Source organism: Cervus canadensis, chromosome 15 (assembly GCF_019320065.1).
Source record: "Cervus canadensis isolate Bull #8, Minnesota chromosome 15, ASM1932006v1, whole genome shotgun sequence".
NCBI classification, from domain to species: Eukaryota; Metazoa; Chordata; class Mammalia; order Artiodactyla; family Cervidae; genus Cervus; species Cervus canadensis.
This window is the reverse complement of record NC_057400.1, coordinates 262,010-334,098: the sequence shown is the minus strand read 5'-3', so window position 1 is coordinate 334,098 and position 72,089 is coordinate 262,010. Positions and strand designations below refer to the sequence as shown.

General features: G+C 43.6%; 1 protein-coding gene and 1 long non-coding RNA gene across 2 annotated transcripts in view; one reads left to right on the top strand and one right to left on the bottom strand.

Moving 5' to 3' along the window:
- Window positions 1-2,306, top strand: part of GYPC (glycophorin C (Gerbich blood group)) — a 44,514-nt gene extending 42,208 nt beyond the window's left edge. Inside the window, exon 3 of the mRNA XM_043487933.1 lies at window positions 1,638-2,306. Within this exon, the coding sequence (XP_043343868.1) occupies window positions 1,638-1,834 (197 nt within the window). The 3' untranslated portion in view covers window positions 1,835-2,306. The remainder of the gene's footprint in view (window positions 1-1,637) is intronic.
- Window positions 2,307-21,904: 19,598 nt separating this feature from the next.
- LOC122453954 lies at window positions 21,905-45,469 on the bottom strand. The gene is made up of 4 exons (XR_006273239.1): window positions 45,451-45,469; window positions 36,092-36,098; window positions 23,202-23,205; window positions 21,905-22,093 (listed from the first exon to the last, which is right to left on the bottom strand). It is a non-coding gene; the product is annotated as an uncharacterized LOC122453954 (long non-coding RNA).
- Between the last annotated feature and the right edge of the window lie 26,620 nt (window positions 45,470-72,089).

The following is a 72,089-nucleotide window of genomic DNA, read 5'->3' as shown; positions in this document are numbered from 1 at the left end:
TCTTAGATAATATCATTCACATCCTGCAGACAGAAGTGCCTAAAGGCAGTGGGAAGTTGAGGAAATTGTGCCACAAAGCAGAGACTGGGTTCAGCTAAGGCCTCCACATATTTTCCAACAGCACCTCCCTCAGTAAACCCACCTTCTAAGTCAAGGCAGAGGGTTTCTTCTGCACTTTAAAGCAAACACCTTAGCTTGAACCCCTTCCCAAGCTGTGAGAGTGCCACCTGTTAGTCCTACCCTAACTCTTCCATCCTCCCCACTCATCCTATCTCTCCAAGACCCTGAGTGACCTGGTCCTTCTGACTAGCCCTGGCACTGCACCACCAGACCCCTACCGCAGAAGCACAGGGAACTGGATTGGGGTGAGGAGCTCAAACCAGATTTCACCCAACCTGCCCCCGACACCGTGGACAGCCCTCACCTCCTCACCGTCCTCCTGCCCAGAGGACAGCCAGCTCAACTGGTCTTCCCAAAGCCATGCACTTCGAGTCCCATGCCCAGTTGGGATGGTCCAGCTTTTAAAACCGAGAACTCTCAGATTCGTAAAGTATAAGAGAAATACTGAGGGATGGAGTGATGCCCTCTGCAGGGGAAGGCTAATCTTCTTAGAGGAAGTGGTAGAGGCTTATGATTCAGAAGGAAGCATCCAAGTTTACCAGGAATATAAGAGGGGAAAATATTTTCAGCAGACAGAACATTTGCAAAGACATGGGAAAATGGTCAAATAAAAAGTGTTTGGAGAATTACAGATCAGCCAGATGGACTCTGGTAAGAAGAGTTTGAAAATGATTGCAAATTCTTAATACTGAGGCGTAACAAAGTTTTAGAGGGGGCCATTCATCTGAGGTACTAATGATAAAGAACCTGCCTGCCAATGCAGGAGATGTAAGAGACGCAAGTTCAATCCCTGAGTCGGGAAGATCCTCTGGAGAAGGGCATGGCAACCCACTCCAGTATTATTGCCTGGAGAATCCCACAGACAGAGGAGCCTGGCAGGCTATGGTCCATTGAGTTACATAGAATCAGACACGGCTGAAGTGACAGCACGCATGCATTCATCTGAAGACTGAAGGAGAACTTTGATTAAACATGAATGCTTCTTGGAAGGGAAAGACATCAGGTTGTTAACTGGTGATTTCTGAGTAGAAGGATTAAGGACATTTTCATCTCCATTTTCATTTCTCTATATTTGCCAGGTCTTACAAAACGAGCATGACTTTATAAAATAAATTTTTCACTCTTTTAATATCTATATGTAAAACACCTAATTCTTTGGAATTAAACTTATTTATCTCTTTAAAAAAATAAAAGTTTCAAGTCCCATGAACTTCTAAGTTTTAGGCAAAAACATGAGTTGAATTCTGTGGATGATGCTTGGAGGTCTGCCTTCCTTGGTGGACCAGGAGGGCCTCAGAACAGGGTCCGTTCTGAGAAGATTCCAGCCTCAGTCTGAGGGTGCTGCGTGGAGGGAGGGGGAGGTCAGGGGTCATGTAGCCGGGCACAGGGGAGGCAGCCTGTCTAGGCTGGGCGTCCAGCCCCGTGCCTGTCCTGGCGCGCCCCGTGGCTGCGCCTGCCCCTCCCGCTCCGCAGTCCCGCCCCTGCCCGCGCTGAGCTGTGTGCTTCCCGTCCCGCAGGCGTGGTCGCGGCCGTGGCCTTCGTGCTGGTCTGCTTGCTGCTGCTCATGCTGCATTACCTGTACCGGCACAAGGGCACCTACCACACCAACGAGGCCAAGGGCACGGAGTTCGCCGAGAGCGCGGACGTGGCCCTGCAGGACGACCCGGCCCTCCGGGACAACGGCGGCAGCAGCAGAAAGGAGTACTTCATCTGAAGGACGTTACCAGGACTCAGCGCCCCCCACGCCTCCCCGTCCAGGAAAGAGCCCCACCACCCGCCCCATCACCTGCAGCGCCGGGCAGCCCTCGAGCGCCCCCCACAGCCCAAGACACGCACCTCACCTGGGACTCGGTGCCACCCGGGGTGGGGGTGGGGATCGAAGGAGGAATCCAGCTGGAGAGGCTTTTCCCAGGAGCCAGGGACGCTCAGCCAGAGGGAGGAGGTCCGAGCCCTCCAGGGCTGTACAGGTTACCACCTGCGTGGGGGTGGAAGTCCTCTTTGGGTGTGAGTGGGGTGGTGGCCTGGGGGAGCAAGGAGTGAGTTGTCATCATGCTGACTGGGGACAGTGGTATCAAACGTCAGCCCTTGACATTTGGGGGGAACAGCAGGTGCCAGAGCTCTTAGGCACCTTTGTCTCCCATAGATGCAGCTCTGGATGATTGGAAATAAATTTGAAATGTAAGGGAGCATTCAGAGTCAATGACATGACTGTGATTGTTGTGTTCTCTGATGAACTCTGAGCTGATGCTGGGACACAGCTGCGGGCTCCGCCGGGCGGTTATCAGAGAACATGATCTATAGGGGTGGCTTCTGGGCCCCATGAGGGAGGGAGGGACCAGTGACCAGCAGGCCTCTTCCCCACATGAGCACAGCTTCAGGAAACACATATAGGGGTGCAGTGTCCCTCTAGAAATAGATTGTCCCAGCCCCGATGGCACTGGCTGAAGCGTTGGTTCCCAAATGCCTGGTATTAGAAAGAATGGACCTACTAAAAATATGAGTGAACCTCATCAGAAAAGTGTTCCCAAGCCCAGTTCCAACATGTGTGGGAAGGCTTCCCCTCAGCAACAGGCAACTCAACTCAATTCTGACACTGTCTACCCAGAGACGGAAGCAGACTCCACAGGTTAACTCAGTCCCACAGGATCACTCTCCTCTCAGATGTCGCCTGTGCTTCCCACCAACTGGCTAAAACTGGAGGTGCCAACTACTCCCTCTCTGGGTTCAACTAATGTGATAGAAGGGCTCACAGAACTCGGGAAAATCAGTTTATGCATGATTTACTCAGATTACTGATTTATTATAAAAGGTTATTGAACCCACACTGCAAACTATTATATAGGGTGGATAAGTAACAATATCCTCATTATAGCACAGGGAGGTATATTCAATATCCTACGATAAACCATAATGGAAAAGAATATGAAAAAGAATGTGTGCGTGTATATATATATAAAACTGAATCATTTTGCTGTACAGCAGAAATTAACAAAACATTGTGAATCAACTAAACTTCAATTTTAAAAAATCCATCAACCATGGATTTTAAAAAATCCATCAATGATGACTGACCATCAACCTCAAGACCCATTTGCATTCCAGAAATCAACGGGGTGATACTAAAAGTTACAAACCTCTAATTGAATAGTTGGTTCCCCTGGGAACCAGCCCACAACCTTAGGGGCTTCCAAAAGTCACCTTATTCAAACAACAAAAGACACCTTTATCATTCTCAACACTTAAGAAATTCTGAGGGTTTGGGGAGCTCTAAGCCAGGAACAGTGGACAAAGATCAAAATATAGGAGCAATACATCTTGGTTATTTGGATGACCAAATATATATTTATGATGAGTCAGAGTATCACATCATCCTTCCCATGATCACAATTGATGATGATGGCTTCCGGTGGCTGAAGTGCAGATGGCCTAGCCCCGTCCATGGGTCTGGGACCTGGCCCCTCTCTTCCTGGGTCTCGAGCAGCTCACTTGACCTCCCTGGTGGACTCTTGGGGTCAGTAGCAGAAACAACTGTGTTGGGTGCTCAGAACTAATTTTATATAATGGGTATGTATCAGTCAATGAAAGTTCCTCAGTACATCACTTCTCAGTGGTTCCTCAGGAGCGTTGTTATTCAGTCGCTCAATCATTTCTGACTCTTAGCGACCCCACAGACTGCAGCACACCAGGCTTCCCTGTCTTTCACCATCTCCTGGAGCTTGCTCAAACTCATGTCCATCGAGTCGGTGATGCCATCCAGCCATCTAGTCCCCTGTGGTCCCCTTCTCAGGCCCTTAATCTTTCCAGCATCAGGGGCTTTTCTACTGAGTAGTCTCTTCACATCTGGTGACCAAAGTATTGGAGCTTCAGCTTCAGCATCAGTCCTTCCGATGAATATTCATGATTGACTTCCTTTAGGATTGACTGGTTGGTTCTCCTTGCAGTCCAAGGGACTCAAGAGTCTTCTCCAACCACACTTCAAAAGCATCAATTGTTTGGTACTCAGCTTTCTTTATGGTCCAACTCTCACATCCATACATGACTACGGGAAAAACCGTAACTTTTACTAGATGGACATTTGTTTGCAAAGTAATGCTCTGCTTTTTAATATGCTGTCTAGGCTCATAACTTTTCTTCCAAAGAGCAAGCATCTTTTAATATCATGGCTGCAGTCTCCATCTGCAGTGATTTTGGAGTCCAAGAAAGTAAAGTCTGTCACAGTTTACACTGTTTCCCCATCTATTTGCCATGAAGTGATGGGACCGGATGCCATGATCTTAGTTTTTTGAATGTTGAGTTTTAAGCCAGCTTTTTTACTCGCCCCTTTCACCTTCATCAAGAGGCTGTTTAGTTCCTCTTCACTTCATGCCATAAGGGTGATGTCATCTGTATGTCTGAGGTCATTGATATTTCTCCTGGAGATCTGATTCCAGCTTGTGCTTCATCCAGCCTGGCATTTAGCATGATGTACTCTGCATATAAGTTAAATAAGCAGGGTGACAATATACAGCCTTGACGTACTCCTTTCCCAATTTTGAATCAGTCAGTTGTCCCATGTCTGGTTCTAATTATTGCTTCTTGACCTGCATACAGATTTCTCAGGAGACAGGTAAAGGTGGTCTGGTATTCCCATCTCTTTGAGAATTTTCCATAGTTTTTTGTGATCCACACAGTGAAAGGCTTTACGGTAGTCAATGAAGCAGAAGTAGATGTCACTCCTCAGGAGTAACCATGAGTTAAAGTGAACTTACTAACCATCCTCTTTGCATGAGGGTCTTTCTAAGAGTCCCAGCAACTCAGCAATCACTCATTTAGAGACTAGAAGCTCTAAGATAAAAGATTGCAGCCCAGGCAACCAGGAACTCACCAGGGCTCAAGTTTCTTAAGGCTGAGTCGTCTGCACAGGGAGTCAGCAAAAAGATCTTGCAGGATTCTCCCTAGGGGAATTATGGGATACAAGCTCAGGCAGGAATGGCCACCATCTAAGGAAGCTGGAGTCACAACAGAAAGAAGCAGAGATGGGAGAGACTTGATCCGAAACTGAGGCTTTTCCCTGGGTGACCCAAGCTCACTGGCCCTCCACATTCTCTTCTGTAGAATAAAGGGTTTGGCTGTATCCATGTCCCAAACACCACCTTGGCAAAGTGGCTATAAACAGCCCAAACCGAAAAACTGTTCTGTGCAGATAGGTTTGGAAAATGGTCTATTTTAAGAAAAAGCTAAACTCGTGCAAGTCCTCTTTTCATCTCCAGTATCCCAGCCTATGCATGACAGGCGGGGAGAGTCAGGCAGCACTGCCCAAAGGTATTTGGCCAGAAACACCATTTCCTCCCAGAATACCTCTTGCAAACTATGGACCAAGAATTCCTTAGAACACTTCTAGGAAACACTAAGTGACTTCTAATATCCCTTCCTGTTGTGTCATCACTTTAGGATTTTGAGAATATGTGGGCACATGGCCTCATCTTTAAGGAATGTGAACACAGATCACCATCCAGTGGGCACAGAAAAAGCGCCCAGAGCCCACACATACAAGTGATGCCAAAGACCTGGTCTCTGTGCACCAGTGCCAAATTGAATCTCAGAGACAAAATTTGGGTGAAGTAGAAAAGAATAGTTTTATTGTTTTGCCAGGCAAAGGGGGACACAGCAGGCTCGTGCCCTTGAAAACTGTGTGTCCAAATCCAGAGGGATTTAGTGAGGAGTTTTATAGAAATGACTCGAGACAGTACTTGCTGGTAAAGGTCAGAGCGTGTGCAAGACCTGCACTCCTTAATCCGGCCTCAGGTGATGTCTTGATGAGCTACTGTGGTTCTCTCGGTTACCAAACTGTGACCTACACTCTAGAGTGAAGAAGCTTCATCAAGTAGTTCACCTTCCATTTGTTGAGGGTCTTAGTTCTACATGGAGCTCAAAAATATTGTTATGTGTATCCCTTGAGGTGGCACCAGGACCCTGCCCCAAGGCTGCACGATTGTCTCTTGGCTGCTCTTTCTTTGTCTCCACATCCCTTCCCTCCCATGATCAGTAACTGTTTGAACCTGCTTTTTGGAACTCAGGGAAGGTCATGGAGCCTGGAGTGTGTTCCCTACAAACAGGAAATGGGGGACACAGAAAGGCATCTGTGCTCAGGAGCCCCACAGGGTCCTGCTCGGTCTGAGAAGTGCCTTCCTTTAGAAAGGCTCCAGGGAAACAACGAGCCCTTGAGTCTCCATGAGGGCTGGTGCCTGTGAGGAAGGGGAATGCTCATCAGCCCTCATTCCACAGCCCCAGGAAGCCTTTACTGACTGCAACTTCGTGAGCTGGCCCATCGGACCTGGGTTCCTGTCCCCTTACTTCCTCAATCCCCTCCCCTCAGCCTCATCCTCCTGGCCTACCTAGCATCTTGGAAAACTTTATGGAAGCACATCTTGCTCCCCAGCCCAATGGGCCCCAGGCCCAGCCAGAATCAGAAGCAATGATGAAGCCACACAACCCAGATGGGGATTAGAACCACTAGACAGTGGTTTAACTGAGATCACACCTGGTCTCAGAACTTAATGAAGCTGAGGTTCTTAATGACTCATCACAGAAAGAATTCAGTGAGAGACAAAGTGATAGGCAAGAAGTGGATTTATTTAGAGAAATACACGTCCTGTAGACAGAATATTGTCCATCTCAAAAGGTGAGAGCAGAGGAGAAACCCACTGCATAGAGTATGGGCCACCTTAAAAGGTGTGTGTGTGCTTTAAGTCGCTTCAGTCATTTCTGACTTTTTGCGACCCTAGGGACTCAAGTGGTCCATAGCCCACCAGGCTCCTCTGTCCATGGGATTCTCCAGGCAAGAATACTGGATTGGGTTGCCATGCTCTCTTCCAGGGGATCCTCCCAACCCAGAGGTCAAACCTGTGTCTCTTATGTCTCCTGAATTGGCAGGCAGGTTCTTTACCACTAGCACCACCTGGGAAGCCCCTCCTTAGAAGGTGAGAGGCCCATAAATAGAGTAGTTAGTTTTTATGGGCTGGGTAATTTCATAGGTTAATGAATAGGAGGATTATTCCAACTGTTTTGGGGAAGAGGCAAAGATTTCCAGGAATTGGGCCACCACCCACCTTTTGGCCTTTTATGGTCAGCCTCAGACCTGTCATAATGCCTGTGGGTGTATCACTTAGCTGATGTATTACAATGAGCATATAATGAGGTTCACAGTCAACTGGAAGTCAAATCTCCCACCACCTTGGAGCTAACTGTCTCTAACCGGTTTATGTCATGTCCTTAAGGGTTATGTCATTCTTTTAGAGATTGCTCCCCATCCTCCTATTTCAGTGACGTGGAAGCTGCAAGGCCGGGTTAGCCAAGGAGGCTCTGTCTAGATGCCATCTGGGAGGGAGCAGTCACAGGCTGACTGTGGAGGTGAAGCAGCCACACGAGGACAGAGCAGTTTAGGGAGAGAAAGGCACACGCGTGTGCAGGTGGCATCCATTACACACGGGTGTGCAAATGAGTAGTGTTCCCCCTGGGCAGGGAGCACGCTTGCTTTGTCTTTGACTCCTCCTCCTATGAGGGGCTGGAGCATCCTTGCATTGGGCCTGCAGCAGATGTGATCGTGGCAAATAAGAGAAAGTATGCACACCCCAAGTCTCCAAGGGCTGCGCAGTCAGAGGGAGAAAGCCGAGGGGAAGGGAAGAGAAGGGTGGAGGAGGAGCTAGAAAAAGAGCTAGGGTTTATACTCCATGTGAATCCTGGCTTCATCACACATAGTCCTCCTTCATCCTCACAATAGCACCACAGGAGGATGGCCTCACCTCTCTTTCCACCTGTAGAAACCGAGGAAGGGCTTGCTGGAGGTCACACAGCTTCTAACAGCCAAGGAAGCCTCTGAATCCAGGCCTGTCCCACCAGTAGGCCGCGGAGGGCGGTTCTGCCTTCCACAGGCTGAGGCGAATCAGCAGGGGCTCTGCCTGGGAGCAAAGCAGGCAGCAGCAGGACTCGGGAAGGCCAGGGAGTTGGGGCACTCAGGCCAGCTCTCTGCACCCAACAGGCATGGCCAGCCATGGCCTGGGCTCCTGTGTCAACATTTTCATTCTTCCTGAGGACTGGCTGAGGCCAGAAGCAGCTCTGAGCCACGGGAGCTGGTCCTGGGCGGGGTAATTAACAAGATAGAGACCGTCAGTGCTTTCAGGCCCATCACACCTCACCTACACCTCAAACACCCCAGAAGCTTGAACCCAAGTCACTCTCATCAAGAGGAAAATGATCAGCTAGATGATACCATGTTATTCATACCCTCCCTGCTTGGATGATTTGTGCTTTTAAAAAGTATTCAATTCCAAAATAAGCATATTTAATGATAACGTTTCAGACCCAGAGACAGATGGGTCATATACTCAAGTGTAAGTCTGAGAGTAGAGCTGCAACCTACAAGCATGCATGAGGTACCTATCAAAGTGGGGGGGTGACAGAGCTGGATATACTAGGTCCTGCCTCAAGGGGTACATGGCTTGGTGGAGGAGGTAAGCACCTAAGCGTACATGGAAAAGTGTTAGTGATGCTGTAACAGAAGTGATACAGATAGTGTGGACACCAGGTAGGGAAGGGCCGGTTACACCTGGGGGATAACATGGACTTAGTACAGGTTTCAGAGGGGAAGCGGGGCTTAGGTCAGCCACACAATAGACCAAGAATGGATCAGCAAGGGCCTTGGGACCCAGGCTAAGCAATCTGGCCTTTGTCCCATGAGCAACAGAGAACCATGAAGGAGTAGGTCAGTCTCCATCATAGCAGTGTGGCCATGAGCAGATTCAGCAGGACACAGGTGCAGTGCACTGTGGAAATGTACAAGAGTCCTAAGCTCATACCAAGGTCTGGACACGGCCCAGGGGCCGAGACATTCCACACCCTGAGCACACCCATCATGCCAGCTACCCTGGTGTTTAGTCTGGATTTCACATGACTCAACCCATCCTGCTGGTGGGAAATGGATCTCATCCACTCCCTCGAAGAAAGGGCAGTAGGTCAGGGCTTGGAGCCAATTGTGTAAATATTAGAGCAGAACTTCTTCTGCCATGGGAGGAACTGATGTTTTATCTTGTTTATGTTCCTTTGGAGGAGAGGCTGCTCAATTCTTTGCCTCCTTGCTGAGTATATTTTATCATCATGGCAACAGGGGTGATTTATGGGGCCAACAGGATTTTAACTGGCCTAGGGCCACAGTGAAACTACAGGCAATTTAATGTTTGCTGTGTAACAGCTCCACACATTGTAGAGAGAGTATGGTTCTGGAATCAGACAGAGATGAACAAAAATCTCCCCCGTGACATGAACTAGCTCTGTGATCCAGGAAGAGTTACTAACTTCCCTGCTTTTGTTCAATGAATTAAATGAAGATAAAGACATTTGAATTTTATGGTGTTTTGAATATAAAATTCAATAAGGAGATAAGCTTCTCGGCAACCATGAAGGCACTGAAATTTTACCTGCTTTCGAGTTAACGGGCAGCCTCTGCACGTGCAGACAGAAGGCATAGGGGTCCTTGGTCAGAGACAGAGAGCTTCATCACTCAGAACACAGCTAGGACATGAACATCATTCTCTCTGTCCCCAAGTCCTGACTGGCGATGTGGGTAGTCCCAAACAGCTGCGTGTCCACACGAGTGAGTTAAGTTCTGAAAGTAAATGCTGGGCTAAAGCCCTTAAAATGGGCAGTATGCATACCTACCCTCTGCTCTGGAGGGAGGCACTATCTCCATCCTCTGAGGCTGTTTGCTCTATAAACATCCTTGCAAAGATGGTCCAGAACAAAAGGCAGCCTGTGGTTCACTCACAAGATGTGACAAATGAGAGAGACCCACTAAGAACTATCTCCTGTTTAGGTAGGCACTGCCTAACCCCGTGCCTGGGACAGAGGGGTTCAGTAAATACTGTCTGTTGAGTAAACGTGCATATCCATGACCCCCTAACAATGAGCTAAATAACTAGACCCTCACCTGGGTTGTTGTTCAGTTGCCAAGTTATGTCCGACTCTTTGCAACCCCATGGATGGCAGCATGCCAGGTTTCACTGTCCTTTACCATCTCCCGGAGTTTGCCCAAGTTCATGTCCATTGAGTTGGTGGTGAGTTCCAACCATCTCATCCTGTCATACCCTTTTCCTTCTACCTTCACTCTTTTGTAGCATCAGGGTTTTTTCCAATGAGTTGGCTGTTCACATCAGGTGGCCAAAGTATTGGAGCTTCAGACCTCCACCTTCTCACCAGCCAACCAGAAAGCAGCTTCCAGTTCTTCTTTTTGGCTGTGTTGCATGGCTGGTAGGATCCTACTTCCCTGATCAGGGAATCCAACCAGGGAAAGCACAGAGTCCCAACCACTGGACAGCCAGGGAATTCCCAGAGAGCACCTTCCGCTTCTTGAGACACTTAAGGGAGTTTAAGGTCAAAGACTTTCTGCCCCTCTTTATATGGAGGTGTATATGAGGGAGATGTATATGAGGGAGGTGGCTGCAGTGTGGTATATTTGCTGCTTTGCTATCACAAACAGAGGAGACACTGAGGGGAGTCTCAAGTTCATGAGTGAATTCATAAATCCAGAGCCTTGGCAATAAGGTTGGATGGAATTTGCCAGCCTCTGTTTCTGAGGTTGTCCTGTGATGAAAGCGACTCTCTTGCCAACGTGATAAATCTCCAAGGACAAGGTATGCAGACCTCCCAGTCTCTAACTTCAAAGCAAACACCTTCACCAACTCTTATCTTTCAATTAAATTGACTTCTTTTTCTAAGTCAAAAAAGACTTAGGGAAGAGTTCTACATTCACCTTCTCAAGATAAAGTACCCTGTGGGCCCCTTCAATGCCTCAGAGGCAAACACACTTCCATCCTGTTCACAGCCATTGTTCATCAGATATTGTCTTCTAAGGGTGACAGGTGGAGATGTTAGGACAAAATGATGGTGAGCATCCAGGCCCCGGTGTCCAGGCAGTGAAACACCTTCAATAATTCACAAATGTCCACTGAGTTTATACTATGTGGCAGGCACAATGCCAGAGATTTAGAGGTGATCAAATCCCTGCCATTGCTCCAAAGGACACCCAGCACCACAGGAAATGTGTCAAATCAGCTCAAGTTGTGAAGTGCACACAGTGGAAGGCTGTCAAAAGGAAGAAACTCACAAACATAGAAAACAAATTTATGGTTATCAAAGGGGAAAGGGGGGTAGGATAAATTAACATAAACTAGTATTACTATATATAAAATAGGTTAGCAATAAGGACCTATTGTATAGCACAGGGAACTATGTTCAATATAATAAGCTATGAAGGAAAAGAATCTGAAAAATTGGTATGTATATAACTGAATCACTTGAAACTAACAAAACTGTACTTTAGTTATTGAAAACAGGTGTGTGGGAGGTCAGGGGAGGATTCTTGAAGGAGGAACTCTGAACCTGGTTCAGAAGGAGTCAGCCAGATGCAGGCATGAGGAAAGCAGAGAAATAGAGTTTCCAGAAACTTTGAGTGCACTGTCCCATTTCGGGGTGGATGAGACACGTGTGGAAGTGACCAAGGATGAGGCTGGACTGCCAGGTAATGAGGGGCCTGGCTTGTCACACCCTGGAGCCCAGATGTTGTCCCAAAGGTGGTGGCAAGCCCTTGGAGGGGCTTATGGGAGGAAATAGGGTGCAGATATGGTCAGGTTTACTTTGGTGGCCAATGCTGAAGCTGAATTAGAGGTGTACTCTGGGGAGAAAGATGACCTAGAACCTGTCGGGGCTTGAACAGGGAGAAGCATCTTATAACAAGTCCCTTGGGTTGGAAGCAAAATCCTGTTCAGACACAACTGGAATCCACCTGGCTCTGCATTGCCTGTGGGGTTCCATGCGCCCAGAATGCTGCGGACCGGGAGCAAAAGTTCAGAATAGTTGTGTCGGGTTTTGGATGAAGATTCTCCCCCCACCCATGTCACTAAAATCTGCACAGAATGAACCAAGGTCTTCAGCTTCCTAGAGACATATTTGTAGCTCTTCTGGGATAAAAGATATCAGCTAGAATCCCAGAAGGGAAATAAAAACAAAGGATTCAGAAGAGATACCTCTTAAAACCTGTCTATATGGCATTGGAAATGCCCATGGAAAGCATTCTACCTAGACTTTCAACCCCAAGGAAGTCAGAAATGTCATAATTCAAGTTCTGTTCTTTAGGAAGATATATTGCAAATCTCTCTGCCACATACATCCTTCCAGGCATGGGGGAATATAGCAAGGCTGTACACATTCCTCTTCTCTGTCCAGCAGATTCAGGGCACCTGAGCCTGGAGGCAGGAGCCAGGATTGGAGTGCTAAGGCATATTTGTGTGGTAGAGACAGGAGGGCAGAGAAGGGAGATGTTTCTCATTTCATTAATTTGCAAAGGCTCAGCTCTGACACCCATCTCAGGTCAGAACACCATCTTGCTCACATAGGACTAGGATATAAAAAAGAGACTGTGCTGGATGTTGGGTAAAATGACTGGACATGGTCCAGATAAGGTCACAGGAACCAATAGGGATACTTCTGTCCAATCTTCTAATTTCTCAGGTAGAAGAAGAAATGGGATCTTAGAAACTCCAGAGGGGCCAGGCTCCACCTAGGTTATAAATACCAACATCGGGGCAGCACTGGGCATTTGGGAAAGTCCTACCCCATACTTGTCCCTGGCAGGCATTGCCATTTACAGGTGGCACTCTCTTACAAAAGCCTGGCTGTATTTCCCCACACTCCCCTGATCCCCACACCGGGAGACAAGGTCTGACAATGGAAGGGACCCATTGGATCTTTCAGCTGAGTGTCACTAAGTGAAGGAGACGAGCTGGTTCCTGGGCGATTACACGGAGCAGTTGGGAGGCTCCCCTCTTGAAGCCTATATCTCCTCATGAGTAGAAAAGGAATGAAGCATCTCACTGGCCCCTTTTCACAGAACTGTTAGAATGAATGAGAGCATCCCTGGGACACAGAGATGCTCAGGATGAAGAGAAGATCTCTGCCATGGTCTTATCACCCCTTTCAACAGCCTGCTGAAATCTACCATCACAAAGATTTGTTTGGTTGTTTTTATGGAGGGATTTTCCCCTACAGACATGTTTAATTAAAAAAAACAAAAAAACAAAACAAACAAAAAAACCCAGCCAAGCTGAGCTGGAATTCTTGGCAGCTAATGGTATCTACCCCCCAGGGAAGGAGAAGTAAGCTCTCTGACTTGTTTATTCCACCAACCATTAATCCCCTTGCCATTAAAAAAATGATTCTAGAAGGAAAAAAAAATGTGCAATTGCTTTGCTAATCAAAGATATAAACACACACACACTTACATATATATATATATATATATATATATCACATTTTATTTTATTAATTAAAGCAGAGATTATTTAAAATAAACTTACCCAAAGTCATTAAGCTTCCAATGGGTACATGCTGGTGAGTGCAGACCTGCCCATCACTTTTCTGGCAGTGCATTTGGCAGTATACCAAGAATCTTGTAAACGTTCACATTCTTTGTCCCAGAAACTCTACCTCTAAAGGCCTGTTCTGAGAAAATATTCTGAAATACAGATCAAGATTTCAGTTTTAAAAGGTCTGTAATAGCTCTATTTACAGTAAGGAAAACAGAGAACAGTTTAAGAGTTTCTCATTAGGGGAATGTTAAGAGAATTATGATGCAGACTTGCAATTAAATATTCTGCAGCAATAAAATGATGTTGCAGAGAATTTTTAAGGTTAGGGAAATGCTCATGATGCAATGTTATGTGAAAAACATTAAAATAAACAATATACCCAGGACAAATGCAGGCAAGCTAAAAAGCCAGAGAAAATATGGGGAAGCTCATCTGTACATTATTAATCACAGTAACTGCTCAGAGTTAAGGTCACTGAGAGAAGTTTCCGAAGTACTCAAGGAAGTTCTTCTGAGATGCCTCCCGCTTTGGAGGGTGGATCTTCACTGTGCCTTCTTCCCTCTTTGCCCTCAGGATGGGCCCCTTCCCCTGCCGTCTACCTCCTATCAGAGGCCACATGCAGCAGTGGCAAGGCCCACACAGTCCCTGGGAGTCTGCATGCCAGGCATCTTGCTCCATCCCCATGCTCTTCAAGGACCTCAGCTCCTGAAGCAGAGCTTCTTCACAGACAGAATAGGTAGGAGACTCTGTTTTCTGATATTTCCCTCCTATCATGTCCTTTTCCAAACTGTCTACCCAAAATATATAATCAGGGTTGAAAAGTAGTATAAATTAAATGAACTTTAGCCAAGAAGTCACACTGTCATAAAGACAGAGCATTTCACAGCACACCCTGCCCATAGTGAAGACCATCTGCCCAGGACCAGTCTTGAGAACCAAACCAAGAGACACTACATGAGCATCACTCAAACTGTAAGCAAGGTGACTCAGAAGTGACTTAGACTACGCCCAGCAGCACTGCGTGAATGCCATACCACCCACTGTTGGATACTACCTGGATGTGGGCTGGTAAGATGGAGACAACCAGGGGCCCCATCTGCTAGAAGGCATGAGAGGCCACACAGCTCAGCTTCTCGCTGAACAGGTGGGGGACACCCAGGTAGACAGGGCAAGAGCTTGTCTGATGCAGTGTCATGCGCTGAATATGAGCAATGGCTATTCTTAAGTTTATGAGTACTTACTACCCACCGGGTATCTACCGCCTACTCACGCATGGAATGCTCACAATGACCCTTTGAGTTAGGTGTTACTGTTTTCTCTCCATTTTACAGATGAGGAGGCTGAGACAGACGTAAGAGGAAGATCACCCAGATTGCACAGTGTCCTGTGGTGGAGTCGATCCTGGAACTCAGGCTCAGGCCTTGCACTTGGTCACTACCCAGTTTTGAGAAACTGATGACTGTGATGTGGAAGAGCTCCAGTGGGTTTCTGGGAACCTAGGGTGTGTGGGCTTGCAGGAGGATTGCTCCAAGAGTGCCCAAAGATACCTCCTATCCGGCATGAGATGAGTGAGCTTATCTGCAACCTGACCATGCACATAAGCATCCCTATCTGCTGAGCTGGTATTTATTCCAACTGATATCAAGTGCCTTTCCAAGCAAGTGCATTCTCAGAGATACCTTCTAAGGTATCTTTTTCCCTAGAATTTCCCTGCTTCACCAGGGGTGTTTGCATTGGAGGAAGCAAATGGAGGTGAGAAAGGTACTGCCTTTCAGAAACATCCTGCTTAGATTCAGACACTCAGTTCTCAGAATAGCGAGAAATCCTGAGGGACGGTGTTGCCCATGAGACAATTCAGAAAGCTTTGTTCATTGGCTTTGGCAAAGCAGAACCTGTGGGGCTTTGAGAAGGCAGGGTGCCACCTGAACACCATGGGACGAGTATGTGCCTTCATTCCAAGTCACAAAGCATGTGCAGAGAGTCTCCTATCTGCCTGGCCCCATGTGTCTGCTGCATCCACGGAAATGAAGGTCTGCTCAGAGACACGGACAGTGGTAGAAAGGAATTCAAAAGCAACACACCTTGCTAAATACAGAGCTAGAAGGGACCATGGGATGTCTCCATACATGTCCAGAGGGATGGGGAGAGACAAAGAGAAAGAAAAACAAAGAAAGGGAGGGAGAAAAGGAAGGAGGGATCGGCCCAGCAGAGCTTCTTGGAGGAGGAGCTCTGCTTGTCAGTCTGGAGAGATAAGCAAGAATTACTGAGTTACTGGTTAACTGAATTAACACAAAGACATTTCCAGGAGAGATGGATGAGCATACATAAATGGGTCTGATATTCCCAGAGTCCCGGAAAATGTGAGAAGAAAACTCACTAACAGCCTTGAAGGCCACACTAAGAAGGATGGTTTCCACTCTGCCACCAATGGGACTCCCTTAAGAATTCTGAGCAGGAAGTGGCTTAATCCAATTTGGGGAAATGGACTAGAGGAAAGAATCCCCCTCCCCAGGCCAAAGTGATGGAAATTCCCACCAGTTAATAAATTCTTTAATGGAGAAGAATATACTACTATCTCTGGAAAAGGAGTTAACACTGTGCAAATACCTTCCCTGGGCATATTACTTTATCTCCTTGGGAAATTTATTAACACTCGCCAACTAATATTTGAACACCCACCAACACAAAACACTTACATACATGAGTCTGCATCCCTATGCACACAGTATAGGAAAAGGTCGTTTATTTTATTTTAATACCCTTTTCATATAGTTCTAGATAGATACTTTTAGAAATAATGACTCCAGTTGAGATGGTACAATTTCCCTTTATAGATGTCTAACCTATTCTAAACCTATGGTAATAAGAGATAAAGCACAAAAGGAAGACAGCAGCCTCAAGAGCAAGAACAACATTTCTGTGGCATCAGAAAAGAATCAGAGATCCAGAGAGGCACTAGCTATTTGCTACGAAATAGCTTTGGCTGGGTAAGAGGAAGTAAAGGCATTCACCTGGACAGGCAGACCCAGAGTTCAGAGAACAAGACTTTTAGAGAACACTGGCCCTCTCAGAACCAAGAAAGATGAGCAAATTAAGTTCACACTTTGACACATCCTAACACAACCACAGAAAAGTCAGAGAAAAGAGAGGAATGACAGCTGGGCTAGTGGTTGACTTCTTAACAGCAGCGAAGGAAGTTAGAAGCAATGGATTATCTACAACATGCTGAGCAAAAGTTATCCAGGAAGTGACAGAAACAAAAAGATGGAAAGAGAAGTTAAGAGACAAATGATAAGTGGAGGATTGAGTAAGGAGATCCAACATATATGTAATCAGGTTTCTAAAAGGGTAGAAGAGAAATGGAAAGAGGCAATAGGTAGATGAGAATTTTCCAGAATTCATAAAAGACACTAATCTTCAGAGCAAAGGAATATCACAGATCCCCAAGGAAGATAAATACAAAGAACCCACATCTAGGCACATCATAGTCAGATTGCCAACAGTGAAAAATTATATATATTAGAAGTAATTATATATACATAATATATTAGACTATATTAGAAGTAATGAGAGAGAAAGCATGAATTATATTTAAAACTATGAACAATTATTTTGGCAGATAACTTCTCAGCATAATAAAAGAATGAAACAATTTGAAAAATGAAATAATATTTTCTCTTTTTTTTTTAAATAATATTTTCAATGAGAAAGACAAAACTGTCAACCTGAAATTGTATAATTATCAAAACTATTGTTCAAGAACATAAGGAAAAAAAGACCTTTTCAGGCAAAAAAGAAATGCTTACTAAATGAAATTCTAGAATTCTAAATACTTCAAGTGGAGGAAATAATCCCACATGGAAAGTGTAAAATGCAAGATGAAATGAGTAAGCAAAAAAGGTGGTAAATATATAAGTAAATCTAAACAAAAGCTAAATTGATAAAACAATAATAATAGTGTTTTGTGAGCTTAGAAACATAGTACAACTATATAAAGGAGAGCTAAAATTAAAATGTTCTTGGGTTTTGTACTATTTAGGAAAATGACAATAATATTAACTAAATTTTGACTTTGATAAGATAAACATACATATAAAATAAAAAAGGTATAAATTATACACTAGAGGCAAAAATGAAATGAGAAAAGTATTCAATCAATTCAAAAGAAAGCAAGAAAAATAAACAGAGAAAATTAGATAGAAAGTACAAAATAGGTTATTAGAAATTGATTCAGTTCTATCAGAAATACAATAAATGTAAATTTATTACATTCTCCATTTAAAAGAAAAGACTGCCAAAATAGAAAAGTAAAATGTTTTTTGTAAGATGTTGTTTACAAGAAACAAGTCTAAAACATTGACACAGAAAGGATAAAAGTAAAGCAGTAAAAAATTATGCAAATGCTGATTCCCATAAAAACTACGTTAGCACTTATAGATGTGAATGCATCTAAAAATATAGTCTCAAAATATGTAAATCAAAAATAGAGATTTGGGGAGAAAATAGACAAATCCAGGAAAAATAGACAAATCCAGGTTATTTTAGGAAATATTGACACAATTGTTTTGGGACTAGCAAGATCAAATAACTGTAATAATAAACTAGAAACATAAAAGATTTGAAAAACACACTGACCTTTTTTTTTTTTTTTTCAGTTCTACCAGTTTATTGCTACCAACCCATCTCCCTCCACCCTTGTGCACACATGCTCAGTCAGGTAATCCCATGGACTTCAGCCGGCCAAACTCCTCTGTCCATGGATTTTTCCAGGCAAGAATACTGGAGTGGGTTGCCATTTCCTTCTCCATTTTTTTTTCACACTGATCTTGATATAACAGAGATTATATAGAAGATAAATAGATATATAGAGAGATAGATAGATAGATGTGATTAGGTAGGTCGTAGAGGGAGATGATAGATGACAAGATGGACAGATAATTAAAATCGTAACATTCAACAGTTGAGAAACACATATTTTCTTTAAGTGCACATGGTATATTTACAAAAATTGTCCACATATTAAGACAAAAAAAAGAGAGAGAAAAGTCTCAACTACTTTTAAATGATTAGTATCCTGGTATCTTACAAATTATATTCTCTGACAAAAATGCAGTTAAGTTGGAAATCAAGAACAAGCGTGTAAATTCAACAACATACTTCTGAATAACACCTGTCAAAGAAGAAATCATAATAGATATTAGAGAACGTTAAACCTGAAAGATAATGAAAAACTGCATACCAAAATGTAATGCAATGCTAATTTGATATATAGCTAAAATACTAAATATTAATATTATGAACAACAAAGTATAATTTAATGAACCACACTAAGCACTTACAAGAACAATAAAATATACTCAAAGAAAGTGGAAAGGAGAGTATACTAAAGACAAAAGCAAAAATTAATGAAAAAATAAGCACATACAATAGAGAGTATAATAATATCAAAGACTTTAAAAAAAAGGTCAATTTTAAAACTTTAGGTAAAAATAATCAAAAACATGAGAAAAAAGCATGAATAAATAATTTAGGAGTAAAATAGAAAACATAACTTTAAATGCAGCATATATTAAAAAAGCAATACAAGGATATTATGAGAAACATACCAATAAGGTTGAAAACTTATATGCAAAATCATAAAAATATAACTTACCAATATTGAGGAAAAAGGGAAAACAAAAATTCATAGTCGTCCTATAACTATTAAGGAAATCAGAAACAGTTAAACCTTCCCACCGAGAGACTCCCAGAGCTATACCAAGTATCCAAGGGATACACGATCCTAATTTTATTGACTCTTCCAGAGAAAATGAGCCTCTTCATAAAGTAGGTTCATTATATGAAGCTGGTATAACTGAATGCTAGAATCGAACCACAACAGTATAAGAAAATAAAATTACAGACAATCTGTTTTTCATGAATGTAGATGTAAGAAATTCCTAAGAACTTATTAGCAAACTGAATTCATCAAAGCATGTGAAAATGATCTATCATGACCACATTGAGTTTATTCCAAGAGTGAGGTTCATTTAACATTTTTAAAAAATCAATAAATAAAGTCATCTGTTAACAGATCACAGGGAAAAAGTCACAGGCTTATCTATAAAGTGCAGAAAAGTATTTGATAATATTTAGCATGTATTTATTATTAAAAAAAAAAAAAAACCAACAACAAACTCCTAGCAAGGTAGAAATAGAAGGAAAATTACACAACCTGATAATGAGAACTTCATATATAACAGTGTTTCCTTAAGATTAAGAATAGAGAAAGCCTTACTAGCATCACCTACATTGAACAGCATACTGAAGGCCCCAGCGGGCATATAAAAGCAAGGTAGAAAATGCTATGAAGATTGGATAAGAAGAACCAAAAAAGTAATTTCTTACAGACAATTTGTCCAATAATACAGAAAACCCAAAGAATTTACAGGTGAATAAAAGAGTTTAGCAAGATTACTGAATTCAAGGTCAGGGTCTAAAATTGCATTTCTTCATACTAACAGCAAATGTTTTATTTATTTATTTATTTTTATCTTTTATTTATTTATTTTTTTAAAATTATTTATTTATTTTACTTTACAACATTGTATTGGTTTTGCCATACATTGACTTGAATCCACCATGGGTGTAACATGTAAATTATCATATGTGAAACGAATCGCCAGTCCAGGTTCAATGCATGATACAGGATGCTCGGGCCTGGTGCACTGGGATGACTCAGAGGGATGGGATGAGGAGGGAGTTGAGAGGGGGGTTCAGGATGGGGAACACATGTACAAAAAATGTTTTAAAAGGTTGATTTTACAAGTATTATTGAAAATTGTCTTGAGAATGTGAAGTCCATGAGAATAAATCTAAGAGAGGATATAGATGACCTTTATGGATAAAATTAGAACTTAATCAAAAGACATTAAAGAACCTGGGTGATTTATGTCTTTGACACATTTCAATCAAAACACAGAAGCATTTGAGATGTGCATTTGTTTTGTGGTGTTCTGTTGTGGTTGTGTAACTTGATCTGTTTCTAATATTTGCACATAAATAAAAAGAGCAAGAATCACCAAGATAGTCCTGAAGAAGTAAAATTAGGTGAGAAGACTTAGCTGAGTATATGATCCTAGGAATTATTCCACATGACATATTGGTGCAAGAGGAGGGGGAGATGACAAATGAAAGGAGGACCAAGTAACAGATCCACACACACAAGAAACCTAATTTATGACAGAACTAACACTGCCCTTGTTTGAGAAAGGTTGGACTTTGGAGGAAATTTTTAAAATGCATAGTTTTCATGCATCTTGATTTTTATTGGGACTTCTCAATCTTGGTCAGTGGTCCTGGGGTCTCTAAGCCTGCAGGAGGGCCCCTGCCATCTGGGAGCAAAGGAAGGCCCCGCTCTCTGTGGTAACGGAGAATCTGAGGGAACAAGGGTGGAAACTGCAGACTGGCTGTGGCCACTGCGCCAGGATGGACTCTCAGCACTCTGGCAAGGAAGCATAACGGGAAAGTGACCCCAGGAAACAACCCCCCACAGGAGTCAAGGAGGCAGCCCCTTCTCGCCCTCCAGCCTCACAGTCACCCTGGAGTACCCATAATGGACAGGTCCGAACAAGGAGCAGCTGGCAAAGCAGAGTCTCAGCCTCAGCATCACAAGATTACCACCCAGGTGACCTCATCCTGTGTGGAATTCTTCCCCTGGATACTGGGGAACTTGGCTCCCAGCACTCACCACCTCCTTCAGCCTTTGTTTTCTCCAGGCAGGTGGAGGGCCCTGGGGCACCAACTTGCTTGGGGCACATTACCAGGACCCAGGGGTCTGGGTGAAGGGCTGCCGTCCTGATGTGTGACCAAGAAACAGCATCTAGTCCCATTTGATGTTGAGATTAGCCCCAGGAAACTGAATGAAAGCCTGGGCTTTGCTCCATCAAAGGTGGACCAAAAACTGATCAATCAAAAGTTTCCATCACTGTCATATGGTTCCTTCAAGTCCTGTGCGCTCTGAAGCCCCTGCTGTCGCCTCCCCAGAGCCACGGTAAAGTTAACACGGGGACGGTAGCACCACGATTGCTCCAAAGTAGCGCTAAGTTAGTAAAGCGAGTGAAAGATACCAGTTACAATGGCCAGTGCTGCCAGCTAAAGAACCAGACCCCAGCTCTCTGGCATTGATCCTCCAGATTCAGGGATAGAAAAAACGTGTCTATAGAAGCCGTAGAAGTAGTAACAATAACAAGAGGGGCAAACGCAAGCTGTTATTTAATGTGCTAAGTGTAGCCCTAGCTCCCCAATGAGTATTATCTCTTTAATTCTTACAACTGTCCAAGAGGTAAATATAATTAGCCTCACCAGAGAAGCTGCAGCTTGGAGACTCAGGGAATAACAGCAAAGTAAAGTGAAACTCTCAGTCGTGTCTGACTCTGCAGCCCCGTGGACTATGCATGCGGTCCACGGAACCCTCCCGGCCAGAACACTGGACGGGGCAGCCTTTCCCTTCTCCAGGGGATCTTCCCAGCCCAGGGATTGAACCCAGGTTTCCTGCATTGCGGGGGGATTCTTTACCAGCTGAGCCACAAGGGAAGCTAACAAAGGAAAGTAAAGAAGAAGTCTTCTCAAAGTGGCAAATCTAGTAAGTATAATTGCTGGCATTAGGAAAGGTTGTTTTCAACAATTAGTTCATGGTCAAGGAAATGGCAGGACTGATTCTCCTAAGGAGTCCAGTTTGCCTGCGGCAGTAGTGCAGCCAGCTTGACTGCTGTAACAACTTATCACAGACCAGGGACTCAGACGACATTTATTGCACACAGTTCTGGAGGCTGGGAAGTCTGAAATCAAGGTGCCAGCACAGTTAATGCCTGCTTCCAGGATGGCAGACACCAGCTTCCTGCTGTGTCCTCCCAGATGGGGGGACAGCAGGAGAGCTGGAGAGGGTGAGGGCGTCCTCTAAGGGTGCTCATCCTATCATGAAGGCCTCACCCTGGAGGCCTTGAAGGAATGGTCAGAACGCATCACCCCAAAGCATGCTCCCTTGACATATTGAATGTTTTGAGGTGAAGACATTTGAAAAGTAGCAAATGCAGGCATAGGCTTTCTCTGAATCCTTTTCATCTGTCTAAAAACCAAGCCTCCTCCAAAAGGAACGCAATTGTCACAGATCTCCTCCCTGGGAGTTTCATCAACCAGGGAGAGTTGACTTCTTACAGGGGAGGGGACCAAAAGTTACACCATACCAAGACAGACTGGGACAAACCATCATAGCTCCATCAGTGCTTCCAGGGCCTCGTTCTTCTCCCCTGAAAATCACTTGCCCTCCTCTCAGTGGCTTCCATCCTTCCTCCCCTTCCCCTATTAAAATAGTAGATAAGCTCTCAAACCATACTGCTCTTTTTTTTTTTTCCCCCTGTGATGCTTGGAGCACACAGTATTAAAAATTAATAAGCTTGCATACCTTTTATGCCTGTTGTAAGTTTATTTTGTAGACCCAGCTATCAAACCCAGGAGGATAGAAACAAAGTCTTTCTTCCCCTACAGTCTCACCTAACCCTAACCTCACAATGACCCTTTCCAAATGCCACCAAGTGGGGTGTTACAGCTTCAACATATGAATTTTAATGGGATACAGCATCCAAATCACGGCAGAGTCCCTCTCTCACTTACCCTCAGGGATTTGCCAGACCCTGGCGCCCCGACCCCTCTCCCACACTCACGTTGCTTTATAAGTGAAATTCTATGGAGGACTAGAGTTAAGCTCTATAGAGGACATGTATAGGTGGCACAGGTTCCATCCTTGTGGATAACATAAGGAAAAGTGCTGAGACCACTTGACAAGCCTTCACCTCTGCCCCCCGCCCCGCCCCGTAACCGAGTTCCACGATCCATGTGGATCTTCCAGTGCAATCTTACACAGTGGTTCTTAAAACTTTGAATGACTTGCCCATATTTAAAAATCAGGAGACATACCAGAAATGTCTGGATTTCTAGATTCGCTGGGCCTTTGACCCTCTGACCGGCGGAAGCAAGCGGTGGCCGCCCGCTCACGGGGTGCATTCCCCTCTGACTGCGCCTGCCCGCCGCGATCACGTTCCTCACTAGTGCCTGTGTCACCCGTCCTTTTTCACTGGAGCGGAGCTGCTTCACGACACGGTGCTAGTCCCTGCTGTTCACGAAGTGAACCAGCCGTGTGTGCGCACACGCCCCTCTCTTCTGGGTTTCCCTCCCGTCTAAGTCGCCACAGCGGACTTCTGCAATAAATAGCAGGTTCTCGTCATTTATTCACTTTAAACACGGTAGGGTATATATGTCAATCCCAATCTCCCAATTCATCCCACCTCCTCTCCTGCTTGGTGTCCATATATTTGTTCTCTATGCTTGTGTCTCTATTTCTGCTTTGCAAGTAAGTTCATCTCTACCATTTTTTTCTAGATTCCAAATGTGTGCATTAATGGATGATATTTCTTTTTTGGTTTCTGACTTGTTTCACTCTGTATGAGAGTCTTCAGGATCCATCTACATCTCTTAAAATGACCCAATTTTGTTCCTGTTTTATGGTTGAGTAATATTCTGTTGATTATATGTATCACATCTCCTTTATCTATTACTCTATCAATGGACATCTAGATTGCTTCCATGTCCTGACTATTATAAATAGTACTGCAATGAAATTTGGAGTGAATTGTCTTTTGAATTATGGTTTTCTCAGGATGTATGCCCAGTAATGGAACTGCTGGGGTGTATGATAGATCTTCCCCTTCACAGATCACCCTTGTCAGGGCAAAAGGGCTTGCACAATTCAAGAAGCTATGAGCCATGTTGTGCAGGGCCATCCAAGATAGATGGGTCATTGTGGAGAGTTCTCACGAAATTTGGTCCACTGGAGGAAAGAATGGCAAATCACTTTAGTATCCTTGCTTGAGAACTCCAAGAACAGTATGAAAAGGCTCCAACATGCTACTGGGGGAGAATGGAGAAATATCTCCAGAAAGAAAGAAGAGGCTGGGCTAGGGCAGAAACAAAGCTCAGTTGTGGGTGTGTCTGGTGGTGAAAGTAAAGTCTAATGCTGTAAAAAAAAATATTGCATAAGAACCTGGAATGTTAGGTCCATGTGCATGCTAAGTCATTTCAGTTGTGTCTGACTTTTTGCTACCCCATGGACTGTAGCCCGCCAGGCTGCTCTGTCCTGGTAATCAAGGTAAACTGGAAGTGGTTAAGCAGACGGTGGCAAGAGTAAACATTGACATCTTAGGAATCAGTGAACTAAAATGGATAGAACGGGTGAATTTAATTCAGATGAACATAATTTCTACTACTGTGGGCAAGAATCCCTTAGAAGAAATGGTGTATCCCTCAGAGTCAACAAAAGAGTCTGAAATGCAATACTTGGATGCAATCTCAAAAATGACAGAATGATCTCTGTTCATTTCCAAGGCAAAACATTCAATGTCATAGCAATCCAACTCTATACTCCAACCACTAATGCCAAAGAAGCTGAAGCTGACCAGTTCTATGAAGACCTACAAAACCTTCTAGAACTAACACAAAAAGATGTCCTTTTCATCATAGGGGATTGGAATGCAAAAGTAGGAAGTCAAAAGATACCTAGAATAACAGACAATTTTGGCCTTGGAGTACAAAATGAATCAGGGCAAAGGCTAATGGAGTTTTGCCAAGAGAACACACTGGTCACAGCAAACATCATTTCCCAACTACATGAAGATGATGCTACACAAGAACATCACCAGATGGTCAACACTGATACCAGATTGATTATATTCTTTGCAGATGAAGATGGAGAAGCTCTATACAGTCACTAAAAACAAGACCAGGAGCTGACTGTGGCTCAGATCAACAGCTCTTTATTGCAAAATTCAGGTTTAAGTTGAAGAATGTAGGGAAAACCATGCAACCATTCAGGTATGACCTAAATCAAATCCATTATGAGTATACAGTAGACGTCATGGATAGATTCAAAGAGTGAGATCTGGTAGACAGAGTAGCTAAAGAACTACAGATGGAGGATCGTAACACTGTATAGGTGGCGGTGACCAAAACCATCCCAAAGAAAAAGAAACGCAAGAAGGCAAAGTGGTTGTCTGAGGAGGCTTTATAAGTAACTGAGAAAAGAAGAGAAGTAAAAGGCAAAGGAGAAAGGGAAAGATACACTGAATGCAGAGTTCTAGAGAATAGCGAGGAGAGAAGAGAAGGCTTTCTTAAATGAACAGTACAAAGAAATGGAAGAAAACAACAGAATAGGAAAGACTAGTGATCTCTTCAAGAAAATTGGAGATACCAAGGGAAAATTTAATGCAAAGATGGGCAAAATAAAGGACAGAAATGGTAAGGACTTAACAGAAGCAGAAGAGATTAAGAAGAGATGACAAGAATACACAGGAGAGCTATACAAATAAGATCTTAATGACCCAGAAAATCATGATGGTGTGGCCACCTAGACATCCTGGAGCATGAAGTCAAGTGAGCTTTAGGAAGCATTACTATGAACAAAACTTGTGAAGATGACAAAATTCCACCTGAGCTATTTAAAATTCTAAAGATGATGCTGTTAAAGTGCTGCACTCAATATGCCAGCAAATTTGGAAAACTCAACAGTGGTCACAGGACTGGAAAAATTCCAATCCCAAAGAAAGGTAATGCCAAACAGTGTTCAAACTACTGCACAATTGCATTCATTTCACATGCCAGTAAGGTAATGCTCAAAATCCTTCAAGCTAAGCTTTATCAGTATGCAAACTGAGAATTCCCAGATGTACAAGCTGGGTTTAGAAAAGGAAGAGGAACCAGAGATCAAATTGCCAACATTTGTTGGATCATAGACAAAGCAAGGGAATTAAAAAAAAATCTACTTCTATTTTATTGACTATGCTAAAGTCTTTGACTGCGTGGATCAGAACAACAGATGGGAATACCAAACCAACTCACCTGTCTCCTGAGACACCTGTATGCAGATCAAGAAGCAACAGTTAGAACTAGACATGGAACAATGGACTGGTACCAGATTGGGAAAGGATTATGTCAAGGCTGTATATTGTCACTCTGCTTATTTAACTTATATGCAGAGCACATCATGTGACATGTTGGCTAGATGAATCATAAGCTGGAATCAAGAATGCCCAGGAGAAATATCAACAACCTCAGATATGTAGATCACACCACTCTAATGGCAGAAAGTGAAGAGGAAATAAAGAGCCTCTTGATGAAAGTGAAAGAGGAGAGTGAAAAAGCTGGCTTAAAACTCAACATTAAAAAAACCAAAGATTGGGAATTCCCTGGTTGTCCAGTGGTTAAGGCTTCACGCTGTTACTGCCAAGGGCTTGGGTTCAATTCCCAGTTGGGAAACTAAGATCCCATAAGCCATGTGGCTCAGCCAAAAAATATACATAAATAAAAAAAAAAAAAAAAACAAAGATCATGGTATCTGATCCCATCACTTCATGACAAATAGGTAGGGAAAAAATGAAAAGTGAGAGATTTTATTCCCTTGGGCTCCAAAATCACTATGAAGAGTGACTGCAGCCATAAAATTAAAAAATGCTTACTCCTTGGAAGAAAAGCTATGACAAATCTAGACAGCATATTAAACAGCAGAGACATCACTTTGCTAGCAATATTCCTTATAGTCAAAGCTATGGTTTTTCCGGTAGTTATGTACAGATGTGAGAATTGGACCATAAAGAAGGCTCAATGTCAAAGAATTGATGCTTTTGAATTGTGGTGCCAAGAAAGACTCTTGAGAGTTCCTTGGACTGCAAGGAGATCAAACCAGTCAATTCTAAAGGAAATCAACCCGGAATATTCATTAAAAAGACTGATGATGAAGTTTAAGGTCGAATTCTTTGACCACCTAATGTGAAGTGTATACTCATTGGAAAAGACCCAGATGCTGGGAAAGATTGAGGGCAGGATTAAAACGGGGCAACAGAGGATGAGATGGTTGGATCACATCACCAACTCAACGGACATGAGTTTGAGCAAGCTCTAGGAGATAGTGAAGGACAGAGAAGCCTGGCGTGCTGCAATCTATGAGATCACAACTCAGCAACTAAACAACAACAACAGATGGTGGTTCTCAGGACTTCCCAGGTAGCACATGACAAGGAACATACCTGCTAATGCATTAGCTGCAAGAAATGTGGATTCAATCCCTTGGTCAGGAAGATCCTCTGGAGAAGGAGATGGCAGCTCACTCCAGCATTCTTGCCTGGAAAATTCCGTGGACAGAGGAGCCTGTCAGGCTACAGGCCCTGGGGTCTTTTTTTTTTTTTTTCATTTTTTTTTTCAGGCCCTGGGGTCTTAAAGAGTCAGACACTACTGTGCACGCACACAAGCAGACAGCATAAGCATGGTAGTTCTCATCTCCGCCTCTACACTCTTTCTTGTTTAGAACAGTTAGACCAGGAGGTCTGTGCATTTCAAGAAGTTTGGAAGAGATTATGTTACTTCATGGAAGGAAAGATTTCTCCTAGATGATTAACAAGCAAATAAAATCTGTGCCAAAAGTGTACCGGTGAAAATACCATTGTGATGTGAATAGTGTTTGGCTCTTGTATTCTACCCAGGAAACTCAGTTTGATGCTGGCTTGGCTCTGAGGGGTGTTTGGTCCTGCAAGAGCTGTTCTAGAATGTTCATTGTCCTGGCCACCAATAATTCAAACTCAAGGTCAGCATTTAGTACCCAAATCAGGGGATTCTATACTTTTTTTCACAGAAGGTGAACACTTGGTTTATGTTCTACATATGGAAAATTAAAACATGAAGATTTGTTACGCAAAGTAAAGATCCTGCTTTGTGTGGTGTGGAGGTATATGGCCAGGAATGTCTAATTCTCTGTTCTAAGAACTGAAACAAAAAGTTTCTCCAGGAGGTAGAAACACGTAATATTTTAGAAAACAGTAAATATCCTGAAGGTACATTTTCACTAGTAGGATCTGGTGGGACTGAATTCAAATTCATGCATCTCATTTATCAAGCCGTGTTGACCTGCCCACCTCAATATGATCTCTCTCCATTTCTAAACAAATGAAGTGTATTCATTTTATTTTCACCTACTAACCTGTGCTTTCCCAACACTACTCAACTACTTCATAAAAATCAGTACATCCCCCGAAACCAGGCATGAACGCCAGGAGGAGGTGGAGGAGACAAGAGGTAAAAGTTTCTAAAAGGTCAAGAGTGTAGTAACGGGTAGGTCCTGTGTTTCATGTGCACAAAGTGTGTGCTAAGGAACACGGCATGTGCTGAGGACATGTTATGTAATTTAACCCCTGTAAAGTCTTATTTCACTCTTTAGTAAAGGAGAAGGCACCAGCCCACATAGGCCATCAGTGCCTCCCTACTCCTCAAGGGAGTTCAGTTCTGCAACACCCCAGAGCCTTTGCACCTGCCGGCTCTTCTCTTGGGAACACTCTTTGTCCAATCTTCAGATGACTGGTTCCTTCCCTACTCAAAGGTCACCTCCTCTTAGTCTGTCTTGCCCACTGTGCCTGCCTCCCCCTGCCCACCTCCCTCAGATTGCCATGTTACTCTTCACAGATGTCCAGTGTCCACTGGTTTGAATGATTATTGACTCTCAACCTCCACTGGTTTGGGGGGTTTTCATGTAACTTTCTGCTCAGGAAGTTCTCTGAACTCAAACAAACAAACAAAAAAAACCCTGAGCATTAAGTTCATATTTACCAGCTCGAAATTCAAGGTTTTTGTTACTGTTCAATTGCTAAGTTGTGTCCAGTTCTTTGCGACCTTATGGACTGCAGCATGCCAGACCTCCCTGTCCTTCACTATCTCCCAAAGTTTGCTCAAACTCAAGTCTATTAAGTCTTCTCTGATACCACAGTTCAAAAGCATCAATTCTTCGGCAATCGGCCTTCATTATTGTCCAACTCTCACACCTGTACATGACTACTAGAAAATCCACAGCTTTGCCTATATGGACCTTTGCCAGCAAAGTAATGCCTCTGCTTTTTAATATGCTGTCTAGGTTTGTCATAGCTTTTCCCCAAGGAGTAAGCGTCTTTTAATTTTATGGCTGCAGTCACCATCCACACTGATTTTGGAGCCCAAGAAAATCAGATCTTTCACTGTTTCCACTTTTTTCCCCCAACTATTTGCCATGAAGTGATGGGACTGGATGCCATGATCTTAGCTTTTTGAATGTTGAGTTTTAAGCCAGCTTTTCTCTCTCCTCTTTCACCTTTATCAAGAGACTCTAGTTCCTCTTTACATTCTGCCATTAGACTGGTATCATCTGCCTATCTGAGGTTGTTGATATTTTTCCTGGCAACCTTGATTCCAGCTTGGGGTTCATTCAGCTCAGCATTTTGCATGATGTATTCTGCATAAGTTAAATAAGCAGGGTGAATTCAAGGTACTCTGCTGTCTAGGGTGAGTAGGTTCTTCCAATGTTATTATCCACCTGAATCTACCTCATTAGTCCACCCACCCCCACTATACAAGTGAAATTGGCCTTAAATATGCCTTCCAGGGACAGAGGAGCCTGGTGGGCTGCCGTCTATGGGGTCGCACAGAGTCAGACACGACTGAAGTGACTTAGCAGCAGTAGCAGCATGCCTCCAGGACAATACAGAAAGAATAGTGAAGTCTAGGCAGGTATATGGTATGGGAAAGGGTCCCTCAGCTCTTCAGCCACAGGGATTTTGGTGAAGACAGCTGAGCTAACTATGGAATGGGGGTGGTGGTGATGTAGTAGTCTTGGAGTTGGAGTGGGGCAGGGGTGCTGATGGTTACGGTGGCAGCAATAGTCTTGGGGTTGGTGTAGGTGTTGCTGCTGCCGATGGCAGGGTGGTGGCTTGCCCTGCTTGGGGCTGGAATGGGATATTGATGAGGAGGTAGCCGTGGTAATGGTTGGAGTCTTGGTATGAGTTCTAATAGTGGTGATAGTGATGCATGAAGTCAGCAAAGGAGGCAGTGGGACAGGGATGGGAGGGATAAAGGTGATGGGCTTCAGGTTTGGACTGTTTGCACCAATCCTCACGTTTTTGAGCCACCTGGTTCTCCCACTCCCACAGGTTACCACCTAGATCACTATCCAGTCAAGATAACCCAGGGGTACCCCCCAATTCAAAGGCCTTTAGTTATCACTTCAATCCCTTGGTATACTTGAAATAACTCAGGATGTATTGGTCAAGGAATACACATGATTTAGATGTGAAAAACCTATGACTTTCTGGAGGTGCTGGCCAACACACAGCATTACAGATACAGGTGCCAACCCCCAGGGCTCCACGAACCCCACCCCCTCTCAAGCTTACTTTCATCAGGCAGCATATGGAGAAGTCAGCCAAGGCATGAAACTGCTTGCTGTGCACTATTCCATGGCAACTGACCAGCAAAGTATAAATAGGTCAGCTAGCATGGGGAACAGCTGACCGGAAAAAGCAGCAGAAGTGGTTGGTAATCTGGTGGTGGAATCTTAGGCCTGAGAATGTCACCCCAAGTGCCCTAAGAGCAGGAGATGCCCAGATATATAACGAGGCCATCTGCTGGACAACAGAAGGAGGTGAACATGATAAAAAGTGGGGCTTTGAGGGACCTGTCTGAGCTGGCTGATTCAGTCAGGAAGTACTAAGCAGATCAAATCAAATCAAATTAAGTTACCTATGGTCAATTAATCTTCAACAAAGAACACAAGAATACACAATGGAGAAAAGACAGTTTCTTCGGCAAGTAGTGTTGGGAAAGCAGACAGCCATACGTAAATCAATGAAGTTTGAACACACACTCACACCATACACAAAAATAAATGTCAACTACAAGACATGACACCATACAATTTCTAGAAAAGAATATAGGAAAAACATTCTCTGACATAAATCATAGGAATATTTTCTTAGGTCAGTCTCCAAGCCTATAGAAATAAAAGCAAAAATAAACAAATGTGACCTAATCAAACTTGCAAGCTTTTGCACAGCAAAGAAAACCATAAACAAAACAGAAAGACAATCTATAGAATGGGAGAAAATACTTGCAAACAATGCAACAGGCAAGGGATTAATTTCCAAAATATACAAACAGCCCATACAAGAACAACAACAACAAAAACAACCCAGTCAAGAAATGGTCAGAAAACTTGAGTAGGCATTTCTTCAGAGAGACATACAGATGGTTAATAGACACACGAAAAGATGCTTGGCACTGCTAATTATCAAGGAAATGCAAATTAAAATTACAATGAGGTGTAACTTCACCAGGTCAGGATAACCGTCATTTAAAAGTCTACAAATAGCAAATGCTGGAATGGGTGTGGTGGGAATGCACACTGGGGCAGCCACCATGGAAAACAATGTGGAATTTCCTCAAAAAACTAAAAATAGAACCACCACGTGATCTTTCAATCCCAGTCCTGGGCATACAACCAGAGGAAGCTCTCAGATTGGGAGAAAATAATAGCAAATGAAGAAACAGACAAAGGATTAATCTCAAAAATATACAAGCAACTCCTGCAGCTCAATTCCAGAAAAATAAATGACCCAATCAAAAAATGGGCCAAAGAACTAAACAGACATTTCTCCAAAGAAGACATACAGATGGCTAACAAACACATGAAAAGATGCTCAACATCACTCATTATCAGAGAAATGCAAATCAAAACCACAATGAGGTACCATTACACGCCAGTCAGGATGGCTGCTATCCAAAAGTCTACAAGCAATAAATGCTGGAGAGGGTGTGGAGAAAAGGGAACCCTCTTACACTGTTGGTGGGAATGCAAACTAGTACAGCCACTATGGAAAACAGTGTGGAGATTTCTTAAAAAACTGGAAATAGAACTGCCATATGACCCAGCAATCCCACTTCTGGGCATACACACTGAGGAAACCAGATCTGAAAGAGACACGTGCACCCCAATGTTCATGCAGCACTGTTTATAATAGCCAGGACATGGAAGCAACCTAGATGCCCATCAGCAGATGAATGGATAAGGAAGCTGTGGTACATATACACCATGGAATATTACTCAGCCATTAAAAAGAATTCATTTGAATCAGTTCTAATGAGATGGATGAAACTGGAGCCCCTTATACAGAGTGAAGTAAGCCAGAAAGATAAAGAACATACAGCATACTAACACATATATATGGAATTTAGAAAGATGGTAATGATAACCTATATGCAAAACAGAAAAAGAGACACAGAAATACAGAACAGACTTTTTGACTCTGTGGGAGAAGGTGAGGGTGGGATATTTCAAAAGAACAGCATGTATTACTATCTATGGTGAAACAGATCACCAGCCCAGGTGGGATGCATGAGACAAGTGCTTGGGCCTGGTGCACTGGGAAGACCCAGAGGAATCGGGTGGAGAGGGAGGTGGGAGGGGGGATCGGGATGGGGATTACATGTAAATCTATGGCTGATTCATATCAATGTATGACAAAACCCACTGAAATGTTGTGAAGTAATTAGCCTCCAACTAATAAAAATAAATAAATAAATAAAGTAAAAAAAAAAAACAAAAAAAGAAAAAATACACACACCTCAATGCTCATAGCAGCACTGTTTACAGTAACCAAGACTTGGAAACAATCTATATGTCTATCAGCAGATGAATGAATAAAGAAGATATGATGTATGTATATACAATGGAATATTACTCCACCATAAAAAGTAATGAAATAATGTCATTCAGAGCAACATGAGTGGAGACCTAGAGATCACCATACTAAGTGAATAAGTTAGACAGAGAAAGACAAATGTGATATCACTTATATGTGCAACTTAAAAAATGACACAAATGAGTTTATTTACAAAACATAAACAGATTCACATAGAAAACAAATCCATGGTTACCAAAGGGGAAGGTGGGTGGAATGATAAATTATGAGTTTTGGACTAACAGATGCACACTACCATATATAAAATGGATAAACATCAAGGACCTATAGCACAGGGAACTATAGTCAGTATCTTGCAATAATTTACAATGGAAAAGAATGTGAAAAAGGGTATGTGTATATATAACTGAATCATTTTGCCATATATTAAAATTTAACACATTGTAAATCAAATTTCAATAATAAAATAAAATTTAAAAAAGCTAAATCGCTGCCAACCTCAACCACTCAGTGAAGAGGGAGGAGTGTAGAAGCGAATGCGAGTGACCGAGTGTTAGACACTGACAGGGGTGTGCAGAGTGTGCAATCATTCATTCATTCTTTAATTGATTTATTTGTTCTTTCCACCTACATTTTATTCTCACAGACATTTTCTTATTTCAATGCTCAACAAATTTAGCCCTTGGCTAGCTTTACTAGGAAATGAAAACAGGACCTAGGAAGAGGCAAGAGCATCTGAGTTTAAACTGTGAAGCAGATGTAGAGAATGTCCCCCCAGGGGTGCAGTTTGTGAAGTCAGGGGCTTAGGAAAAAGCTACTAGGTAGGTTTCCTAAAGGTGAAAAGCATCAGACGTTCCAGCTGAATGTTGAAAACACAAAGAGGTGAGCACGGATGTGAGCAGAGAGTCAAGGTAAACGGCAGGGGCTCAGGTAGGACCTCGAGAGCAGCTGGCACTCTGGGCAGAGGCAAGGGGATAAAGGGTAGAGACTCACATCCTGAGCCCGGAGTCTGAGCTCCGCCCACTCAGCCCTGCCAATCACCCCCTCAGCCCTTCCCTTTCCGGCCCCCCGCCCCCTCGCTGATGGGCAGTGCGGAGGAGGCAGGGTCGGGAATCATGGGCTCACTTACCCGAATCACCCGGGGAAATGTTCAAAATTGTCACCCCAGACTAGTATCAGAATCCCTGAAGTGGGCTTTGGCAGGTCAGTTTTGAGGAAAACGACCTTAGGAGGGAATGGTTCTGAAGACTCGGGTGATTAAGAAGTACTGCCCCGAAGGAACATGGAAACACCTAAAAAGAAGACAGACGGAGGACGTCTCAGGACGCATTCCTGGTGCTCATCACCCTTGACTCTCAGATCGTCACCTAGACCCATGCATGACTGTGTGGACTTCAGCCTCGGCAAGGACCACCAGGGTGCCTTCCGAACTCCCTGGCTGGGCCTGGTTACTTACAGAGAAGCAGCCTTCATCTGAGAGGCCGTGGGATCGGCCAATGGCTGCAGTTCCCCACCTCTAAGGGCTTCTACTTTTGCCCCCTCGGAGCTGGTACCCACCACAGACACACCACAGCTTCCCTGTAAGTAAGGTCTTCAGGGCTGCATGCAGTATCACACCTCTGCCCAGGTCAGACTTGGATCTTGTCCCTTGCCACCTTAGGAATATTCTGCCCTGGAGCCCACACTAGACTCAGTTGCATGTCCTAGGAGACCCTGGAAGTGGAACCAGAGGGCAGGAAGTGTCAGAGCCCAGAGCCCTGCTCATGATGGAGCCTCCAGGACTTTCTGGGAGGAGTAAAATTCAAGTTCCACCCCATCTCCCCTGTAACCCTCAACGTCTTCATCAGTAAAATGGGCTGGTTTCACATTGAGATCTCCAGTGTCACACAACTCCAGAATCCCTGGTGAAATGCAAAAAAACTGCAGTCATCGGGGCTGTCAGCACTTTTTCAGTTGGCTTTTCACCAATGAGTGAAAGTGTTAAGTCACTCAGTCCTGTCTGACTTTTTGTGACCCCATGGACTATAGGCTATGCAGGCAGATTCTTCACTGTCTGAACCTCTCCAAACAGAGGCAGGCTCTTCAATGGAATTTTTAGCTATGCTGTAAAGCCTAAATCCTCTTCTAAAAAAAAAGAGAGAGAGGGAGAGAGATGAGTCAACCAGAGGTTTACTGCATAGTTGTGTAGAGACCTTCTGCCCCAGGGTCAAGAACATCATAGGGGATGTTCTAACCCAGGACATGTATGAGAGGAGCCAGGGTTGGACGCCAGGACAGGGGGCCCAAGCTTTACTTCCTGACGTTGCACTGGGGCCCTGGAGACTCAGGGAGGCGCCTCGGAGCCACGAGGACAATCCGTAGCAGCAAACTGCACATCGGAGAAGACCCCAGGGAAGGGCTTCTGGATCATAGAAACTACTGTCTACTGGTTTCTTGATTGAGCTGGAAAAAAGAATATATGCACATGGTTAAAAATTTTAAGCTATTAATTGTGCCTAATGGCTAAATACAGCAGGAGACATGGGTTTGATTCCTGAGGCAGGAAGATCCCCTGGAGAAGGAAATGGCAATCCACTCCAGTATTCTTGCCTGGGAAATCCCATGGACAGAGGAACCTGGCATGCTGCAGTCCATGGAGTCGAAAAGAGTTGGACACAACTTAGCAACTGAACAACAACAAAATGACTCAGCACTGCCACTTGAGAGCACTGCCTGATTGCTGATTAAGCCCCTGATTCACCCATGATCCCAGGAAAGCACCCGGGGGACCCTTTCTTCCTTCCATGGACCCAGCAGCCTTCTCTGTCTCAGTGGACCACACTGCTGCAGCAGTTCCTAGATTCCCGTGGAGTCTGGCTGTGATGGAGAATGCTGAATTCTCAGTACCCCCATTCCCATAAAAGGATGCTCCCCGTTGTTGTGAGAACTCCATTCTGAATCCCAATATAGGGGACAGAGAAATGAACCTTGCAGGGCTGCAGGTATGTGGGATGTGACTGGGGGCCTGTTGTCCACCCCCCTCCCCACCTTGGTCTCCACGAGCACGGCCCTCTTGACTCCAGTGGCAGAGAATGGCACACCCCACCTTCCCATGCTGTCCAGAGTCCTGGGTGCTGGGACCAGACTTGACTAATGACATGTGTTGGGACTTCTTCTGGGGCCTCCCGGGGAAGGAGGTTTTTTTCTACTGATAGGAGTGGATGAAAAGGAGCCCTCTCTGCTGCTGCCTGGAAAGGCTGTCATCTTCCCTCAACCACTAGGGAAGCATCTTTTTCAGGGAGAGGATGGCTGAGGGGGAAGATGAAAAATGCCTGGGTCTCCAAGCACATCTGGAGCCAGTGCACAAGCTCTGGGGCCATTCTTGGCTGTGTCTCTGTCAAGGCATAAGGCACAAATCCTTCTTCTTAAAGCCGCTTGTAGTTGGGCTTCTTTGCTTTCAGCCCAAATCATCCTGAGAAATGTTTGTTTTTTTTTTTTCTTTTTTTAAAAAATTTGTACCTTCAGATCCATCCTCCTGGCCTTTGTTCCCATACCCAGGGCCAGGTCTAATCCCTCACAAAGGCTCAGGACACAAAGTGTTAGATCAGGGCAAGAAGTAAGAGTTAGCCAGTGCCCTAAGCCTCCAGTGTAATGTTCCCCCAAAGAAAAATCACTGTAACATAAAATCTGACCATGTCCCTGTTATCCTGAAAATTTGGTTGGCCTCTTGGTGGTTGTCAAGCCAAAAGACAAAGCCAAGACAAATATTAAAAGAAAGGAGGACTTATTACTTGCAGCAAGTAAGAACACCTAGGAAATTTCCTTAAGCAGTGTCTCCCCAAATGGCAAAATTGGGAAAGTATTAAGAGGATATTCATATTCATGAGGGGAGCTTGAAGCAGAGGAAAATTCAGCATAGAATTGGGACCAAGGTCAACAGAGTCCAAGCTCTAGTTGAAGTCACAAAGGTCAATATTAATATTCCATTGTCCACCCAGGTGGGGGCCTTAGATCCTGCAGACCTCAATGACTGTATCAGATTGTGATGTATAGCCTTTGAGGAGGAATTAGAACTCTGTTTTATCACAGAAGTATTGTTTCTTGATTGCTTTCCCTTAGTTCCTGCATTCCCTCACTTCCATTAAGATCATCAGTTACTGAGATCCGTTCAACAGCAAGCACTGTGGCCAGACTTAGATCCCAAAACAGCTTAGGCCAAAATTGAAACTGTTTACCTTAGGTGGGTAGAGTCTGCGTGCAATGCAGGAGACAAGATGCAGGAGACACAGGTTTGATCCCTGGGTCTGGAAGATCCCCTGGAGTAGGGCATGGCAACTCACTCCGGTATTCATGCCTAGAGAATCCCATGGACAGAGGAGCCTGGTGGGTTATAGTCCATTGGGTCACAAAGAGTTGGACACAACTGAAGTGACTGAGTACACACACACATGTCTAGATCTGTTTCTCTTCGGACCCCCTACCCTATCTGCTTACATCCCTTTCCCACGTAATCTACAGCAACTCCCTACTTTCCACAAGAAAAAGCCCAAACTCAAGCTCCTTATCTGAGATCACTGTGATCTGATCCTGCGAGTAACCCTATAGCATGCAGAACTGCATTCTATGCAGGCTGAGAACGCAGAGTCCAGCAGGATGTGGTCACCTGCCCCAGGAGCTATGTTCTTGATCCGTTTAGTGCATATGTGGGTTATCCTGGGACCTAGAGGAAAATCACAGGAACCTTCAGACGAGGGCAGCCTGGGCATGAGTCATGAAGAATGAAGGTTTCCAAGCCAACCATAAGAATGCCTGAACCTGGGGCTGTACCCCATCATCCTGCCTTCGCATCATCCTGGAACTTCTACCAGGAATCATGGTTCTTCAGGCCCACATGCCCAACACTTGCTCTTCCTAAGACACCCACAGGAGGAGCCCCTTCCTACCTTGAAGGCTTCTCTGGTCCACTCAAGCCACAACCCTCATACCCTCCTTTGTTCTGCCGGAGGTCTGAGGGTTACTCTCCTGCTCTAGGCATTACGCATTATTATTCAGAATACTATCATTCAGATAACTGTCTGTGGCTCACAACTTAAGGGACATGTTTCTATTTACTTTTAACCCCCCAGAGTTGTTAACATAGGGGTTGCTGGAGACTTAACATGCTGTGTAGGTTTGAAGAGAAAGAGGAGGGAAGGAGGGAGGGTAGGCCCCAAATCTGGTTCTAGTTGATGGGTTTCCTAGCCCTTTGGAAATAGGAGGAAGGGAAGCAGGGCACAAGCTTTAAGGGAATGAATGACATGGCCCTTGAGGATATGGCATAAACTGGTTAGAAAAAACTAGGTCCAAGATGGAGAAAGATTCAACTTCCAGTAGACCTTGAGCCTCGTTACGCGCTTACTGTAATTGGCATCTAAGTGACACGCACACAAGGCCATGGCAGTTCCCAGGTCAACCATAAAAGGCCAAAAGTGGGCAGTGCTGCGGTTTTTGAAAATCCCCACCCTTTCTCTGAAAGAGTTGGCATAATCCTCCCCCTCATTAGCTTATGAAACTACCCAGCCCCTGAAACCAAGCACCCCGTATTTCAGGGCCTCTTGCCTTCTGAAGTCATACTGTCTGTGGAACGTGTTTCTCCCTTGGCTGCTCTTACTTTCCCAGATGACCCCATGTCCTGGGGCTGCTCTTGCCTTTTGAGCCAGACTGCATACTGTCTATGGAATGTGTATCTCTCTGACCAAATGCGCTTTTTACCTGTCACTTTGTCTTTCACTGAATTCTTTCTGCAACAAGACATAAAAGAACCTGAGCTTCACTAAGTCCTAAGACCAGGTATAGGATCTCAATTAAAAGACAATGGGTTCAAGTCCCAAACTGGGTTGTGGGGTTTCACTATTAGGAATTTGGGGGAGGGGGAATCGGGGTGGGGAACACATGTAAATCCATGGCTGATTCATGTCAATGTATGGCAAAAACCACTACAATATTGTAAGGTAATTAGCCTCCAACTAATAAAAATAAATTTAAAAAAAAAAAAAGGAATTTGAGACCTTTTTGACCAGGTACTAACATGTCAAGACCTTCACACATTGGTGAAACTGAGTTGCACTTTCTCTTTTTTGATGACGAGAGGCAGCAACTGCAGTCAAGCTCCTATCTGCCAGGAGGAAGCCTGGGTGAGGAGGCAGCACAGCGTACATGAGCCCTGGGGTCCCCATGGAACCCCCTCCATGTTCTTCTGGTTCGGGGCTGCAGCAGGGCTAGGTGAGATTAACTGCTTCATACGCCGAGGGCAGAAAGGATGCCACTGAACGGGAGGGGCCCCAACTGGGTGGGGCTCTGGTAGGGAAAGATGCAGCCAAGGCATTTAACTGAAAGTCCTGATGGAAGAGCCTGTAACAAACTCCTGAATGCCCATCCTCACCCGTGACACTTCCCTAAAAGCCTCCAGGAGCCTCTGTGCATGGATGAAGATGACGAGTGCCAAGTCAGCACCACGATCAAGAGGAAATGGCCAGAGATGGGGTCTATGGTCAGCACCAACCAGAAACTTGCCCTCTGAGTTTTGAAAGAGCTGTTCAGAGAAATAAGGTAATGCAAGCAGGCATGGTGATAACAATGTTAACAGAGATGGGGGGTTGTGGATGAGAAAATGCCACCTGCCATATCACTAAACAGAGGATGTTGCAGCCATCAAGCCATCACACTGTAAGCTTAGAGGGAACTCAGGATAGAAACAGGATGCTCACCTTCAAGCAGTCAGTCACCGCAGCAAGCTCCTCCCCTAGTGGTGCACCCCAAGGAGACTCAGGATGAGAAAGCACAGGACACTGGCCCTGCACAGCTGAGGTGCACATCAAATGAATGATCCCAGTAAGCCCAGACTCTTGTATCTTCCCATATACATAACAGCAGGAAATTCTTTAACTTCAGATATCTTATTTTCTTTGATTAACAATAATTTTTTGATGTTCCTAGAACCTGGTCTTTGATGCCAAAACTCTTAGATCCTGGCTCCTCCCTTGCCTCCTTGGAGCAATCTCTCAGAGCATCTGAGATGTGGTGCTCCAGGCTTGAAGTCCTCAGAATGTCTGCCAAAACCCCGCCTAGACTTCTCAACTTTTAGGTTGTGCTTTTTTTTTTTTTCAGTCAACATGATAACAACACTAACCATGAAGGGGGCTCACTGCCTGCCAGCCCCAGGCTAAATCTCTAATGACACTTTAAAACTGTCCCACCAAGGTGCACTATCCCCATTTTACAGATGAAAACTGAACACGCTGGAAATTAAGCAGCTCAGCCAGAGCCAGGCAACCATACAGAGAGAGAGCCAGGACTTGGATCTCACCAAGGGCGACACACCAAGATTCTGTACTCTACCACGGCCCAGCCCCAGCAGCTGGGAACTGGGCAGACTCTGGTCCCCACTGGGAACTCTGACTTCAAAGAGAATGGGGAAGAATGCCACCTGGAGGACTCCGGGTGTTCCCCACTGTTGATTTGCCATGGGGAGTTGCCCATAAGCTACTGTTCAGAAACAGTGTGGAACATGTGAAATGGGTAGTTTGTCTGAATTGCTAAGTATGTGAAAACAAGCAGTCAAATGATGGCAAGACTGATCACCATGCTGCAACTGGTCCCAGGAAATATCTGAAAACAAGTAATATGAGTCATGAACTTCTTACTCATATTTTTTAAACTGTTGAAAGTTCAGAGGGGATTTTGTGATGGGGAGAGCACAGTGAGCCTAGGGAGGCAGGGAGGAGACTGAGTTTTTATTTAGAACTGTGAATCAGACACTTTAAATTATTGATTACAGGCTTCCCTAGTGGCTCAGATGATAAAGAATCTGCCTGCAATTCGAGAGACCCAGGTTCAATCCCTGGGTTGGGAAGCTCCTCTGGAGAAGGTGATGGCTACCTACTCCAGTGTTTTTGCCTGGAGAGTTCCGTGGACAGAGGAGCCTGGCGTGCTACCATCCATCACTTTGCAGAGTCGGACATGACTGAGTGACTAACACTTTCACTTCAGTGACCGGAGGGTTTTCTTTTGCTTGTAAGTGACCAGAAAGGGAATCAGTGAGCTCAGCAGGGAAAGGCTGATCTTATCTGAGTAGGATAAAAAGGCAGCATGAAAGCCAGCTAAAAGCACTTTTTAATTCTCTCTAGGTTGATAGGTAGCTAGGCAGACATGAGCGGATCCTGCCTCAACCTGAATGGCTCATCTTCCTTCTGGGGGGTCAGAACAAACCCAGATATCCTCCCACTTGTGGTCAAGGACCACCCCTGGGTCTCCAGCCACATCAGAACCAAGCAAGATAAAACCGCCAGCACAGGTTGGCACAGGTGCATCAAGACCTAAAAGGTGATTCAAGGTAACCAGGGTTTATCATGCCGTATTTATAACAAATTAGCTTTGTGGTTTTGGCCTCCACCCCTCCGCCTTGCGTTTCAGTTGTCAATCAGACGGCGCAGGACACCGGGTGGGACGGCCACTCTAAAAGGCCGGCTCCTCCTGTGGGAGGGCTGCTCTTGGTTTCCAGACAGCCCACCCTCGTTTGTTCTCAGGAGTGTTCTTTCGCTCTACTTAATAAAACTTTTGCTAATCCTAACACATATATATGGAATTTAGAAAGACGGTAATGATAACCCTATATGCAAAACAGAAAAAGAGACACAGATGTGCAGAACAGACTTTTGGGCTCTGTGGGAGAAGGCGAGGGTGGGATGTTTTGAGAGAACAGCATCAAAACATGTATATTATCTAGGGTGAAACAGATCACCAGCCCAGGTTGGATGCATGAGACAAGTGCTCCCGCCTGGTGCACTGGGAAGACCCAGACGGATCGGGTGGAGAGGGAGGTGGGAGGGGGGGTTGGGATGGGGAATACATGTAAACCCATGGCTGATTCATGTCAATGTATGACAAAAACCACTACAATATTGTAAAGTAATTAGCCTCCAACTAATAAAAATAAATGAAAAAAAAAAAAAAAACAACTCTTCTATGCCTCTCAACTGAATTATTTCCCATGAGAAGGGCGAGAGTCAAGGAAACTTTCATTCTGCCAGTGAGATTGGTGTAAATATCATGCCTATGAGCCTTGGAGTGTGCCTTGGTTCCAGATCTGGCCTGGTTCTATAAAATATGATTTCATCCAACTCTGACAACATGCGGTTCTGGAAGTGAGGAAGATATGCCTCAGAGAGGTTGAGCAGCTCTCTCAAGGTGGCCCAGCCAGGGAAGAGCAGAGTTTTTCCAACCCCAGGGCCATCTGTTCAAGGTACGGCACATTAGCCGTCTCTGGGTGGACATCTGCTTCCATCTGCTTTCAGACAGCCGGGCTCTGAGGGGTCCTCCTCTGTCGCCAGTTCCTCCCGTCCTGGTCCAGTCTCATTCTTGGCTACCCTGCCTGCTTTATTCTCTCTTCTGCAAAGCAGGGTTTACTCTCCTGTCCAGAGCACCCCCGGTCTGAGAAGACACACACGAGCCAGAACCTCAGTGAAAATGGATGGTGTGGGCGGGTTCTAGAAGCCAAGCATGCACTGTCATCTGGAGGGGGGACTTCTCCTGAAAATGCAGACACTAGAAACGGCATGATTCTAAACAGGTCCCATGAAGCACATGTCTAATAAGAAACACTTGCCCCGGATGCTGGTTTTGCTTCCCCCTTCTGTTAGGGCTGGAAAACCTTTGTTCTATAAAGGCTATGAAGTGAATTTCTTGAATAAAGAGTTTTCCTTCTGTGACAGCCACAGGATCCCAAAGGATGAAGAGGAGTCAAAGAGGGGAGATGCAGCAGTGGACAGGAGGTCCGTGAAGAAGTCCAGAGACTGTTGATATGGCGACCCTTCATGGAACTGGCCGTGTTCAAAATCACACCTGTGTCCTCAACTGCCACTCCAAAACCCCCACCCCCTTCACCCTGATCCCAAGGAGGCAGAAACACTTGCAAACAGAGCCACTGTGCAGAGAAACCGGGGACCTGAACACAACACCTGCAGTACAAGAGCCAGGAAGATGATGAGGGAGCCAGGAAGGAAGAGTTGCACAACCCAGTCAGGGAAGAACTTGCCTTCTAAGCCTTCCCTCCCAGGAAAAATGGAAGACTGACAAGGCATTTTGTCAGCAGTAGCTGAGCATGAGTCAGGACAGATACTGGTTAAGACTATGGTCTCTCAAACCAGGCCCAGCTCTGCCTCTTACTAGCTGTGTGACCTCGGGTAAGTTATCCAACATCTCTGTACCTGGGTTTCTTCACTTGTGAAATAACAGATTTAGATGTATGAATATAAGCATAGCATCTAGTAGCCATTATTGCTCTTCCAGAGTTAAGGGGCAGGAGAGGTTATAATCTAGAAGCTCTTGTGAAATATCTCATTCCCTTCCTATGAGCCATCCACTAAAGATTCCAGAAGAAACTAGGTCCAAAAAAGGGTCCCAGCCTGACCCTTTCTGGGAAAACGTGAAATGAAGCTGGGGATACCACCAAGCTAACATCCTAAAAGACTCAGTTTGGACAAACAGAATTTAAAACTGACCTCCCTGGGGGGGAAATGCCTAGTTCAGACACATGTGGAACAAGCAGAGTGTCTGAAGTCATGGGGAAGAGAGTGGGCAGGGCTGGAGGAGAGGGCTCTGCTGTGTTCTGAGTCCTTCCAGAGGACCATCTCAGGAGGAAGGGGAGGGAAGACAGTGGTCATGAACAGGGCCTGGAGCCCCAGATGGAGGTAGTGCGGGGCATGGTCACCGCCAGGCCCAAAAGAGGCCATCTGGCTGCCAATCCTGGCTTCACTGCATGCCCTTGGGTCCGCACGGTGTTCTGGAAAGTTGGAGGAGATAAATGGACAAAGATCATAGTGACAAAACATAAACTTACAGCAGTGTCTCCTGCTAAGTGAGACTGATCAGTAGCTGCTGTTATTTGCATGCCCAGCCTGTCAGAGAGGTTTGGTAATAGACTTTCTTGTCATATGAAACTCAGCCAGTGGTTGGGAGAACTTCCTTATCTTCACTTCTCCTTTCCTTCTCTTTTCCTGAAGACAGTGTGGCCCTGTGAGGAGGACCAGGGGCATCTATGGTGCACCGTGGGGATGTGGGTACTGCAGGTATCTGAGGATGCGGACACAGAGGTCACACTTGCCTGGGGACCAAAAGTGAGTCTCCATCAACACTGACTTCTCCGTCCATCTAGAAACAATGGTGTGAGACAGGTGTGGGCATCATCCCCACTTTGGAAACGCAGAGAGTGAGCCCAGGGAGCGCCTGGCTCTTACCCAAGGCTGCTCAGTTAGAGGAGCAGGGCCAAGACCCCACCCCAGCAGGCCCTGGCTCTCCCCTGCCCTGGCGGTCCTCACGGTATCCCCTCCCCCACTCCCACATCACCAGCAGCAGCAAGGCACAGTATACCTGCCTTTGCCCCAGACCTCCTGAGTCAGCACCTCTGGGTAATTTTGAGGCAACTCCAGCTCAAAACCCACTAGAGATGGGATAGCACGCTGACCATGACAAGAACAAGAAAATCCAACGACACAGGACTCTAAAGATTCAGGCCCTGGATTTCCCTGGTGGTCCGGTGACTGGGACTCCACACTCCCAGTGCAGGGGTCTGGGCTCAATCACTGGTTGGCAAACTGGACCCTGCAGGTCACAGCTAAAGATCCCACATGCTGCAACTTGACAAAAGGATCTCATATGCCTTAGCAAGGATTGAAGATCCCACGTGCCACAAATAAGACCTTTTACTAGCAAATAAATCAATATATCTTTTCAAAAAAGACCCAGGTTCAAGGACAGATTGCTTGGGAGTTTTCCTAGGTGCATGGTGGCTAAATATGCAGGCTCAGAGTTGAGGGGGTAGAGGGCAGGGGAAATGGCAGGGTTGAGTGATGCTAGGACAGATGGCACCCCCATTCAGCCTAAGTGGGTTTTCCCAGTGGCTGGACTAGAACACGAGGGCTGAGTGGACATCAGCTGAACTGAGATCTGGCTTGGGTGGGTGATTTCTGGGATTCAGCTCTAACTCGCCCTCATTGTCTGTGGGTAGATCACTTCTTTGCAAGAGGGCAGGTAGCAGAGAGAGTTACCAGGGATATTATCATAAAGCATATAGGAACTGCTTAGACATCAGAGGCCACCGCATCTGGAAAAGGACACTAGAGTAAGTTCCCTACATATGAACCTTTAAGTTGAGAACTTTCAAAGATGTGAAAGTGCATTTCATCAACATCAGGCATGAATGAAATTGAGCTTGCCCTCCATCTCCTGCTGCTGATGATCCTTCAGCTCTATCATCTCCCACCTCTTCTCCCTCCTCCAGTCAGTAATTCTTCTTGCTTGCTCATTCAATGTGAGCTGTTGCACTATACTTTTCAAAGTACTGTCAGTTCAGTTCAGTTCAGTCGCTCAGTCATGTCCAACTCTTTGTGACCCTATGAATGGCAGCACGCCAGACCTCCCTGTCCATCACCAACTCCCACCCAAGCCCATGTACACTGTGTCAGTGATGCCATCCAACCATCTCATCCTCTGTCATCCCCTTCTCCTGCCCTCAATCTTTCCCAGCATCAGGGTCTTTTCAAATCAGTCAGTTCTCCGCATCAGGTGGCCAAACTACTGGAGTTTCAGCTTCAACATCAGTCCCTCCAATGAACACCCAGGACTGGTCTCCTTTAGGATGAACTGGTTGGATCTCCTTGCAGTCCAAGGGACTCTCAAGAGTCTTCTCCAACACCACAGTTCAAAAGTATCAATTCTACGGTGCTCAGCTTTCTTTACAGTCCAGTTCTCACATCCATACATGACCACTGGAAAAACCATAGCCTTGACTAGACGGACCTTTGTTGGCAAAGTAATGTTTCTGCTTCTTAATATGCTGTCTATGTTGGTCATAAATTTCCTTCCAAAGAGCAAGCATCTTTTAATTTCATGGCTGCAATCACCATCTGCAGTGATTTTGGAGCCCAGAAAAATAAGGTCAGCCACTGTTTCCACTGTTTCCCCATCTATTTCCCATGAAGTGATGGGACCAGATGCCATGATCTTAGTTTTCTGAATGTTGAGCTTTAAGCCAACTTTTTCACTCTCCTCTTTCACTTTCATCAAGAGGCTCTTTAGTTCTTCACTTTCTGCCATAAGGGTGGTGTCAGCTGCATATCTGAGGTTATTGGATATTTCTCCCAGCAATCTTGATTCCAGCTTGTGCTTCCTCCAGCCCAGCATTTCTCATGATGTACTCTGCATATAAGGTAAATAAGCAGGGTGACAATATACAGCCTTGACGTACTCCTTTTCCTATTTGGAACCAGTCTGTTGTCCCATGTCCAGTTCTAACTGTTGCTTCCTGATCTGTATACAGGTTTCTCAAGAGGCAGGTCAGGTGGTCTGGTATTCCCATCTGTTTCAGAATTTTCCAGTTTATTGTGATCCACACAGTCAAAGGCTTTGGCATAGTCAATAAAGCAGAAATAGATGTTTTTCTGGAACTCTCTTGCTTTTTCAATGATCACCGTAAGGTTAAAAATATTTTCTTTACTATTTTATGTTTTTGTTTCTTACGTATTAATTCTGTGAAAAGTATTATGGTCCTATTACAGTATAATACTATATTGCTTATTTTGTTATTGCCTACCTAGGTTAACTTTGTTGGACTTATGAACAAATTGGACTTAGGAACGCACTCTCGGGACACAGCTTGTCTGCTCATAGGGGACTTACTGTGTCAAGTTTTCAAACGGGCATCACTATGGAAGTGGGCTGCTGGGCTGAGGGCTTACAACAGGAGCACGCCAGAGAAATCAAGGTGGTCAAGGATGAGAAGTGCGTTCTCCTCTCCGCACAAACACGTTAAAAATAAAACTACATGCAAAACAACTCTCACTGAAATCAACCTGAAAACTAGCAGGACATCTCTTCCACAACCAAGCCTATATATAAAGGTCCAGGTGGAATCTGATAGGAAGAGAGGAGAAGCATGCCCCTGGTGAGAAACCCTGAAGAGGAGGGGCTCCCATTGGTGCTGAAATGCTCCCCTTGGGAGTGAGGGGTTTGCACCCCATATTAGACACCCTAACCCAGAGTTTAACACTGGGAAGATTAGCCCTTTAGCTGGTTTGAAGAGAACTTGTAAGAAACCCAGACACAGCTCTTGAAGAGCACACACGTAGACTTGCTCACGCCTGGGCACAGCATGGAGACAGCAGATAGAAAACTGCCCGAGGCTCTGACAGACTTGCCTGATCACCGGGGCATCCTTCAGCCCATACCTGGCTCCTCCTTCAGCCCCTCTTGATCCAGAGCTGCTCTCCACTAGGGAGAGGCTACGATTGTCAATGAGAGGGAGCAGAGCCAACTTGGATCTCAGCCCTGCCTCTGACCACGGCAGAGGTAGCCCTCACCAGTGCACAAAGCCCCGCCCACACCTGGAAGGAGTGAAACTAGCTCTGGGGTGGAGACCGACATCACTGGAAGCAGTGAAACCAATGCATCCAGGCCTGACCCAGCCTCTAAAGCAAAAAGGTGAAAGCATACACACCAAGTAAAAAAAAGTGAAACCAACATAGAAGTGCAGCCCCAAACCCTCGGGCCCTGGCCATAACCAAAACCAAGGCAGAGACTGCTGTCGCAGCCAGGAGAAAAGCAACTCCCTCAAGGCTCCTGCTCCAATGCTTTGGGCCCTGACTCCACCCCTGATCGGCAATCATGGCCACTGATCATAGGAGAAGCCCAGCTCATACCTGGATCTGGTGCTCTAACTCCAGACCTACCTCCCATCAGAGTAGTAGCTGCCAGCAAACCCCAAGGAAAGGTGCAACCTGTGCTCAATCCAGATCCAGTTCTCCCGCCAAAGCCACTGGGCACAAGCAGACTGCATAGCGGCGCTCCTGCTCAAGGACACAGGATAGATCGCTGTTCCACCTAATTTCACAGAGACGAGAAAAGCTAAAATGAGAAGGCAGAAGAATACGTTTCAATTACAAGGAAAGAAACTTTAAAAAGCCTAATAAAACAGAGATTAAAAAATTAACCTGATAAAGAGTTCAAAGTAATAATAAGAAGAATGCCAACTGAACTAGGGAAAAGAATAGATGAGCACAGTAAGAATTTTAATAAAGCACAAGAGCATAATAAAAAACAGAGATGACAAATACAATAACTAAAATTAAAAATACACTAGAAAGAATTAGCAGCAGATTAGGTGATACAAAAGAACATATAAGTGATGTTCTTATAGAATAAGAATAGAATAATGGAAATTGCCCATTCAGGACAACAACAACAATAATAAAATTTAAGATAAGATAGTTTGGGAATTTGATCACAGTTCATTGGTTAGGATGTTATGCTTATACTGCATGCGTCATGGGTTCATTCCCTGATCAAGAACTAAGATCCTGCATGCCATGTGATGCAGCTAAAAACTTAATGATGATAGTTTAAGGGACCACTGGGACAACATCAAATGTACTAACATTTACATTAGAAGGGTCTCAGAAGGTGAAGAAAGAGAAAAGGGATTAAAAAAAAATCATTTGATGAAATTATGGCTGAAAAATTCCTAAGCCTGAAGAAAAAAACAAAAGATTTCCAGGTACAGAACACACAAAGGATCCCCAAACAAGATGAACCCAAGAGATCCAAACCAAGACATCATAATTCAAATGGCAAAAGTTAAAGAGAAAATTCTAAAGGCAGCAAGAGAAAAACAGCCATATATAAGCCCATAAAGCTTTCATCTGATATTCTGAAGAAACTTTGCAAACCAGAAGGGAGTGGCATAATAGATTCAACTCCTAAAAAGGAGACACCTACAACCAAGAACACTCTGTCCAGCAAAGTTATTATTCACAAGGAAAGATAAAGAACTTCTCAGGCAAGCAAAAATTTAAAAAGTTTATCAACACTAAATTTTTCTTACAAGAAATGTTTAAGAGTCTTCTTTATGTGAAAATTAAAAATCTTTGGCAAGAAATAAAAAGTTATAGGAAAGGGAAAATGTCACAGGTAAAGGCAAATACATTTTTAAAAACCTGCAACTCAACCACTTAAGTAAGCTAATATGAAGGCTAAAAGACAAAACATTGTAAAAATCAACTAAAACTACAATAAACTGTTAAGGGATAGATATGATGTTGTAAAATAGTAAATAAAAAAACAAAATGTGGGGGGAGGGGAGTAAAAAATATAGATCTTTTAGAATGTGTTTAAACTTAAATGAATATCAGTTTAAATCAAGTAGATATACTTATAGATCAACATATAACCATATTACCATATGGTAACCATAAATAAAAACTTCAATGGATACACAAAAACTAGAGAGAAAGGAATATAATCATAGCACTAAAGAAAATCACCAAGCCACAGGGAAGAGGTAAAAAGAAGAATAAAAGGAGAGAGAACTACAAAAACAACCAGAAAACAAGTAACAATAAGCAACAGAATGGCAACAACCAGATACTTATCAATAATCACTTTAAATATCAATGAACTAAAAGACATAGAATGGCTCATTGGGTTAAAAATAAAACCACCAATCTATATACTGCCTACAAGAGATTCACTTCATAAGTAAAGACAAACACAGACTGAAAAGGGAGAAGATGGAAAACAATATTTTATGCAAATGGAAATTACAAGAAAGCTGGGTTAGCAATACTTCTATCAGAAGAAACAGACTTTAAAAAAAGAATGTTTATATAATGATAAAGGGATCAATACAAGAAGAGTTCATAACATTCATAAACATATATGTGCATAATATAGATGCACACAAGTTTACAACATAAATATTAAAAGACATAAAGGGAGAAATTGACAGTAACTCAATAATAGTAGGGACCATTAATACTCCACTTACATCAATGGACAGATTATCCAGACAGAAAAGCAATTAACACTGGCTTTAAATGACATATTAGACAAGCTGGACTTAATAGTTATCTATAGGACATTCCATCCAAGTTTATATGGAATATGCTTCAGGATAAATCACAAGATAGATCAAACAAAGAAACAAACAAAAAAACACAAAAAAACCTTAAAAAATGTAAAAGGATAGGAAATATATCAAATATCTTTTCTGATCATAACAGTATGGAACTAGAAATAGATTATAGGAAGAAAAACACAAACACTTGGAGACTAAACAACATTTTAGTAAAAAACAAACAAACAAACAAAAAACCAATGGGGGTCAATAAATTAATCAAAAATAAAATCAGAAAATTCTTTGAGACAAATAAGAATGAAAACATAACAATCTAAAATCTGTGGGATGCAGCAAAAGCAGTTCTAAGTAGAAAGCTGATAGTGATACAGACCTACCTAAAGAAGCAAGAAAAATCTTAAATAAATAACCTAACCTATTATCTAAAAGAATTAGAAAAAGGAGAACAAACGTCAAGATAAACGGAAGGAATGAAATAATAAAGATCAGAATGGAAACAAAATAGAGACAGCAGAAACAATAGAAAAGACCAATACAATCAAAACCTGTTCTTTTGTGCTTTTTTCTTTAAGATAAAATTGACAAGACTTCAGCCAGGTTCATTAAGAAAAAAGGGAGAGGACCCAAATAGGAAACAATAAGAAATAAAATGTGAAAAATTGGAACCAATGTCATAAAAATACAGTTATAAAAGAATACTACAAACAGTTATGTGCCAACAAATTGAACAACCTAGAAGAAATGGCTAAATTCCTGAAATATACAATCTTCTATTACTTAATCATGAAGAAATGGGTTATTTCAACAAACCAATTACTAGTATTGAAATTGAATTAGTAATAAAAAAATAATAAACTTACAGCAAACAAAAGTCAAGGCCTAGTCAGCTCCACAGGGGAATTCTAACAAATATATCAGCAAACTATTATGTATTCTTCCCAAACTATTCCAAAAAACTGAAGAGGATAGAATACTCCTTAATTCATTCTGCAAGGCCACCACTAGTTTGACACCAAAACCAAAGATACTACAAAAGAAAATTGCAGGCCAATATCTCTGGCAAATGTAGATTCAAAATTCCTCAATGAATATTAGGAAACCAAGTTCATCAGTATGCAAAAAAGATCATACACCATGATCAAGTGGGATTTATATTACAGATGTAAGGATGGTTCAGTATTCATAAATCAATCAATGTGATATACCACATTAACAAAACAAAAGATAAAAATCAAATGATAATCTCAATAGATGCAGAAAAACCATTTGGAAAAGTTTATCATCCATTCATGATTTAAAAAAATTTAACAATATTGATATAGATGGAACATATCTCAACATAATAAAGGCCATTAATGACAAACCTACAGCTAACATCATATTCAATGGTGAAAAGTTGAAAACTTTTTCTTTAAAGTTAGAAATAAGACAACAATCCCACTCTTGCTATTTCTATTTAATATAATATAGTAGTTCAAGACACAACAATCAGGCAAGATAAAGAAATGAAGGTCACCCAAATTGAAAGGGAAGAAGTAAAATTGTTACTATTTTCAGATGTTGTGATAATATATATAAAACCCTAACATCTCTGATCACATGGACCACAGTCTTGTCTAACTCAATGAAATTATGAGATGAGCCATGCTGTGTAGGGCCACCCAAGATGGACAGGTCTTGCTAGAGAATTCTGACAAAACGTGGTCCACTGGAGAAGGGAATGGCACACCACTTCATTGTTCTTGCCTTGAGAACCCCATGAACAGTACGAAAACGCAATAAGATAGGACGCTGAAAGATGAACTCCCCAGGTCAGTAGGTGCCCAATATATTACTGGAGATCAGTGGAGAAATAACTCCAGAAAGAATGAAGAGATGGAGCCAAAGCAAAAACAACACCCAGCTGTGAATGTGACTGGTGATGGAAGTAAAGTTCAATGCCGTAAGAGCAATATTGCATAGGAACCTAGAATGTTAGGTCCATAAAGTGAAAGTGAGAGTGAAGTTGCTCAGTTGTGTCCGACTCTTTGTGACCCAGTGGACTGTAGCCCATCAGGCTCCTCCGTCCATGGGATTCTCCAGGCAAGAATACTGGAGTGGGTTGCCGTTTCCTTCTCCAGTCCATGAAACAAGGCAAATTGGAAGTAGTCCAACAGGAGATGGCAAGAGTGAACATCGACATTTTAGGATTCAGCGAACTAAAATGGACTGGAATGGGTGAATTTAACTCAGATGACCATTATATCTACTGCTGTGCACAAGAATCCCTTAGAAGAAATACAGTAGCCATCATTGTCAACAAAAGAGTCCGACATGCAGTACTTGGATGCAATCTCAAAAATGACAGAATGATCTCTGTTCGTTCCCAAGGCAAACCATTCAATATCACAGTAATGCTGCAGAAGCTAAAACTAAATGGTTCTATGAAGACCTACAAGACCTTCTAGAACTAACACCCAAAAAAGATGTCCTTTTCATTATTTGGGACTGGAATGCAAAAGTAGGAAGTCAAGAAATACCTGGAGTAACAGGCAAACTTGGTCTTGGAGTACAGAATGAAGCAGGGCAAAGGCTAATAGAGTTTTGCCAAGAGAACGCACAGGTCATAGCAAGCACCCTCTTCCAACAACACAAGAGGAGACTCTACACATGGACATCACCAGATGGTCAATACCAAAATCAGATTGATTATATTCTTTGCAGCCAAAGATGGAGAAGCTCTATACAGTCAGCAAAACCAAGACTGGGAGCTGATTGTGGCTCAGATCATGAACTCCTTATTGCCAAATTCAGACTTAAATTGAACAACGTAGGGAAAACCACTAGACCATTAGGGAAAACCACTACCTGTATGACCTAAATCCAATCCCTTGTGGTTTTACAGTGGAAGTGAGAAATAGATTCAAGAGATTAAACATGATAGACAGAGTGCCTAAAGAACTATGGATGGAGGTTAGTGACATTGTACAGGAGGCAGGGATCAAGACCATCTCCAAGGAAAAGAAATGCAAAAAAGGCAAAATGGCTGTCTGAGGGGGCCTTAAAAATAGCTGTGAAAAGAAGAAAAGTGAAAAGCAAAGGAGAAAAGGAAAGATATACCCATTTGAATGCAGAGTTCCAAAGAACAGCAAGGAGAGATAAAAAAGCCTTCCTCAGCCATCAATGCAAAGAAATAGAGGAAAACAACAGAATGAAAAAGACTAGAGACGTTTTCAAGAAAATTAGAGATACCACGGAAACATTTCATGCAAAGATGGGCACAATAAAGGACAGAAATGGTATGGACCTAACAGAAGCAGAAGATATTAAGAAGAGGTGGCAAAAATACACACAAAAACTATGCAAAAAAATCTTTATGACCCAGATAATCACGATGGTATGATCACCCACCTAGAGCCAGACATCCTGGAATGCAAAGTCAAGTGGGCCTTAGGAAGCATCACTACGAACAACGCTAGTGGAGGTGATGGAATTCCAGTTGAGCTATTTCAAATCCTGAAAGATGATGCTGTGAGAGTGCTGCACTCAATATGCCAGCAAATGTGGAAAACTCAGCAGTGGCCACAGGACTGGAAAAGGTCAGTTTTCATTCCAGTCACAAAGAAAGGCAATCCCAAAGAATGTTCAAACTACTGCACAATAGCACTCATCTCCACACTAGCAAAGTAATGCTCAAAATTCTGCAAGCCAGCCTTCCACAGTGTGTGACCCATGGATGTCCAGATGTTCAAGTTGGTTTTAGAAAAGGCAGAGGAACCAGAGATCACATTGCCAACATCCACTGGATCATTGAGAAAGCAAGAGAGTTCCAGAAAAACATCTACTTCAGCTTCATTGACTGTGCCAAAGCCTTGGACTGTGTAGATCACAACAAACTGTGGAAAATTCTTCAAGATATGGGAATACCAGACCACCTTGTCTGTCTCTTGAGAAATCTGTATGCAGGTCAGGAAGCAACAGTTAAAACTGGACATGAAACTTCAGACTGGTTCCAAGTCGGGAAAGGAGTACGTTAAGGCTGTATATTGTCACCCTGCTTATTTACCTTATATGCAGAGTACATCATGAGAAACGCTGGGCTGAAGGAAGCACAAGCTGGAATCAAGATTGCCGGGAGAAATATCAATAACCTCAGATATGCAAATGACACCACTCATGGCAGAAAGCGAAGAAGAACTAAAGAGCCTCTTGATGAAAGTGAAAGAGGAGAGTGAAAAAGTTGGCTTAAAGCTCAACATTCAGAAAACTAAGATCATGGCATCTGGTCCCATCACTTCATGGGAAATAGATGGAGAAAGAATGGAAACAGTGACAGACTATTTTTTTTTATTTTTTTTGCTCCAAAATCACTGCAAATGGTGACTGCAGGCCATGAAATTAAAAGACACTTACTCCTTGGAAGGAAATTTATGACCAACCTAGATAGCATATTAAAAAGCAGAGACATTACTTTGCCAATAAAAGTCTGTCTAGTCAAGGCTATGGTTTTTCCAGTAGTCATGTAAGGATGTGAGAGTTGGACTATAAAGAAAGCTGAGCGCTGAAGAATTGATGCTTTTGAACTGTGGTGTTGGAGAAGACTCTTGAGAGTCCCTTGGACTGCAAGGAGAGCTAACCAGTCTGTCCTAAAGGAAGTCAGTCCTGAATGCTCATTGGAAGGACTGATGTTGAAGCTGAAACTCCAGTACTTTGGCCACCTGATGCAAAGAACTGACTCATTGGAAAAGACCCTGATGCTGGGAAAGATTGAAGGAGGAGGAGGAGATGGTTGGATGGCATCACCGACTCAATGACATGATTTTGGATAAAGTCCGGGAGTTGGTGATGGACAGGAAGGCCTGCCGTGCTGCAGCCCAAGGAGTCGCCGAGAGTCGGACTCGACTGTGTGACTGAACGGAACTGAACATCTCCACCAAAAACCCATTAGAACTACTAAATGAAATTAAATTGTGGGATACCAGATTAAATATAAAAAACTTCTGTTTTTCTATACACCCATAACGAACATCAGGAAGCAAAAGGAAGAAAACAACTCCTTTTACACCTGTATCAAAAAGATTAAAATACCTAGGAATAAGCTTCACCAAGAAGGTGAGTGACCTATACTCTGAAAACTATAATACATCAAGGAAGGAAACTGAAGATGATACAAAGAAATAGAAAGATATTCCATGCTCTTGGATCAGAATAATTACTATTATTAAAACTGTCTTACTATCCAAAGCAATCTACAGATTTAATGCTATCAAAATATCCATGACAGTTTTCACAACAACTAGAAAAAAACAATAATCCTAAAATTTGTATCAAACCACAAAAGACCCGGTGTAATCAAATCAATTTTGAGAAAGAGGAACAGAGGTGGAGAAATCACCTTCCCTGACTTCAGACTGTACTATAAAGCTACAATAATCACAACAGTATTGTAACTGGAACAAAGACAGACACATAGTTCAGTGGGAAAGAGTAGAGATCCCAGAAATAAACCCACAGTACATATAGTCAATTAGCCTATGACAAAGGAGGCAAAATATGCAATGAGGAAAAGATAATCTCTTAATTAAGTGGTGCTGAAAAAACTGGGCAACTATGTATAACAGAATGAAATTTGAACGTTATCTCATACCACATACAAATATAATCTCCAAAAGAATTAAAGACCTAAATGTAAGACCAGAACCATAAACTTCTAGAAGAAAACATAGGCAATATCTATCCTCTTTGACATAAATCTTAGCAATATTTTTTTGGATCTATATCCTCAGATAAAGAAAACAAAAGAAAAAATAAATGGGACTTAGGTAAAATTAAAAGCTTTTGCACAATGAAGAAAACCCCTGATAAAATGAAAATATCTACTGAATGAATGGGAGAATATATTTGCAAATGATGTCTGATAAAGGGTTAGTATCCAAAATATATAAAGTGTTTATACAATTCAATATCAAAAACAAAACAAACAACCCAATCAACATATGGGCAGAAGAATGAATAGACATTTTTCCAAAGAAGATGCACAGATAGCAAACAAGCACACGAGTACAGAGCACAAGCTCAACATCACTAATCATGGGGAAACGCAAATCAAACCCACAGTGAAACACTGCCTCACACCTGTCAGGATGACTCAGCAGAAAGACACCAAATGACAAATGTGGTGAGGAGGTGGAGGAAAGGAAACACTGGTACACTGTTGGTGGAAATATAAATTGGTACAGCCACTATGGAAAACAGTATGGTGGTTCCGCAAAAAATTGAAAATAGAACCACTATATGATTCCACAATTCTGTCTCTGGGTATATATCTGAAGAACATAAAAACACTAATTTGAAAAGATACATATACCCCAGTGTTTATAGCAGTGTTATTTAAATAGCCATGATATTCACGCAATCTAAGGTGCATCACCGACTCAACGGACATGAGTTTGGGTAAACTGTGGGAGTTGGTGATGGACAGGGAGGCCTGGCGTGCTAGAGTCCATGGGGTCACAAAGAGTCGGACATGACTGAGCAACTAAACTGAACTGAACTGAAGGTGCATGAACGGATGAATGGATAAAGAAGATGTAGTATATGTTTACAATGTAATATCAACCTAAATATGGCTATTGAGTGGGGGTCTACTACATGCCAGGCCCAATGCTGGTGGGGCCCAGGACACAGCCTGTCACAGACTTGCAGACAAGCAATGAATTGCATGTGATATGCTCTACAGCTATTCCACAAAAAGAAAAGAAAAGAAATAATGCCATTTGCAGCAACATGGATGGACCTGGAGTGTACTAAGCTTAGTGAAGTAAGTCATACAGGGAAGGACAAATACTGAGTGTTTTCACTTGTATGTGGAAATAAAAACTAAAACAAATGAACAAATGTAATAAGACAGAAACAGAACAACTTAATGATTACCAGTGAGGAGAGGCATGGGGGGGGAAGCATGATAGGGGAAGGGGATTAAGAGGTACAAACTACTATATATAAAGTAAATAAGATACAAAGAGATAAAGTACAGCACAGGGAACATACCCAATATTTTATAATAACTTCAAATGAGTATAATCTATTAAAACATTGACTCACTCGATTGTATACCTGAAACTAATATAATATTGTAGATCAGCTACACTTCCATTAAAAAAGAAAAAAACATCAGAGTTCCACTTCACCATAGCATGTATTGGGGACTGAACCCCACTTCTGCCTCGAGCTTCCCCAGAAAAGCCGCAACCCTCTGCGCTCTGAGGCCCAGGGAGTCTGGCTCCTCCAGCTTTCGTGCGCACAGTTCACACCTGCGCCTGACTGCTCCATAGCTGGCGGGATTCAATTTTCTTTCCACACAAGAGCTATGGGGATATAAAGATAATAGCCTGTTGGATGCCAGCCACGTGCCAGGCTGGGAACACTGGGGTGAATATGACTCAGTCCCTGCCTCCAAAAGCAGCCAGTCAGGAAATGGAGATACAAAAGTCCATCAGTCCTCTCAAGATGGCCTTTGTCAATCTAAATACACATGACTACTGAGTGGGGGTCTAACTACGTGGCAGGCCCAGTGCTGGGGGCCCAAAAACACAGGCTGTCACAGACTTGCAGACAAGCAATGTGATCGGAAGTGATTCACTCTACAGCTGCTGTGCACAAAAGCTACAGTGGCAAGTTCGGGTTCCCAGGGACAGAGGCCTCGGACCCCAGCCCCCTTCTGGACCTTATTTTCACATTCATGGAAATAGAGTGGACTCAGGCTGTTAGTTCTGAGGGCCTGGTACCCATTCTCCAAAGCTCCCCAGGCCTTTTGTGCAGATGGTACTAAAATATCCCAAAGCCTGCAGCAAGCTCTCCACCTGAAGCAGATGTTCTCAACAGTAAGCCACTAATGCCCAGTAAAAGCTTAATTGCACACTTTTTTTTTCCCCTACCACTGAATAAATAATCAAAATCAAGTTGACTCAACCTCACTGACTGGTCTTTATTTTTCCCCTGTTCAAGGCTGTCTCTCCTCTAATTAGCTATCTTTCATAATGTAGTCTTAAGAGTTCAGTAAAAGTGCACGGTGGGGGCGCTGGGGTTGGGCCGGGAAGCGATGGTCCTCCGTGCAGTCAGCTGCCTACCCCCGGCCGGCTGCTGCTGGGCCGCCAGGTCTGAGCTGGACGGCCCCCAGGGGAGCCATCGCGAACGTGCGTCTCAGCCGGCAGTGTGGAGCCTCAGCTCAGGTGAAGGAGCTGCCTTGGCAGGCAGGCGGCACAGAGCTGGTTGGAAGGGCCCCGGGAACAGGATGGGAGGTTTACAGGGTGAAACAAGGTCACCTTGGGGAAGGGTTGCCAGAGGTGTGAGTCATGAGAGGTCCCTGCAAAGGCCAAACTCACGTCATTCCAAGGGAGGAATCAGAAGGATGGGCAGGGGCTGCAGTTGCAGTGAGCAGAGCAGTGGGCTTGGTGAGGGCTGGCTTCAGGAGGACCCAGTCCAGCATTCTTCCACCAGCACCCTTCCACCAACACCACCCCTGAGGGAAAGACAAGACACCTGTTCTTCACATTGCCACCTTCCCATCCCAACCTTGCCCCACTTTGGGAGAGGAGCGCGGCTCTGTCCCATGAGCAGTGTGAGTAGGGGTGGGGGGCGGGTATGGAATGAGGGGGAGAGGAGCAGAAGCACAGGAACCAAGGTTCGTTTCCACACCAGTGGGGACAGGACAGAAGGGACACGCAAAGGATTATCTTTCATTCTGAAATATTTTCTTTCTCTCAGTGCCACAATGCCCTTGGGGAAATATTAGCTACAGTTAGTAATAGTCAATATTTTTAAAGTTTTATTTTATATTGGAGTATGTAAGAATTGCCTGAAATGCAGAGACCCAGGTTTGATCCCTGGGTTTGGAAGATCCCCTGCAGAAGGGAATGGCTACCCATTCCTGTATTCATACCTAGAGAATTCTATGGACAGAAGAACCTAGTGGGCTACAGTCCATGGGGTTGCAGAGTCAGATGTGACTGACCGACTAACACTTTCGCTTTCACAGTTGATTTACAATGTTGTTAATTTCAAGTGCACACCACGGTTATTCATTTATGCATATGCTGCTGCTGCTAAGTCGCTTTAGTCGCGTTTGACTCTGTGCGACCCCACAGATGGCAGCCCACCAGGCTCCTCTGTCCCTGAGATTCTCCAGGCAAGAACAATGGAGTGGGTTGCCTTTTCCTTCTCCAGTGCATGAAAGTGCAAAGTGAAAGTGAAGTCGTTCAATCGTGTCCGACACTTCGAGACCCCGTGGACTGTAGCCTACCAGGCTCCTCTGTCCATGGGATTTTCCAGGCAAGAGTACTGGAGTGGGTTGCCATTTCCTTCTCCATTTATGCATATAAAGACATCTAATTTTTTTCAAATAAGGACCTGCTGTATAGCACAGGGAACTCTGCTTAGTACTCTGTAATAAACTAAATCAGAAAAGAATGTGAAATAGTCAACTTTCTTTAAAGTCCTAATTTGGCAAAATTAAGAGCTGGAAATCCTTTTGATCCACTCATTTTTCACTGGCCCCTTCAATAAATACAAAGTCTGGGACCTCAATCCCAGATGGAACTCCCCCTCGTATGAGGGTTCTGGCTCTGGACTGTGGGTATGTCAAAAACAGAGTCATTCTGGGCTCAAGTATGAATGCAAACACCTGTCACAGTGGAGAAGCAGAGTATCTGTACCCAAGGTGGATGGGGCAGCAAAGGTCTGGAGGCTTCCCACGAGTGCGAGCTGGGCCCCTGGGAAGGCCACCCGCCTGTGCAATTCTTCCTGCTTCATCCAGCCAGATCTGTCTGCCCTAGCGGCGTGTGCTGTGCACTGCAACAGGGCAAAGCTCCGTCCCCTGATGAGTTTATTCCTCTCTGAAAACACACTCACCTCTGCTCAGCAAGTGTTGGATTCGGCTAATGATGGAGCCTGGGCTCCTGCATTTTACAGCTTGTCTCCTCCCAGATTGTACCCTGGAGTTTCTGCTCGTAAAAGGAATTCTTGTCAACCCATCCCTGTCCTGTGTTCACCTGTGATCTGTTTATCTCCTGGGATATCCAAGTCTTGCTCCTTTGGGTTCCTCGGACCCTGAAGCACCAGCTTCTCACACACACACACAAGCACACACACACATGTGCACACACTCAGAGTCTGATCCAGGTCAGAGGATGGCTCTGCTCAGTGGTGTGGTTCCCTGGACTAAAGGCTAGCTCTGGGATCCAGCCAAAAGGACCAAGCTCTACAGTCTCATTAAGAAGCCCACAGGTTCTAATATTGCATATGAAGCTCAAAATAGCTTCTGTAAAGTCAAATATGGCCTCAGTTCAGTTCAGTTCAGTTCAGTTGCTCAGTCGTGTCCGACTCTTGGCGACCCCATGGACTGCAGTACGCCAGGCCTCCCTGTCCATCACCAATCCCAGAGTTTACTCAAACTCATATCCATTGAGTCAGTGATGCCATCCAGCCATCTCATCCTCTGTCGTCCCCTTCTCCTCCTGCCCCCAATCCCTCCCAGCATCAGGGTCTTTTCCAATGTGTCAGTTCTTAGCATCAGGTGGCCAAAGTATTGGAGTTTCAGCTTCAGCATCAGTCCTTCCAATGAACACCCAGGACTGATCTCCTTTAGGGTGGACTGGTTGGATCTCCTTGCAGTCCAAGGGACTCTCAAGAGTCTTCTCCAACATCACAGTTCAAAAGCATCAATTTTTCGGAGCTCAGGTTTCTTCTAGTCCAACTCTCACATCCATACATGACTACTGGAAAAACCATAGCCTTGACTAGACAGACCTTTGTTGACAAAGTAATGTCTCTGCTTTTTAATGTGCTGTCGAGGTTGGTCATAACTTTCTTTCCAAGGAGTAAGCGTCTTTTAATTTCATGGCTGCAATCACCATCTGCAGTGATTTTGGAGCCCCCAAAAATGGCCTAGTAGAAGCTAAATAATAAAAAATGATTTCTTGATGATTCAAAATTTCTTCTCTCTTGTGCCTGTGTGAATGGAAATATACCCATATCACCCTGCCTTCTGGCATCCTACACACAACTGCACACATCACTGTGACTGGGAATCATTTTTGTGGTTCTGTGCTCTTCCTAGACATTTTGGGGGTGGTGAAGGGCACTCTTGATCATCTCAGGGGATGACTGACCAGCTCTCTAATGTCTGGCCTCACCTGAGAAACCAGAGAAACCTGGAGGTGGGGTTGCACAAGGAGATTCTTGCTTATGGTGAGTAGAACTTAAGAGAAAGCCCCAAAGTGTTGTGCAGAAAGCATATGAATTAAGAGCCTGGTAAACACAAGATTGTGTGCCAGTGCAGGTGGGATTTGAGATGGACTCTAGTGGGGAAAAACCGCCAGAAGAACTACTGAAGCAGGTAGGCAGCCAACCCATGGATGCTCTGAGGCAAAGGGGCTGTAGCAGCTTTTTGAGATTTCCCACTCCAGGCAATGTGGATGTGCTGAGTGCATTCAAAGGAGCAGACTCGTGGCCATGGCCTTGGGCACCGGAGCTTTCTTTTCTTTCTTTCTTCTTTTGCTCTTTTTCTTTTTTCAACCCTCAGCTAAAGTTGCCCACTGTTGTCTGAATATCAGTGGATGGCAGACTCTTTCACATAATGACCACCACCATCATCGTCATCATGCCTTCTACTAATTGACTGTGAATTGAGGATGAAAGAAAGAGGAACTTCCTAGGATTTGGAGTATAACAGGAAGAACTGGGCTATGAAGGTGAACTTCAGAGCCCTTACAAGCCTAAGTGCCTGGGATTTGGTACATAGCCTTTATGAGAGCAGCTTTTACCACTTGCACACCTGCAATTTTAACTTCAAGCCCTTCTCATTTCCTAAGTCACCACCTGCAGAAAGCGTTTGCAATATGACTAACAGCAGCCATTTACTGCCCACTCACAATTCGCTAGGTGCTCCTCCAGGACCACTCGACAAACTTCATTTAACTCCTTTCAACAGCTGAATGATATCAGTTCAGTTCAGTAGCTCACTCGTGTCCAACTCCTGGTGACCCCATGGACTGCAGCCCGCCAGGCCTCCCATCACCAACTCCCAGAGTTTACCCAAACTCATGCCCATTGAATCAGTGATACAATCCAACCATCTCATCCTCTGTCGTCCCCTTCTCCTCCTGCCCTCACTCTTTCCCAGCATCAGGGTCTTTTCAAATGAGTTTGCTTTTCACATGAGGTGGCCAAAGTATTGGAGTTTCAGCTTCAGCATCAGTCCTTCCAAAGAACACCCAGGACTGATCTCCTTTAGGATGGACTGGTTGGAACTCCTTGCAGTCCAAGGGACTCTCAAGAGTCTTCTCCAACACCACAGTTCAAAAGCATCAATTCTTCAGCGCTCAACTTTCTTTACAGTCCAACTCTCACATCCATACATGACCACTGGAAAAACCATAGCCTTGACTAGACAGACCTTTGTTGGCAAAGTAATGTCTCTGCTTTTTAATATGCTGTCTAGGTTGGTCATAACTTCCCTTCCAAGGAGTAAGTGTTTTTTAATTTCATGGCTGCAATCACGATCTGCAGTGATTTTGGAACCCCTAAAAAGAAAGTCTGACACTGCTTCCACTGTTTCCCCATCTATTTGCTGTGAAATGATGGGACCAGAAGCCATGATCTTAGTTTTCTGAATGTTGAGCTTTAAGCCAGCTTTTTCACTCTCCTCTTTCACTTTCATCAAGAGGCTCTTTAGTTCTTCTTTGCTTTCTGCCAAAAGGGTGGTGTCATCTGAGTATCTGAGGTTATTTATATTTCTTCTAGCAATCTTGATTCCAGCTTGTGCTTCATCCAGCCCAGCATTTCTCATGATATACTCTGCATATAAGTTAAATAATCAGGGTGACAATATACAGCCTTGACATACTCCTTTTCCTATTTGGAACCAGTCTGTTGGTCCATGTCCAGTTCTAACTGTTGCTTCCTGATCTGTATACAGATTTCTCAAGATACAGACAAGGTGGTCTGGTATGCCCATCTCTTTCAGAATTTTCCACAGTTTATTGTGATCCACACAGCCAAAGGCTTTGGCATAGTCAATAAAGCAGAAATAGATGCTTTTCTGGAACTCTCTTGCTTTTTTGATGATCCAGCAGATGTTGGCAATTTGATCTCTCGTTCCTCTGCCTTTTCTAAAACTAGCTTGAACATCTGCAAGTTCATGGTTCACGTATTGCTGAAGCCTGGCTTGGAGAACTTTGAGCATTACTTTACTAGCATGTGAGATGAGTACAATTGTGCGGTAGTTTAAGCATTCTTTGGCATTGCTTTTCTTTGGGTTCGAATGAAAACTGACCTTTTCCAGTCCTGTGGCCACTGCTGAGTTTTCCAAATTTGCTGGCATATTGAGTACAGCACTTTCACAGTGTCATCTTTTAGGATTTCACAGCGTCATCTTTTAGGATTTGAAATAGCTCAACTGGAATTCTATCACCTCCACTAGTTTTGTTCATAGTGATGCTTCCTAAGGTCCCCTTGATTTCAATTTCCATGATGTCTGGCTCTAGGTGAGTGATCACACCATGGTGATTATCTGGGTCATGAAGATCTTTTTTGTACAGTTCTTCTATGTATTCTTGCCACCTCTTCTTAATATCTTCTGCTTCTGTTAGGTCCATACCATTTCTGTCCTTTATTGAGCCCATCTTTGCATGAAATGTTCCCTTGGAATCTCTAATTTTCTTGAAGAGATTGCTAGTCTTTCCCATTCTATTATTTTCCTCTATTTCTTTGCACTGATCACTGAGGAAGGCTTTCTTATCTCTCCTTGCTATTCTTTTTAACTCTGCATTCACAGCTATTTGTAAGGCCTCCTCAGGCAGTCATTTTGCTTTTTTGCATTTCTTTATCTTGGGATGATCTTGCTCCCTGCCTCCTGTACAATGTCATGAACGTCCATCCATAGTTCTTCAGGCATTCTGTCTATCAGATCTTATCCTTTAGATCAATTTCTCACTTCCACTGTATAATCATAAGGGATTTGATTTAGGTCATACCTGAATGGTCTAGTGGATTTCCCTACTTTCTTCAATTTGTCTGAATTTGGCAATAAGGAGTTCATGATCTAAGCCACAGTCAGCTCCCGGTCTTGTTTTTGCTGACTGTATAGAGCTTCTCCATCTTTGGCTGAAAAAAATATAATCAATCTGATTTCGGTGTTGACCATCTGGTGATGTCCATGTGTAGAGTCTTCTCTTGTGTTGTTGCAAGAGGGTGTTTGCTGTGACCAGTGTGTTCTCTTGGCAGAACTTTATTAGCCTTTGCCCTGCTTCATTCCGTACTCCAAGGCCAAATTTGCCTGTTACTCCAGGTGTTTCTTGACTTCCTACTTTTGCATTCCAGTCCCAGATAATGATAAGAACATCTTTTTTGGGTGCTAGTTCTAAAGGGTCTTTTAGGTCTTCATAGGACCGTTCAATTTCGGCTTCTTCAGCATTATTGGTTGGGCCATAGACTTGGATTACCATGACATTGAATGGTTTGCCTTGGAAATGAACAGAGATCATTCTGTCATTTTTGAGATTGCATCCAAGTACTGCATTTTGGACTCTTCTGTTGACTATGATGGTCTCTCCATTTCTTCTAAGGGATTCCTGCCCACAGTAGTAGATATAATGGTCATCTGAGTTAAATTCACCCATTCCAGTCCATTTTAGTTCGCTGATTCCCAGAATGTCGACGTTCATTCTTACCATCTCCTGTTTGATCACTTCCAATTTGCCTTGATTCATGGACCTAACTTTCCAGGTTCCTATGCAATATTGCTCTTTATAGCATCAGACCTTGCTTCTATCATCAGTCACAACAACTGAGTGTTCTTTTTGCTTTGGCTCCATCCCTTCATTCTTTCTGGAGTAATTTCTCCACTGATCTCCAGTAGCATATTGGGCACCTATCACCCTGGGGAGTTCCTTTTACCATGTCCTATCTTTTTGCCTTTTCATACTGTCCATGGGGTTCTCAAGGTGAGAACACTGAAGTGGTTTGCACTCCCTTCTCCAGGGAATGATGTCGGGCCTCATTGTGAGGAAACAAACTCAGGCAGTGTGTGACTTGCTCAGGCCCACAGCTCATCAGTGATGGAGGCAGAATTCAGCAACACACATTTCTGGCCCCGAGGCCCTTTCGTTAGCCTTCCAATATTTTGTGTGGTCTTCACATGCCCACTATGTTGATTTGGGGGCTCGTAAACAGCTTCACTGGAGAAGGAAATGGCAACCCACTCCAGTGTTCTTGCCTGGAGAATCCCAGGGACAGTGGAGCCTGGTGGTCTGCTGTCTATGGGGTTGCACAGAGTCGGACACGACTGAAGTGGCTTAGCAGCAGCAGCAGCAGCAGCAAACAGCTTCATCAAGATCACTTGAGAACTGAGAACTTTGCCACAGTCCTACTTAAAGCACTGAGGCAACTGGATCGATTCACCAATATATATGCTGTACTAAGTCACTTCAGTCATGTCTGACTCTTTGTGACCCTATGGACTGCAGCCTTCCAGGCTCCTCTGTCTATGGGATTCTCTAGGCAAGAATACTGTAGTGGGTTCACCACACCCTCGTCCAGGGGAGCTTCCCAACCCAGGGATCAAACCCCACAGCTCCTGTGCCTCCTGCATTGCTGGTGGATTCTTTACCACTGAGCATCCAGGGAAGCCCCTTCACCAATATATAAATATAATCATACCTTGTTTTGAAAGACTGGTAGTGTCTACTCAAGCTGAACACATTAAGTCTGGTTATTGGCATATTCCTAAGAGAAATGTGTGTATACACGCACAAAGGATGTATTCAAATGTGGTCATTCCAGTACTGTCTGAAGTATCTCCAAAGTAGCACAACTAAATGTTTGCCACAGGAGCCTGGATGTATAGACTGCATGCTCCTGCAATGGCATATTGCCAGGTGTGAGGGCCAATAGACCATAGCTCCACGCAAGAGCGTGCCCAGGGACCACGGGGCCTTGTGCTGAGATCGGGATCCTAATCTCCCCATGTTTCTCCAGATTGGTACCACATCTTCCCCATCAGCCTGGGATCCCCTTGTGAGTGGAGAACTGTCCCTTTCTTTCCTGTTTCATTCTGAACTCACCCAGGTAAACATCACCTTTGGGAACATTGTTGACTATCTACTCTGGAGATCAATGAAATACAGGATAGAAAAACAAAAGAATCCATGAAACCAAAAGTGAGTTCTTTGAAAAGATTATCAAAATTGACAAATCATGTAAGTAGACTGAAAAAGGAAAAAAGAAGACACAGATAACTAAAATCAGAAATGTAAGTGGGGAATTTATTTCCAACCTTATGGAAATTAAAAGGTATGTAAGAGAATACCATGAATAATTATACAACAGCAAATTAGATAACTTAGATGAGTGGACAAATTCCTAGAAATACACAGACTATCAAAAGTGACTCAAGAAGAAATAGAAAACCCAAATAGACCCAGGTCATGTATTGAATTGTGTTCCCCCTCAAAATTCACATGTTGAAGACCCAGTGGACTAATTCACCTGTAACAAGGAAAGAAGATGAAAAACAGTCTCCCAAAGTGTTGCCACGTGGTGCTGGTGGTAAAGAATCCACCTGCCAATGCAGCAGACACAAGAGACTGTGGGTCTACCCCTGGGCTGGGAAAGTCCCCTGGAGAAGGAAATGGCAACCCACTTCCATACTCTTGCCTGGAAAATCCCATGGCAAGAGCCTGGTGGGCTACAGTCCATGGGGTTGCAAAGAGTTGGAAACGACTGAGGACTTGTCAGCAAAGTATTGCTAAAAATGTGGAAAAATTGGGACCTTCGTGTATTGCTGGTGGGAATGTAAAGTTGTTCAGGCACTGTGAAAAATGATTTGGCTTTTCCTAAAAATTGTAAACATTAAAGTAATATATCATCCACAATTTCATTCCCAAGCATATACCACCACCCCCAGTCCCAAGAGAACTGTAAACAGATACTGTTACATATTTATGAATGTTCATAGCACCACAATCCACATAGCCAAAAAATGGAAACTGCACAAATGTCCATCACCAGATGATTGGGTAAATGAATCATGGTCTACAGATACAATGGAATATTATTCAGTCATAAAAATGAATGGAATATTGATAAATGCTACAGTGTTAATGAATGTTGAAAACATATGGTAAGGGAAAGGAGAGAGACACAAAATGTCACATATTGTGTGATTCCATCTATGTAAATATCTAGAAGAAATAAATCCATAGTGACAGAAGACATATTGATTCTTGTCAGGGTCTAAGAAAGAGGTATAAGGAGAAACTGATTAATGGGCAAGAAATTTTACTTTGGAGTGATGAAATTGTTTTTATAGGGGTGGTAGTTACAAAACATTGTAAATGCATTAAATGCTACTGAATTATTCACTTTAAAATGGCTAATTTACTTTTTCTCATTTTTAATTGAAGTATAGTTGATATACAATCTTGTGTTAATTTCTGCTATACAGCAAAGTGATTTTGTCATACATATGTATACATTCTTTTTAATATTTTTTTCCATTATGGTTTATCCCAGGATATTGAATACAGTTCCCTGTGCTATGTAGTAGGGCCTCATTGTTTATCCATTCTATATATACTGCTTTGCATCTACTAATCCCAAACTCCCAATCTATTCATTTTATTTTATATGAATTCCACCTCAATAAACTATTTTTTAAAATGGTAACCCAGGAGTTCCTGGGGTGATGGAATTTGTTCTATACCTAAACCGTGGTGGTGGCTATATGAACCTACACATGAGATAACATTGTGTAGGACTAAATGTGCATGTACACACACTCACACTCATGTACACTCATGTATTCACATAGGTACAAGTAGAACTGGGGAAATCTGATTAAGACCTTTAGATTGTGTCAATGCCAATGCCTTGGTTAGAATTCTGTACTGTAGTTTTCCAAGGGGACTGCCTTACAGCAAACTGGGTAAAAGGTCCATGGATATCTCTATATTATTTCTAAAGCTACATGTAAACCTACAATTATCTTAAAATTAAAAGTTTAATTTTCAAAAACGCTCCCTCTTCCAAGCTTTCATGACCCACATCCTTGGGGACTGGTGAGAAACTCTCAGGTGGCCTGACTACCTCTCTCACTGAAAATGAAAGTTGCTCAGTCACTTCTGACTCTTTGCGACCTCGTGGACTATGTGGTCCATGGAATTCTCCAGGCCAGCATACTGGAGTGGGTAGCCTTTCCATTCTCCAGGGGATATTCCCAGCCCAGGGATCGAGCCCAGGTCTCCTGCATTGCAGGCAGATTCTTTACCAGCTGAGTCACAAAGGAAGCCCTCTTTTGCACTATGAAAGGCCAAATGGATCTCCTGCTGGAAGGCCCTCCAGCAACTGAAAAGATGTGTGATTTACCACCCCACATGTTAGTTCCAGTTAATTAGATGCTGCCATAGTTTTTCTCAAGTTGACTGATTTTACATGTTTCTGTATGCCTGGGGATTTTCCCCAGACTCAAGACATAATTTCCTCTTTCAAAATCAAGTATTTTAGTGCAGCACAATATTGTAGTTTAATGCTGCCCATCTCAGGTGAGTGACAACTCATCTGCCACATTCACGCTTTGTGTTTGGAGAGGGAAAGGAGGGGTATCATTTTCTTGTATGATCTCAATTCCTCACCCAGCAAAAATAAAATAATGAGAAGCAGCCATTTTTAGGAATAAATCTTTTTTGAAAAGACAAGAACAGAAAGGCTAGTTACTCAGTAACCGGTTCAGTTTCTGCTCTGATAGGTCAGCAATTTAACTCACAGTGAGTTCCTGGGAAGCTGCTTCGTCTCTCCTGATCTCAGTTTTTTCACTGTTACTCTGTGAAGTTAAATTAGTACCTTTAGAAAGTCCCTTCTGGTTCTAAAAGCCTCTGATTCTTCTTCTCTGCTGTTACAAACTGTAGCTCTGTCACTCACTATTTTAGAAAGTTAACCCCTATGAACTCCAAATAGTGGTGTATCTCTACAAAATAAAACTAATAAATGAATGAGTTTTGATATGTGTGTCATGAATTTATAGATCTATTTGAAGATATTTCATATCTTCAAACTGACATATTATTCAATCTTCTGACTGATGTTCAACCTTTATTTAGATCTTTAATTTCTCTTAGCAATGTTTCTTATTTTGTTTTCAAGGTATGTGTCTTGCATTCTTTTGGTTAAATTTATCCCAAAGTATTTAATTTTTTGTTGTTCAAAGATATTTTATTCTAATTTCTGCTTGTTCATTGTTAATATATAGAAATGCAATTAATTTTGTACATTGATTTTATAGACTGCAAACTTGCTAAACTCACTTATTCTAGTGTTGATTTGAAGATTCTTTAGGATTTTTTTTGGATAGATGATATGTTTCTTCAAATAAAGTAGTTTTACTTTTTCCTTTCCAATAGTGATGCCATTTTTACGATTCCCCTGCCTTACTGCACTTGAACTAACTAGATCCTTGAAGCTTTCCCCTGTGCCTAAGTCAGGCAGGAATTCCCTTCCCAACTGGATACTTGGGGATATCTTCCCTTAAACAAGAGTTAAAGAGAGTCCTTAAAGTCTATGAGAATTTTATTTAGGACTTCCTGTATGAGTAAAATGGTGACTCATGATGACAAGAAAGATAACATTTAAGGCACAGGCATTCAGACCAATTCAAGTTTTGTGAAAACACTTACTGGAATCCCGGAGTTTAATTCAAGGAGCCAGGTTAGGGTCCAAGCAACCCAGGTTATTAGTCTGTAATAGTACCTGAGTATGTTCTTTAATTCAGAATTTTATGAAGCTAACAACGAGAATTGACTGCAAATAATAAACACACATTTTAAAAGTTAAGTATATGGAATTTACTTTATGCAGTTAATATTGCTTTTGCAAGCTGGGGTTCAACTACATAGCTTTCCATGGAACAAATAGGCTCTACATGCTCAGATTATGAGGTGACCCAAACTTATGTGCCTGTCTCTTTCACCTTGAGATCTCTTTTTTTCATATTGAAACCACACAGGACCCTGAGGGGCTCCTGAGCACAGAAACTTGTCTGTGGTCCCTGTTTCTTACTTGTTAGGGAACAGAATCCAGCCTCCATGAACTTCCCTGAGTCTGAAAGCGCAGGTTCAAACAGCTGCTAACAGGGGGGGGGGAGAGGTAGAGGTTAAGGGAGGAGCAGCCCAGAAACAATCACACAGCCTCAGGGCTTCCCCAGGTTCCAGGCCGGGCTTCAGCGTGCGTGAGCCCTGAGCCTGCAGACGTTCAGGCTGGTTTTAGAAAAGGCAGAGGAGCCAGCGATCACATTGCCAACATCCGCTGGATCATCGAAAAATGAAAAGAGTTCCAGAAAAACATCTATTTCTGCTTTACTGATTATGCCAAAGCCTTTGACTGTGTGGATCACAATAAACTGTGGAAAATTCTGAAAGACATTGGAATACCAGACCACCTGACCTCCCTTTTGAGAAACCTGTATGCAGGTCAGGAAGCAACAGTTAGAACTGGACATGGACCAACAGACTGGTTCCAAATAGGAAAAGGAGTACGTCAAGGCTGTATATTGTCACCCTGCTTATTTAACTTATATGCAGAATACATCATGAGAAACACTGAGCTGGAAGAAGCACAAGCTGGAATCAAGATTGCTGGGAGAAATATCAATAACCTCAAATATGCAGATGACACCACCCTTCTGGCAGAAAGTGAAGAACTAAAGAGCCTCTTGATGAAAGTGAAAGAGGACAGTGAAAAAGTTGGCTTAAAGCTCAACATTCAGAAAACTAAGATCATGGCATCTGGTCCCATCACTTCATGGCAAATAGATGGGGAAACAGTGGAAGCAGTGTCAGACTTTATTTTTTTTGGCTCCAAAATCACTGCAGATGGTGATTGCAGCCATGAAATGAAAAGACACTCCTTGGAAGGAAAGTTACAACCAACCTAGACAGCATATTAAAAAGCAGAGACATTACTTTGACAAGCAAGGTCTGTCTAGTCGAGGCTATGGTTTTTCCAGTGGTCATGTATGGATGTGAGAGTTGGACTGTGAAGAAAGCTGAGTGCATAAGAATTGATGCTTTTGAACTGTGGTGTTGGAGAAAACTCTTGAGAGTCCTTTGGACTGCAAGGAAATCCAACCAGTGCACCCTAAAGGAGATCAGCCCTTGGTGTTCATTGGAAGGACTGATGTTGAAGCTGAAACTACAATACTCTGGCCACCTCATGTGAAGAGTTGACTCGTTGGAAAAGACCCTGATGCTGGGAGGGATTGGGGGCAGGAGGAGAAGGGGACGGCAGAGGGTGAGATGGCTGGATGGCATCACCGACTTGATGAACATGAGTCTGAGCAACCTCCAGGAGTTGGTGATGGACAGGGAGGCCTGGCATGCTGCAATTCATGGGCTCACAAAGAGTCGGACATGACAGAGACTGAACTGAACTGAGGGCTTCCCTGGTGACTCAGTGGTAAAGAATATGCGTGCCAATGCAGGAGACATAGGTTCCATCCCTGATCAAGATGATCCCACATGTTCTGGAGCAGCACATTCCAGGTGCCACAGTTATTAAGCCTGTGCTCTAGAGCCCAGAAGCCACGATTACAGTGTCCATGAACCTTAACTACTGGAGCCAGTGTGTGGTAGGGCCTGTGCTCCACAACAAGGAGAATCCTACACACCACAACTAGAGAGCAGCCCCTGCTCTCCACAGTTAGAGAAAGCCTATGCAGCAACAAAGACCTAACACTGTCTAAAATAAATAATAAATGAAGTTTTATTAAAAAAATAGTACAGTCTTGGGACAGGGTTCCAGTTCCCCCCTCAAAGGATACATATAACAATATCGTTGAGCTTTTACAGAACCAAAACCCCCAACAAATGGAGTTATTGTTCCTCATTGTAGAGAAGACCACTTGAGGCCATATTAATGGAACCAGAGAAGCTCATCAAGAGATTACCTGAGGCCAGATTAAAGGAGTGTAGACCCTGCACACAACGTGATCTTATCAGCAATGCCAACCTTGAACTATGGCTATAAAACTCCTTGTCAAATCCT